This window comes from Raphanus sativus, chromosome 2, assembly GCF_000801105.2.
Source record: "Raphanus sativus cultivar WK10039 chromosome 2, ASM80110v3, whole genome shotgun sequence".
In the NCBI taxonomy this organism is placed as follows: domain Eukaryota; kingdom Viridiplantae; phylum Streptophyta; class Magnoliopsida; order Brassicales; family Brassicaceae; genus Raphanus; species Raphanus sativus.
In genome coordinates this window covers 17,622,705-17,694,793 of record NC_079512.1, presented here as the reverse complement: position 1 = coordinate 17,694,793, position 72,089 = coordinate 17,622,705, and the positions used below count along the sequence as shown (strand labels likewise).

General features: G+C 32.9%; 5 protein-coding genes, 1 long non-coding RNA gene and 1 other non-coding gene across 7 annotated transcripts; 6 read left to right on the top strand and 1 right to left on the bottom strand.

Moving 5' to 3' along the window:
- The first annotated feature begins 687 nt into the window (after nt 1-687).
- LOC130499069 (uncharacterized) lies at nt 688-2,616 on the top strand. Its single transcript, XR_008937986.1, has 2 exons — nt 688-2,128; nt 2,291-2,616. It is a non-coding gene; the product is annotated as an uncharacterized LOC130499069 (long non-coding RNA).
- An 11,023-nt stretch (nt 2,617-13,639) lies between these two features.
- Nucleotides 13,640-15,089, top strand: LOC108820564 (oxygen-evolving enhancer protein 1-2, chloroplastic). Its single transcript, XM_018593527.2, has 3 exons — nt 13,640-13,966; nt 14,163-14,456; nt 14,542-15,089. The coding sequence occupies exons 1-3, from the start codon at nt 13,721-13,723 to the stop codon at nt 15,001-15,003; spliced, it is 1,002 nt and encodes a 333-aa protein (XP_018449029.1). The 5' UTR covers nt 13,640-13,720; the 3' UTR covers nt 15,004-15,089.
- A 398-nt stretch (nt 15,090-15,487) lies between these two features.
- LOC108836150 (CASP-like protein ARALYDRAFT_485429) lies at nt 15,488-24,931 on the top strand. Its single transcript, XM_018609354.2, is given in 3 exon segments — nt 15,488-15,656; nt 24,406-24,539; nt 24,634-24,931. Coding segments are annotated over 3 exon segments (501 nt in total). The 3' UTR covers nt 24,832-24,931.
- Nucleotides 18,032-18,138, bottom strand: LOC130508933 (small nucleolar RNA R71). The gene has a single exon (XR_008943117.1). It is a non-coding gene; the product is annotated as a small nucleolar RNA R71 (small nucleolar RNA).
- Nucleotides 24,932-25,814: 883 nt separating the features above from the next.
- On the top strand, nt 25,815-26,789 carry LOC108836141 (uncharacterized). The gene is made up of 3 exons (XM_057002756.1): nt 25,815-26,022; nt 26,134-26,364; nt 26,460-26,789. Exons 1-3 carry the CDS (start codon nt 25,822-25,824, stop codon nt 26,751-26,753), a joined length of 726 nt encoding a protein of 241 aa, XP_056858736.1. The 5' UTR covers nt 25,815-25,821; the 3' UTR covers nt 26,754-26,789.
- A 14,162-nt stretch (nt 26,790-40,951) lies between these two features.
- On the top strand, nt 40,952-42,675 carry LOC108841875 (UDP-glycosyltransferase 72E1-like). Its single transcript, XM_018614654.2, has one exon. It carries the CDS (start codon nt 41,118-41,120, stop codon nt 42,564-42,566), a length of 1,449 nt encoding a protein of 482 aa, XP_018470156.2. The 5' UTR covers nt 40,952-41,117; the 3' UTR covers nt 42,567-42,675.
- Nucleotides 42,676-53,488: 10,813 nt separating this feature from the next.
- On the top strand, nt 53,489-55,253 carry LOC108840649 (UDP-glycosyltransferase 72E1-like). Its single transcript, XM_018613476.2, has one exon. The coding sequence runs from the start codon at nt 53,534-53,536 to the stop codon at nt 55,121-55,123; it is 1,590 nt and encodes a 529-aa protein (XP_018468978.2). The 5' UTR covers nt 53,489-53,533; the 3' UTR covers nt 55,124-55,253.
- Nucleotides 55,254-72,089: the final 16,836 nt, after the last annotated feature.

Below are 72,089 nucleotides of genomic sequence, written 5' to 3'. Positions count from 1 at the left end.
GTTTATATTAGAAAGAAGAGATTGATATTAGAAGTTAAAGAATTGTGGTTTTAAATTTTGAGTTTTGAAATTTGGAATGAAGAGTAGAAGATAAGAAAGATGGTGTTTGTGGTTTGGGGTTTTAGATTTTAGGCGTTTAGAAAGCATACCTCGTTAGTTCCTCGTAGTTAACGAGGAAATAACGATGAAAAAAAATGCGAGCCTCGTTAATTCCACGTAAGACGAAATCGTCGTAAAGGCCTCGTAAGCTTACGTGGAATTACCGAGGCCCGTCGTTTATTTCCTTGTAATTTCCTCGTGGATTTACGAGGTTTTAACGAGATATTTTGTCTAAACCCCTAAACCCTAAACCCCAAACCCCATCTTTCTTCTATTTCGTCTAAAGCCCAAACTCCAAATCCCATTAATAATTTTATAATTTTCAAAAGATTATATTTTCAAATCTTCAAAAGATTATATTTTTGTTGCAAAATAAATAATTTGACTTTGTATAAGTTTATATTAGAAAGAAGAGATTGATATTAGAAGTTAAAGAATTGTGGTTTTAAATTTTGAGTTTTGAAATTTGGAATGAAGAGTAGAAGATAAGAAAGATGGTGTTTGTGGTTTGGGGTTTTAGATTTTAGGCGTTTAGAAAGCATACCTCGTTGATTCCTCGTAGTTAACGAGGAAATAACGACAAAAAAAAATGTGAACCTCGTTAATTCCACGTAAGATGAAATCGTCGTAAAGGCCTCGTAAGCTTACGTGGAATTACCGAGACCCGTCTTTTATTTCCTCGTAATTTCCTCGTAGGTTTACGAGGTTTTAACGAGATATTTTGTCTAAACCCCTAAACCAACCCCAAACCCCATCTTTCTTCTATTTTGTCTAAATCCCAAACTCCAAACCCCATTAATAATTTTATAATTTTCAAAAGATTATATTTTCAAACCTTCAAAAGATTATAATTTTGTTGCAAAATAAATAATTTGATTTTGTATAAGTTTATATTAGAAAGAAGAGATTGATATTAGAAGTTAAAGAATTGTGGTTTTAAATTTTGAGTTTTGAAATTTGGAATGAAGAGTAGAAGATAAGAAAGATGGTGTTTGTGGTTTGGGATTTTAGATTTTCGGCGTTTAGAAAGCATACCTCGTTAATTCCTCGTAGTTAACGAGGAAATAACAACGGAAAAAAAAAATGCGAGCCTCGTTAATTCCACGTAAGACGAAATCGTCGTATATGCCTCGTAAGCTTACGTGGAATTACCGAGGCCCGTCTTTTATTTCCTCGTAATTTCCTCGTGGGTTTACGAGGTTTTAACGAGATATTTTGTCTAAACCCCTAAACCATAAACCCCAAACTCCATCTTTCTTCTATTTTGTCTAAATCCCAAACTCCAAACCCCATTAATAATTTTATAATTTTCAAAAGATTATATTTTCAAATCTTCAAAAGATTATATTTTTGTTTCAAAATAAATAATTTGATTTTGTATAAGTTTATATTAGAAAAAAGAGATTGATATTAGAAGTTAAAGAATTGTGGTTTTAAAATTTGAGTTTTGAAATGTTAAGAAGATTATATTTTCAAATCTTCAAAAGATTATATTTTTGTTGCAAAATAGAAAATTTAAATAAATAATTTGATTTTGTATAAGTTTATATTAGAAAGAAGAGATTGATATTAGAAGTTAAAGAATTGTGGTTTTAAATTTTGAGTTTTGAAATGTTAAGAAGATATTGAGGTTAAAAGGAAGATATGTTTGTAATATATGAAGTAGAATATAAGAAAGATGGGGTTTAGGGTTTGGGGTTTGGGGTTTCTGATTTTAGAGGTTTAGAAATTTACCTCGTTAAAAACTCGTAATTTACGAGGCATTTACGAGGACCAGAAAGACGGGCCTCGCTTATTCGTCGTTGGATTTAGGACGGGCCTCGCAATTTCCTCGTAAGTTTACGAGGATTTTACGAGGAAATAAAAGACGGGCCTCATTAATTCTTCGTAAATCTACAAGAAAATTGCGACGCCTTCGTAAGTTATATATACAACCCAAACCTCACAATCTCCATTCGTCCCAACTTCCTCTCCAATTCCTCTCCATTTCCTCTCCAACTCCTCTCCCATTCCTCTCTCCTTCGAAATGGTAATTTCCTCGCTCCCCATAATTAGTTTAGTATATTAGGTGGTTAGTTTAGGGAATTTAGATAGGTTTATGGAATTTATGTTCGTTAGATAGATTTTTAAATTATTGATGATAGATTTTTTATTATTGCTGATCATAAACTCAAAAAATATATTTTTGCAGGTTCGCAAGAACATGCTTACTGCTCACTACAGAGACATGTTCGGTGAGTCTGGTAGTCAGTTAGACTCTCCAGGTTCTTCTTCAGGTGCCGGCGGTTCCGTGTGAGTGGACTCGAGGCCTTCATCGACGTTATAGCGGCCACAAATCCGGAATGGGAAACTTTATTGAGGAACATGAAACAACAAAATCTCATTCCAGACGAGTCATCGGGCACACATGACGAGGAGGAGCAAGGAATTCTACGAGGCGATGAACGGGCCTTAGTTTTTTTCGGTTTATGTATTATAAAATCCAAAACTTATTTATATATAAAATATTTTGTTGCATTTGAATTTTATTTAAAATTTATTTATAAACCACAAATATATAAATATTTTTACTAAATTAAATTAATAATTATTAAATTTATCAATATTATTTATTAATTCGAAAATTCGCATTATACGAGTTATTTACGTCGAAAGCTAACCGAGGAATTTACGAGGAATATTTTACGAGGTATTTACGAGGAAAGCTTTTCAAGGAATCTACGTGGAGTTTACGAGGAATATATTGCAAGGAAGTTACATCAAATTTACGAGGATTTCTTCCAAGGAAATTACGTGTAAGTAACGACGAATGCATCGCGTGGTTTTTACGAGGAAAGCCCGCGAGGATTTTACGAGGAAATGCGGCGAGGAACTTACGACGAAATCTTGACTTCGTTTTTACGAGGAAATGGTTGACTCGCTACTTTACGAGGAAATGGCGACGAAATGTGTGTTACGACGGACGATAAACGACGAAACCTATTTCCTCGTTAATTCCTCGTAAACTTCTTTTTACGAGGAATTAACGAGGAAATTGGTCCTCGTTAAATATATGTTTTCTTGTAGTGAAAACTCAATAAGGTGAACTCGGGTTCAAACTTCACTGACCACACGGATATGAGTTATTGCTTTCGGCTCATTTGAATGCCCAGAAAATGGTCTATCTATGGGCTGTACCTCCACTCAGGGATTAGGCTTGTGTCATCATTGACCCGGATTTAACCCTTTAATTTAGAAGAAAAAAAAAGACTGGAATGTTTCTTCTCTCTGCCCTTTTTATGGATTCTGCTTTCGCTTTTATTTTTGAAACAAAATTCTGTTTGTATGGTATGCCCTTAAAATATGAAAAATCATTATAGGGGCTAACTAAGAATGCTTTCTACTTTTATTTTATATAATATACGCAGAAAAATAATGTGAAAATGTTGATGTCTATATGCAGTCTAGATCAATATTTGGATACAAACAAAGTTTAAACATTTTCTCAAAAAAAAAAAAAAGTTTAAACATGTATTGAGTTTTGAAATATATTCCTTCATTTCTGGAAAAAAATATCTAGCAATTTTTGTTTTTTGAAGCTAATCTTTTCTTTTTAAATATATTTTCAGTGCATGTTTTACTAAAATGACAACAAATTTCAGATATCAAAAATATTTATAGACAATATAGCTAAATATTTGATTTTCTATTAGTTAGGGTCATATGAAATTGTTTAACTTACCAAATGTACATTAAAGATTGAAAATTAGTTATTTTTTAATTATGCCGTACAATTAATCTTTGAAAAAAGAAGAAGATACCGGTATAACTTTTTTCTGAACTTAATGTCAACATAACTTAGACGGAATTGATATACTATAGCATAATATATATGTTATAAAATAAAGTTTTAAGAACATTTTCAATGTAAAATTCTATTTTCTCTTCTAAAATAAAACAAAATTATTATAAAGTAAAAATATTTCAATTTTACTCTATTCTTACTCCAAAATAAAGTAACGAACAAACAAAAAATATATTACTTAATTTATATAGTAATCTTCATTATGAAGTAAAAATTATTTTTTACTCCATACTCATTTTTCTCTATTTTAGAAGAAAAACGGAGTTGCATTGGAGATGTACTAAAAATATTTTCATCCATGAAAATTATTACAATATATTTTTATTTACAATCACTCATTATAATGTTTGGAATTTGGTGATACTGTAATTAATTTGAATAATTAGTGTTAATACAAAAATAAATATAATGTTAAAATTTAATTGAATGTGTTAGATAAAATGTTGCAACCAAAATCTATTCAGAAAAATTAGTTGAACTTTTTTTATTAACAGATTAACCGTAGAAGTTTAGCCTTATGCATAGTGTAACATCCCGGTACCTGGTCCAATTGACATTAAGACCTAGGGTCTTTCCCTTTTTTCTTATAAATAGAGTTGTCTCCTCTCTCTTTTGTCTCATTCAGAAACAAAAGCGAAACTCTACAAAAAAATCTCAGAGACTGAAAACCCTAGCCTCCTCTATTTTCTCTCTTTCTCTCTCTCCCGGCGGCTCTCTTTCTCTCCTCTCCTCTCTCTCCACATCTCCTCTCTCCCTCTCTCTCCCGTGCGTCTCTCTTTCCTCCTCGGCGCCCTTTCTCTCTCTCTCTCCTTGTTGGCGGCCGAGAGGTGGTGGTGGTTATGGTTGCAACCGATTGGTGGTGGTGACCAGATCTGATCTCTCTTTTCTATTATTGCCTCTTGTTTCCAGATCCTGATCCAGATCTAGGCTAAAGTGAGGTGATCCAAATCCAGTCTGTTTTCATGATCTATATACTATTTTATGTTGGATCTAGGTCTGATTAGATCCTTTTTGTGAGTTAGGATGTTAGATCATGATTATTGCTAGGGTGATAGATGAATGGATCATGTTGCATAAGAACCCTCACACTGATTTAAAGGACTTAATGGAATTCCTTGTGTTAATGTGGATAATTGATTATAATGATTGAATGTGTGATTGGTTGTTATGATTCTTAAATGATGAATGATGCGTGAGAGCTAGGTTGCTAGAAAGAAATGAATGCTTAAGGTGATAGAGATTCAATTGGTATCAACCGTGTTTGAGTGTTACAATTGGTATCTAATGTGGATGAATGTGAATGAAGCTACATTTGGTATGTTGTGATCGAGTCTATGTGTAAGAGTTCGATGATGAGAATGAGTATGTGAATTGAGTAAAGTGAATGAGAAGTGAGAAATGAGAAAGTGAATTAGAAATGAGAATGAGTTGTGAAATGAGAAAGTGTTGAGAAATGATGAGAATGTTATGAGTCTTTGAACTTCTTTGATGTCATGTTTGGACCACCGAGAACGGGTGGGCGTCTAGAGTCTAGGATGTGATATGGTCCCGCGGGCCAGTCCTAATGAGAGGTACCCGTGGTGAGTTGAGAAAGACCGTGAACGGGTGGTGAACGCGAGAGGCGGGATTTAAGAAATGTGTTAAAGGCGCCTTAGGATCGAGTCATGCCGAGTCATGACATTGTTTGGCTATGAATGGCCGGGGGGCAGACAGTGCCGGTGGGCCAACGTGCTACAATCCGGGTAGTCTTTAGGAGGCTGGAGGGGGACGGATTCCTGAAAGGGGCACTCCTCCAAGTCAGGTCAGAACGCATAGGGACATCCGTAAACGGTTATAGGTCTTATATCTAGGTGTTTGGAGTCAAGTTTTCTTGATTGTCGAGTCGGTCAAGTCTGTTGAGATGATGTGTAGCAATGACTGAGTTCATTGTATTGTGATTGCTAGGTTGTTGGAAATGCATAGAAATGTGGTTGATTGGAAATTGTGATGTTATGAAGTATTTAAGTTGCATTTGATTGATTGTAGTGGCTAGTCAGTCCTGCTTCCCACATAGAGTAGTGTAGAGTGTCATGCAGGCAGACTGGTCTAAAGTCACTTCACTGAGTAATCCAAATTGCTCATTCCCTCCCTTACATTTTCCTGTGCGCAGGACTGTAAGTACAAGTATATGATTACGGGTGGGGTGGTATTTATACAGAAGGTTGTGCGTCCATGACTCTGGAACCAGTAACGGGACACGTTGGGTTGCCATAACTCCACTGTAATCCCGGTCGGACGTTGGGGAAACGGGATGCTACACATAGTATTTTAAAAACTTTATTTCGTAGTATATATTAGGGAATGAGATTTCCTTCGCTAACAACGTTTTAGAATTTTACAAGTCCATTTAACAAAGTAAATTGTGTACCTCGATTTGTCGGTCTATCTTCTTCAAATTAGGTTGTCGGTTTCCGATACCCGTGATTTTTTTCCGCTAACGGTTTACTATACTCCAACTTTCATCCGTTAAGACCATACTTATTTTTCCTTCAGCACATGAATGTTGTCCCCTCGAAAGCGTCTCTTCACATTTCCTAAAGATGTATGTTTGGAACTCTTTTTTTGTAAACTATCAGCTATATTTTTGTAATTTTTTTAATAATTTGGGGTATCCGGCGGGTCTTAACCCAACCGACTAGTTTCCAGGGGGCTTGACTACCGGCGCCAGTCAGACCCGGTTGCTCGTAAGGAGAATTATATACCCATGTCGCCTGGTCATATAGATGGATAAACCAGAGTAGGCGTTGATTCAAACCCATATCCCTTAGGAACACTTGAGATGTCATACGCCACCCGACCACACCCATATGATTATATATTTTTGTATTTGGTCAAGTAGTATGTTTGGAGTATTATTTATTTTTGGTTATGAAATTTAAATCAGCACAAAATATCTTAACACACCTCGACTGGGTATATATATTTCTAGGCTTCCACACATTTATCCAGTATAACAATCTGGGTGCTGGTAGAATATAAATACTGCAATCTAAATTCTGTTAAGTAAAACGTAAACCTAAAAATGTTTAAGTAAAACTTTTACCTAAAAATAAATGTTTAAAGGTTAGGTAAATATTACTTACATCTGTTCCACAATGTAAGATATTACGTTTAAAACCCCAATTTAAGAAACTTATATAATAAAAGTATTAATAAAAAGTAATTTAACTAGTTATAAAAAGAATGTAAATATTATTAATTGAATGTATATAAAATTAAACTCAATATAAATTTTTAAATATTTTTATATTTTAACACACCAAAATTCTTAAAACAAATTATATATTATGAGATAGAAGGAATTATATATTTAAAGATCGGAAGGCAACTCCAATGATGATAAAATGATGTTGAAATTACATCAAATTTGGTATTTTTGAATCTTCATTTATTTTTCATCTCCTACAATAATACTAATTTTTACACTAAAATAATATTATATATTATCTAAATTTTATTTTTAATAATTTACAACTGATAAATAATTATTTTATTACACGTAAATTATATATTTGTTTGTTAATGTATTTTGATCTTAAGATTTTATAAAAATATTAGTTACAATAAAATTTCATATTGCTAAAGATAAATATACAAAGTATGTAGGATATTTTATTTTGTTACAATATGATGTAAATAATAGTGTTCATTTAATAATATTATTAACAAAAAAATCATATTTAGTTTTGTTAAAATAAAATGACAAGTGAAAAATAATAGAACATTTTTTATTTTTAATTAAAATTTTGAACTAACTCTTAATACTAATTGAAACATATTATTTAATAAAATACAATATAATATATTTTAAAATATTTGGTGTAACGAATAGTGTTACACTAAATATTTACAAAACACCAAATTTTATGATTTTATGTCATCTTTATGTTTCATTCAAATTGAAATTACAATAAATTTGATGTTTTTGTATATTTTTGAAGATAGCCTTTGGGGTGATGGATGGATTCTAGATGAATCAATCAGATTTACGTCTTATGGTTATGGATATATAATGGATGATGAATCCAGTGAGATAAAAGAGGCAGAGGAAAGAATAAGAGAAAATCAAATGTGGGAGTGGTCCAATGAATGTGAAAATGGCAAAAGTGGAAAAGGAATTTGTTGGACAAACAAGAGGAATGCCCCAAGATTGGGAGAGGTATCAATCATGATATAAAACATAAGACATAAGTATATACAAATATGATCAAAGGTAGTCACTTTGGTCCATGGTACATCTTTACTAGCTTGACCAATCTTATAGGGCACAAACGTATGTTGGATATCATGTATCATCTTTACCCAACAAGTTTCTCTTTTAAGATAAATATATTTTTCTTTTTGCTATTAACGTTTCCCAACTAAATCACTCCACTTTGAATCTTCCACTTATATTCTTTTGTCTTCAACACAACACAGCACAAAACAAAATTTTAAACTTTTTTCTTGTTCTCGTAGCCCAATACCTTTAGAGCATAAAGAGGGAGACACTCCAACTACTGAAAATATGTGTACCATTATTGCTGAAGTATTACAAACTTTGGAAACATTTGTGTGTTTTGCATATTCAATACTGAAGAGAGATGGATAAACATACATTTTATGGGTATTAAAAGCCTATCACTGGAGATTGCAGGGATGGATCATTAAATTTTCAAAAGGCACAATGATATTTTTTTATTTTTTTTATTTTTATTTTTTTTAACAGGGATGTTCCGCAACCCGTAGACCCGTAGACACTTCATATCAAAAATAGAAAAAAAGAAAGATATTTTTGATACGAATTCACATTCAAACCATTTTCAAATCTTCATACTTTTCTTTCCCTCTCATAGAATTACATTTTGAGTCTTTTAAATTATATACGCAGTACGTGGCTTAAAGCCAAAAAAATCTTTTTGTTATATTTATTTTGTTTATTTTTTATGATGTTTTAGCATAAATACACAAATTAAAAATATTAATTATATTATAAGCACTTGATTACAAAAATAACAAAAATAGTTAATCATTGCTATTCTAAACAAATGAGACAAAAGGTAGACATTAACTTTTATTATTTTAATCAATTTTTAATAGTTTTACATATAATTTTTTTTAAAAAATATATAAATTGAAACAGAAATATTTTCTGAAACATCACACAAAAAAACAGAGGAAGCATAAAATATCTTAATTCATGACTTTTAAACAAAAAAACATATATGTAAATCAGAAATGTGTTTTCACTTTTCACTCGCGATAATAAAAATGCAAAATCAGTTTGGAGATTACAAAAGCAAGGGATTTCTTTAGAATATAAGAGATCCAAATATCCTCACTAGGCCTGGGCATTCGGTGTACCATTCGGGTTCGGGTCGGGTGGAACGGGTGTTCGGTCTTTCGGATCTGAAGATATAAACACCATTCGGTTTATTTGAATTTTTGGTACGGTCTCGGTTCGGAAGTCTTCGGTATCGGTTCGGTTCGGAAGAGGATTTCAAAATCCGTGAAAATCCGAAGTTGGAATGGTCCGGTTCGAGTCCGGTTTATTGTAACCAGAGTAACCGAAAAAAAAAAAATCCGAAAATAACATAAAATAACTTAAACATCCGAAACTGGAAACAAATTCAAATCCTTCAAATAACAACCAAATTCAAAATACTTAAGTTTTCAACATAACCAGAACATAAGAACCAAAATGAAAACAATGCCGCATAACAAAGTACTGAAAATAACAAGTGCAAATAGTTCAGCTTTCAAACATAAAAGACAATCTCCGGGACTGCTGGTGCATCTTCATTCTCCAACTAGGCTAACTCCAACACTGCTGGTGCATCTTCATTCCCTGCAAAATGAAATTTAGAAACAATGTTTAAAATGGACAATCGCATTGTAAGCAATAAGAAAGATAGATTGAAGTAAGAACTAATAATGTTACCTCTTTCAAGTTTGTCATCCTCTTCAAGATCAACAAGAACTTGGGCATTTGAAGGAGGTCGTGTCTCCACCCCAAGATCTTGTTTCATCCACTGCTCTGAACACATTAAGACTTCCACCATAAAATGAGTAAGACAACTCCTGTGTGGTTCTAGAATCCTTCCACTGGTGCTAAAGGCACTCTCTGAAGCAACTGATGAAACTTGCATTGCTAAAACATCTTTAGCAATCTCAGACAACACTGGAAATCTGGTTGAGTTCGTCCTCCACCACGACAGCACATCAAATTCCATTCCAGCCATCAACTCTGGGTTCTCCACACTTTCTCTGAGGTAAGTCTCCAATTCATCCTTTTTCTCTCTAACCCCAATCTCATTCAGCTTCTGCTTGTACCTCAGATCAATCCTCCTATAACCAGCACAGTCATCCACTATGTCAATGTTGCTAGGCTGCTCCCGAGAAGACTGAGCTTTGTTGCTTGGCTGAGAAGATTGGTCATCTGGATCAAAGCGGTCTCCATGTCTTTCACTGTATTCTTTGAACAGACTTCTCAAGACAGACATCAAAGACCCGTACACCTCCTTGTACTCGACAGTATCAAGCCCATACAATTCCTCAAAGCACATCTTGGCAAGCTCCAACTTCTTGGTGGGATCAAAAACAGTCGCCACCATTAGCATCTTGTTCATGTTCTTGAGACCATCCCAATACTTGTCGAACTTTTTGAACATTTTTGCTGCCTTCGTCTTCAACTCGGGATCGTAACAGAGTGCCATCAGGTTTGTTGCAATGGTTACTATCTCGCCATAACACCTATGCGCATTGAGAGAAGTCGAGGCTGATACCACCAATGTTGAGTTGTAAAATATGACAAGAAACCGGCACAATTTCTCGACTGCATCCCAATCCATGTGATGAGGAGGACCAACCCTTGAAGAACCATTCTCTACCTCAGTGAAGTAGTCGTTGTACAACCTATCTTCTGCCTCCATCTTGTCGAATGCGACCTTGAATTTCAGCGCTGTTGTCAACATCAGATACGTTGAGTTCCACCTTGTCTTGACGTCCAAAGGCAAGCTTCCTCTTGTGATCTTACCCGCGTCAACCTTTAGCTCAAACGACCTCAGCCTATTTGTATGAGATCTGACATAGGTGATACCATTACGGATAGCAGCAACATTCATGTCTATCTCTGCCATTCCATCCCTCACAATCAAGTTAATTATGTGAGCACTACACCTCATGTGCAAAAACTCACCATCCAAGACAAAAGACTGCTCAGACACTAAGGCAAATGCAGTATGAAACTTTCTTAAGGCTGAACTATTCGCAGTAGCATTGTCAACAGTAATACAGAAGACTTTCTTAATTCCCCATTCAGCCAAGCAATCTAGAAGAACAGTAGCTATAGTCTGACCTTTGTGATCTGTGATGTGCTTGAAGCCAATGATCAGTTTCTTCAAGCGCCACAAAGTATCAATGTAATGCACTGTGACCACCATATAGCTAGCACCTACAAAGAAAAATTATACGATGTTAGTAAATGATAGAAGACATTGCTAATAAAAAATTTAACATGTTTCTAATATATAACCTGTTGTTTGGGAAACCCATATGTCTGTAGTGATGGACACACGTTGCTTATTGCACAAGAACCATCTCTTCAATGCCTCTTTCTTCTCAAGATACATCTTCACGATGTCTTTAGTTGAGGTTCTTCTTGAATGAGGAGTGTACAGCATCGCCTACAAAGCACAAACATATAAATCAGAGACATAAAATCTAAAGATTGTATCGAAAAAAATAAACATCAAACGCTAAAGGAACAGTTAAAGAAAGCATACCTTTTTACAGAAATGCTTCCATGCCACACTGTCAACAAACGCTAAAGGCAATTGTCCCAACAGAATCATCTCATTTGTTGCTTCTCTAAACACACCTTCAGAAAGCGTACACATCTTGACCTTCCCATCTTCATCAATACCTTTTTGTTTATCTTTTTTGCTAGCTAACCACGCTTGATGGTTTTTTTAGATTTCAAGATGCTTCTTCAGGTTTGTGGTCCCTGATGTGGTGAGACACGAGTATTCCTTCTGGCAATAGTTGCATATGCACCTGTCTCTGTCCTCCTTAGTTCTTGTATAATGATCCCATACTTCTGATCTTGTTGGAAGGAGCCGCTTGACTTTGGATGGTTGAGAAGTCACTTTGGATGGTTGAGAACTTCCTTCACATTGTTTCCTTTTGCTTTTGTTGCTATCTGGAGTTTGAAAGTCAGCTTCTTTGTTACTGGTTTCGCGATCAATAGATGATGTCGAGTCCATCTGAAAAAAAAATCAAGACAAGAGATGATAAGTCAAAACCATTTTCGATTTCAAATCAGTATGAAAAATATATCGAATGAAATAAACAAGATCAGAAATATGAAAAAAATATCAATTTCAAATCAATATGAAAAAGACTACACATAGATATCGAATGAAATAAACAGTAAGCTTCTACAAATCTTGGAAACGTTTTTATCTAAAAGATTAATCTAGTCTTAGATTAAAATATTTAAGCAAGAACAATAATATACATATAATCAGAGTTTCAGACCAATAAGAAGACGAAAGAAGAAGAAGAAGGACGAAGAAGAAACCTGTGATCGATTACTGGAAAGAAATGATGCAGTCAAATGGAGAGAACACTGATGATTTATAGTAGCCATTTGCAGTGAATACGTGGTTGAATCGAGGTACTTTTTGTGGGAACTAGGGTTCCACCGCCGAAGAGAAAGGGAACAGTCGAGATGTAACTGAGGAAAAGGTAAATCGTAAACGAGGAGACGCATATGTACATGTGCTTTCATTAAAGTCGGTTATGTCCGGTTTTCACTTCGGATAATGGTTTTTAACCGGTCCGATCCGACCTCCGAACATTTGTCATTACAAAGCCCAATGGGTTTTTTTCACCACTCCCGTTACCGATCCGACACCGAGTTCTCGGTTCCGTTAGAGGTTCGGTTTTCGGGCCCAGTTATAAACGCCCAGGCCTAATCCTCACTATGTTTAACGAAGCATTAAAATTGTGGCCTCTAGAATTCACTTTTAATTTGTGGCCTTAAGGAAGGGATGGCCCTGTTTCTATATATTACCGTTTAGCACTATACTATTGTACTTTTCTTACCCAATGGACTTTTTTTTATTTCCTAAAAGCATGCAGTTCAAGTGCACAATAACGATTCTCTCAGGCCCACGTTAGAGCACTGAGTCCGTTCAAGCAAACATTACAAGCCTTGAGGAAAAAGTCGAATAATGTATCCGGGTTTCAACTTCATCAGGACTATGTCATCATCAAGATTTGCCAATTTGGAGGATATGTAAATCAAGGAATATTTTATTGTTTCAACAAAAACAAGTTCGATGGGAGCAGGTTAAAATTAAATTTTTGATTTATTAATTTTAATTACGAATTAAAAATTAAAAATATAAAGACATTATTGCCATTTTAAAAATTTTAATCTAATGAAACATCATAAACTATAGGAGTTTAGCATAATAGGACATAATTACTATATTTAGCATAAAAAACAATTTTTCCTATATTTTTATACATCAACCTCCCTATCCATTTCAGATACGGCAGTATCTATACCTCCATATCAATTTCGACACGTGGTGATCAAACAACCATATACTCCTGAGACGATCCAATAAGTTTTTAAAACTTATCCAACCTTATCTTTGCCAAAAGAAAAATAAACTCTCCAAATATTACTTCTCAGCTTCGCATATCAGCATCACTCAGATAACACACATACATCTGAGACTTGTTGTAATGGCAACTTCTCTCCAAGCCACCGCAACTTTTCTTCAGCCGGCGAAGATCGCCACTTCTTCTCCTTCTCGCAACGTTGTTCATCTCCGATCTAACCAAACCGTGGGCAAGTCCTTTGGCCTAGAATCTTCACCTGCTAGACTCACTTGCTCCATCCACTCTGACTTCAAAGACTTCATCGGAAAGTGCTCTGATGCAGCCAAAATTGCTGGTTTCGCTCTCGCCACCTCTGCCCTCGTTGTCTCGGTAATATTCACATAAACTTAACAAAAATATATATGCCTTTGTGTTCATTTATTAGTTTAAAGCTAGTGCAACATAGACAAACCAGTTTATTACCGATTAGTGTCGATATTTCATAATTGCAATAGCTGTAGGTTTAGTTACATGTTCTGAGGAAACTAATAAGCCTAGGGTTTCTAATATAATTGGATAAATGAAGGGGGCGAGTGCGGAGGGAGCACCAAAGAGGTTAACGTACGACGAGATACAGAGCAAGACTTACATGGAGGTTAAGGGGACTGGTACTGCGAACCAGTGTCCCACAATCGACGGTGGCTCTGAAACATTCTTATTCAAACCTGGTAAGTACACAGGCAAGAAGTTTTGCTTCGAGCCTACTTCCTTCACCGTCAAGGCAGATAGCGTCAGCAAGAACGCCCCGCCGGATTTCCAAAACACCAAGCTCATGACCCGTCTCACTTACACTCTCGACGAGATCGAAGGACCCTTTGAGGTTCATCTTCAGTCACTTACTTTTTCTAGGTGTTGCTTCTTCCGCAAGAAACAGGAAAGTTAACTTGGTATTGTTCGTTTAACAGGTTAGTTCAGATGGAAGCGTGAAGTTCAAGGAAGAAGATGGGATCGATTATGCAGCAGTCACAGTCCAGCTTCCGGGAGGAGAACGCGTGCCGTTCCTCTTCACGGTGAAACAGCTCGAGGCTTCAGGCAAACCCGAAAACTTCAGTGGCAAATTCTTAGTTCCTTCGTACCGTGGCTCGTCTTTCTTGGACCCTAAGGGACGTGGTGGATCCACTGGATACGATAATGCAGTGGCTTTGCCTGCGGGAGGCAGAGGTGACGAGGAAGAGCTGTCCAAGGAAAACGTCAAGAACACGGCTGCTTCGGTCGGAGAGATCACTTTGAAGATCACAAAGAGTAAACCAGAGACAGGAGAAGTGATCGGAGTGTTCGAGAGTCTTCAGCCGTCTGATACTGACTTGGGTGCTAAGGTACCAAAGGATGTTAAGATCCAAGGGGTTTGGTATGGTCAGCTTGAGTGATTGTTCTAATCCGAATCTGTTTGTCACAAGTTGTATTAAAACATCTTCTATATATATCAATAAAAATGCTCGATAAATAAATATAATGTATCAGCGAATAATTTAATAGATTAGGTTTTCAGCTAATCAATTCTCTAGTTAATTACAAGCTTACGGGCAAGTTCAATAGACCGTAAGAAATGGAACCACATGGATTCGAATGAGACAAAGAAGATGCAGTTACGTATTGGTTAGAAGACAACGATTTATGAGGAAAATAGGACCTGATATAGCCTGTGAGAACTTGAAAATATGCTCGAGTTATTTTCCTTTATTTATTAGAAAAATAAGATTAGGTGCAATCGAGTTGGGTGTGTAATGGTATGTTTCAGTATTATAGATGAGTATGATTAATATCTTATTTATTTTCTTCTTATAATTAATTCAAAGTGTTGACTAAGGTGTTGTATTTGATTAATATGGTTGGACTAGCAAATAGAGCCATATGGTGTAAATCTTTGTATAAATAAGAAAGTACTTGGAAATGGAGAATATGCCGGGATCGTTCGGTACGGGCATCAGTTTCGCTCTCCGTTCTGGCCAGATCTTCTTATCTTCCACTTTGCTCATCTACATGTGCTTGCATTACGATTCCTATGACTTCACTACCTTCTGGAAAAACCTTCCCAAATTCTTGTTTGATTTTGTCTAGCGACTCAACTTACCAGTTTCGATAAAAAAAATTATCAGTTGTATTTTTACAAGGGTTTCTTGATATTGTTGGGGAAATAAGGCACACGGCGCAGCGGAACTTAACGGTCGTGTTTCCCCTGACCTTATGTGAACCTGTGAGGAAAATACTTCGACGATAGCAGAATATAGTATAAGCAGAAACTAAATGAGACAAGCACTTTTTACGTGGAAAACCTCCTCGATGTGAGAAGGAAAAACCACGGGACCGTATTCCAGTTGATATCTTGTGTATTTACATGTTTTTAAGCTTCATTCTAGTCCTTATATTGTTCATTTGCATGCATTTAGAGTGCATTTAGGTTGCATTGCATTACATTTGTCTCAATCAGATATTGGAGATGCTTATTGGTGACTTTGAAGACATTTGAGGGGTTTTCAGTCAAAAGGGTAAAAGATGAACATGGATGAAGGCCTTAAAGATATCTTTTGAAGCTCAAATTTTGGGAAGACAAAGTAAATTGAGTTAGCTTTCTAATGGAGGTGGTTTCAAGTCATTTGGATCTGTATTGAAGGAGTTATGATCAATCTACTGGAGGCATATCAACCCTGTAGCGACCAGAGCCGTAGCGACCAGAGCATGTCGCTAGGAGGGTTCCCAAGCGTACGTAGCGACCACTGTAGCGGGATGCCAGGTCGCTACGGGCGAAAAATACTGTTTTTTTTATTGGGTTGACCCAGATTTGTTGGGTTGACCCAGTTCATTTTTAGACTTCTATAAATATCTTTTAGACCTAATTTTGAGGGATATCTTGTTTTCTCTCTAAACACATTGCTATTTTGGTGAAAGATTCAATCTTTAGCTTCTTTTCATCTCTATCTCTTGTGTTTATTGATCAATCTTGACCACTAAGCATGATTAACCTTCAATCATCCATGGGTTTTGGGTTATTCATGTCTATTAGTGAGTAGTTACCTTTTAGATTCATGGGCTAGGGTGATTAGAGTGATTAAGTGAAGATCTAAGGTGTTTAGTGTTAGATTTTTTGTTTCCTTGCTTGTCTACTTCTCTTAATGCTAGATTAAAGTTGGCCTCTTTATTCTAGAGCTCTAGACATTTCCCACCCACAAGGTGTTTGATGAAATGTCTGAACCAAGTAGAGCTTGCTCTAAACTTACCTTACACAAAGACCATTGTGTTAAGGGAGTTTAGATAGTTAATAGACTCATCCCTAATGATTGCTTAGATCTTTTAGGCTCAAAGACCTTTGATGTCTAGTTGATTAAAGCAAATGAGCATTCTTCTTGACCATAGAGCTTGCTTATTTCAGTGTTCTAGACTTAAGGAAGTTATTGATTGAAAGTTTGCCATCCTTAGATTGGATCTTAATCACTTAAAGTCAAATGCCTAACCCCATGAGTCCTATCGTCCTAGATTGATTGAAAGCTTGTTTCTTTATTGCATTTTAGCATAGTTCTAGTTAGCATCATCATTCAAAACCTGTTTGCACTTAGATTAAGCATAGATTTGTATTCTCAGTGCATTGAAATCACATAGGATTGGTTCGACATCTCATATACTACTGCATTTGATAGGGACCCGAAAAGTCATGTTATCAAATTGGCGCCGTTGCCAAGTTCTATTGTGATTTTGACATTGGGATTTAGTCATTTGCTTGAGACTAAGTCATTTTTATTGTTATTGTGATATTGGCTCTGCTTTTTCCTCTTTCTTTTTCATTTCAGGTGTATGAACTTGAGAAGTAGAGGGACTACAAACCTCACTCCTCTAGTACCAGACATCCGGGCTTTGGAAAGAGAGAATACAAGAAGAAGGAGAGAAGAGGAGCAACAGGCTCATTTCAACAGATTGGGTTTTGATATGGCTCACCATCAGAACCAGAATCAAGATGGAGAGATCCCTTTGGGAGCTGCCCAAGAGGGAAATGGTCAAGGAGCTGCCAACCTTCGACCACAACACCCACAGCGCCAAGCTAGAGCCATTGGGGCCTATGATCAACCTCACATCAATGGTCATAGGTTGGGAATAAGAGCGCCTGCTGTGGAGAACAACAACTTTGAGATCAAGTCAGGACTGCTCAACATCATTGAGAACAACAAGTATCATGGTCTTGCTACTGAAGATCCTTTTGACCACTTGGACAAGTTTGATAGCTACTGTGGTTTGTCCAAGACCAATGGAGTGTCAGAAGATGCTTTGAAGCTCAGGCTCTTCCCTTTCTCTCTGGGAGACAAGGCAAGACAATGGGAGAAGTCTCTCCCAAGTGACTCTATCACTACTTGGGATGAGTGCAAGGAAGCCTTTCTAGACAAGTTCTTCTCCATCTCCAGGACAGCTAAGATCAGGAATGAGATCTCTGGGTTTCAGCAGAGGAACTTAGAAAGTTTCAGTGAAGCATGGGAGAGGTTCAAAGGCTACCAAGCTCATTGCCCACACCATGGCTTCTCCAAAGAGAGCTTGTTGAGTACCTTCTACAGGGGAGCTATACCACAGTGCAGAAACAGACTTGATACAGCCAGCAATGGATTCTTCTTAGGCAGAAACGAGGTGGATGCAGAGGAGCTGATAGAGAACATGGCCAAGAGTGACTCAGTATACAGTGAGGATCATGATAGAGTCAACAGAAGTGATGATCAGCAGACCAAGAAAGAGCTCAAGTCTTTGGAAGAGAAGCTGGACCTACTTCTTGCCAACAAAGCTAAGCTGGATCAGATGAAATCAGTTGGGGAACAGCAACAAAAGCAGGTTGTTGAGATCAAGAAGATTGATGGCTTGGAAGGACATGAAGAGGTGTGCTTTATCAACAACAATGGAACTTGGTATAGGAAAGAGCCCAACTTTCAATACCAAAACAACTACCAGCAAAAGCCCCTCTACAACAACCAACAAGGTGGTTATCAAAGCAACCAGCCTACTCAAGCTAGAGGAAGCTCTTCTCAAGCTCAAGTTCCAAGTTCAACCACGGAATCTATGTTCAAACAAATCCTAGAAACTCAAGGGAAATTTGCTAAGGACATTGGAGATGAGTTCAAGGCTGTTCATGCCAAGATTGATGGAACTTATTCTGACCTCAACAACAAGTACATGCAACTTGCCTCTCACGTCAAAGCTTTAGAGAGCCAGGTTGCTTCTTTGCCTTCATCCTCCAAGCAGCCTATGGGAACTCTACCAGGAAAAGCAGAGGCAAACCCAAGAGAACATTGCAATGTTCTCCTCTCTAGTGACACTTCTCGGGTCGCCAACTACGAGAGAGAGGTAGATGAGATTGAAAGATTGGTGTTTGGAACTGAAATTGAACAGGTTGAGCATGTGGTTGTTGCAACAGCTGAGTCCAAGATTGTGCAAGAAGCTGACAGGATAGTTGCAGGAAAGGTTGAGCAGAGCAGAGAGCACAAGGCTGAGAAACTAGTTGGGAGAAGATCTGATCAGAGGCTGAATGTGGTGAAGCTGGAAGACACTGAGGTTGAGCTATCCCCCTATGACAAGCTCCCTTTTCCAGAGAGATTCCTCACCAAAGCTCAAAAGAAGGTGGTCTCCAAATTCAGAAAAGACTTGAGTGATATTGGAGTAAGGCTTCCAGAGATTCACAACATGCAAACTGCTCATGTCCAGATGATGCTCATCAAAGACATTCTAGACCACCAAGCTGATGTAACAAAGCTCCTGGACATCTCTACACTCAAGCTTGATCCACCAATCCCACCCAAGTCCCTCCCTAAACTAGGACACCAAGGGATGTTCACTTTGCCTTGCTCCCTTGGAAAGCTTAACTTTGATGATGCTCTAGTGGATTCTGGTGCAAGTGTGAATGTGATCTCACTTGAGGTGATGAAGAGTCTAGGGATTGAGCACATGCTACAAGACACATCTCAGCTCCAATTTGGGGATTCCTCTTCTACAACCCCAATTGGTATCATCAAGGATTTCCCTTTGAAGCTTGGAGCATGCACCATCCCTATAGACCTCACTGTTTTGAAGATGGAAACTAGGAAGATAGTCCCAATGATCCTTGGCACTCCATTCCTCACAACAGTGGGAGCTTGCATAGACTTTGCCAACAACAAAGTCACACTCCTAAATGTGAACAAAGCTGTCTCCTACCCTCTTCAATCACCTAAGTTGAAACCTGAGTATTGTGGCACAATAACTTGTGGAGCATCCTCCATTGAGAAGACAAAGGCTGAGCTGAGTGGTATTGAGAAAGAGGTTCTTGGTGAAGAGTCCCCTAAGGAGAAATGTGATGAGCACTTGGACAGTGCTCAAAAGGAGTATGTGAGTGAAGCCACAAAGGCCTCCCATGGCAAGAAGAAGATTGTGAAGGAATCTCACCCTCCACCTCTTGAGAAGACTCCTCACACCCTCACTCTCCACCCAATGAAACTCAAGGATGGAGCCATTGAGTACAAAATCAAGTGCAAGGGAAGGTTCAAGCCATTCTCAAGTGCAAGAGCCATCTTCACTCCTCAGCTTCAAAATGATCCCATCAAGCTCCAAGAGCTACTCTCTCAGGTCCTCACCATCACTCTTGAAGGAGGGAAGGATCCTCCTTCTCACTAGTACAAGAGAAAAGGTAGTCAAGCTAGTGACTCAAAACAAGCTCACTTGGGAGGAATTCCCATGGTTATCCTTGTATATAAATTTGCTATTTCATTTCTTTATGTTTTCAATAAGTGTGGCAGAAGTTTCAGGCCAGCTCAAAGCTCAAGCTCTAGACACCCATTACCACACTTCACTCTCCACTTGAGGTATCACTCCAACCCTTCTTTGTACATACCATTCCCTTTATCATATTTTCGGTATCTCCTTCTCTCTTACTCACACAGAGACTGTGTGATTTAAGTGTGGGGGAGGTACCAAGTATTTGATCATGTTTGCTTTGTTGATTATGCGTCTCATGCATTGCATTGTACATTCAAAATGCATAGAAAAACCATAAAAAATAATTTTTTTGAAAAGTACATATAGAATCATGTAGTTGTATCACTCGCATTCTTAGGATTGAGTCTAGATCATATATGTTGCATTCACTTGCATATGGAGCAGCTGTTGATAATGTCTTGTAAAGAGCACTTGTTTGCACTGAATTTGACACCCTAGCTAAACATATCAAGTAGCTTAAGCATCTCTTGAAAGCCTTGCATGCTTCGTGCCTTGAAAACTCTTCTTGAAACATGTTTGCTTGCTTGATATTGGCATTGTTCTCGAAACCAGCTCCAACCTGAATCTTGAGTTAAATGATCTTAATCTCTCTTGCATATGGGCATTTGCATACTTGATCATGGATCTCATACACATTTGGGTTATCTTTTCCATTGAACCACTCTTTGTTAACCCAAATGGCACTCCCTTACCCTAAAACCCTTACCATTCTTTGAAGCCTACACTGATTTGCATGAGTGAGGCCTCTTTTGATAGTTTGTCATGTGCAAAATCTTGAGAGTATTGGGAGCGACATGGATTTGTTCTCATCTCTTGCTAGCATAGAGTCATCATTTGAGCTAGCTTCTAGGATGGTGAGTGGGTGTATGTTTCTTAAAGGTTTAATGTCTTCGGTTTGGAGTGTGAGAAAGATGAGCAATAGAGTGTTATGACAAAGAAAAGCCCTAAGGACCTAGAATAGAAAGAAAAGAAAGCTCTTGTTTGCATTGTTTGAGACCTCCCCCTATATTAAAAAAGAAAAAAAAAGAACAAAAAAAAAAGAAAAAAAAAAAAAAGAAAAAAAAAAGATTCAAAAAGATAGCGGGGAAGGGAAAATAAAAAGATTTTAGAGCTTAGAAAAGTGAATAAGAGGTCCTTAGTGATTAAATCATAAGAGTTGTTCATTGGGTGAGTGATGTGAGTGTTTGTTATTTTGGGGTATGGGATGAATGAAAAGGGTGTAGAATTTGTAATTACTTAGGATTGGGTAGAATGATGAGGATGAATCCATGTATGCTTGAATTGCTCCTAGTCTTAGATAAATTTTGCATAATGATCAAGCTCCTTGATTCTTGAGTGATTACCACCTTAAAATGATGCATTGAACCCTCCTTTTCATCCATATTAGACCATTTGATCACATAGCCAAATGATTGAGATCATGTGCCCATTTGTGAGAATTCACCTTGTGTGTGTGTGTGTGAATCAATGTGAGGGCTGGTTAAGAAGACTTGTTGGTTGATGAGTATTGCATCTTGTGTAAAGGTATAAGAGTATTGATAGGCCTAGAGAAGCTAGAGTATAATAAGAGAGTTTGCTCATGCTATTTGCTATGTTTCTTTAGGATGTCAAGTTGAGTGCTCTAAGTGTTTCTTTTGCTTATGTGCTCCCACCTTCAAACCTCTCAACATTAGTTTTTTGAAAGTTTACTTGTGGACAAGTAAAGGACTAGTGTGGGGGAATTGATATCTTGTGTATTTACATGTTTTTAAGCTTCATTCTAGTCCTTATATTGTTCCTTTGCATGCATTTAGAGTGCATTTAGGTTGCATTGCATTACATTTGTCTCAATCAGATATTGGAGATGCTTATTGGTGACTTTGAAGACATTTGAGGGGTTTTCAGTCAAAAGGGTAAAACATGAACATGGATGAAGGCCTTAAATATATCTTTTGAAGCTCAAATTTTGGGAAGACAAAGTAAATTGAGTTAGCTTTCTAATGGAGGTGGTTTCAAGTCATTTGGATCTGTATTGAAGGAGTTATGATCAATCTACTGGAGGCATATCAACCCTGTAGCGACCAGAGCCGTAGCGACCAGAGCATGTCGCTAGGAGGGTTCCCAAGCGTACGTAGCGACCACTGTAGCGGGATGCCAGGTCGCTACGGGCGAAAAATACTGTTTTTTTTATTGGGTTGACACAGGTTTGTTGGGTTGACCCAGTTCGGTTTTAGACTTCTATAAATACCCTTTAGACCTAATTTTGAGGGATATCTTGTTTTCTCTCTAAACACATTGCTATTTTGGTGAAAGATTCAATCTTTAGCTTCTTTTCATCTCTATCTCTTGTGTTTATTGATCAATCTTGACCACTAAGCATGATTAACCTTCAATCATCCATGGGTTTTGGGTTATTCATGTCTATTAGTGAGTAGTTACCTTTTGGATTCATGGGCTAGGGTGATTAGGGTGATTAAGTGAAGATCTAGGGTGTTTAGTGTTAGATTTTTTGTTTCCTTGCTTGTCTACTTCTCTTAATGCTAGATTAAAGTTGGCCTCTTTATTCTAGAGCTCTAGACATTTCCCACCCACAAGGTGTTTGATGAAATGTCTGAACCAAGTAGAGCTTGCTCTAAACTTACCTTACACAAAGACCATTGTGTTAAGGGAGTTTAGATAGTTAATAGACTCATCCCTAATGATTGCTTAGATCTTTTAGGCTCAAAGACCTTTGATGTCTAGTTGATTAAAGCAAATGAGCATTCTTCTTGACCATAGAGCTTGCTTATTTCAGTGTTCTAGACTTAAGGAAGTTATTGATTGAAAATTTGCCATCCTTAGATTGGATCTTAATCACTTAAAGTCAAATGCCTAGCCCCATGAGTCCTATCGTCCTAGATTGATTGAAAGCTTGTTTCTTTATTGCATTTTAGCATAGTTCTAGTTAGCAACATCATTCAAAACCTGTTTGCACTTAGATTAAGCATAGATTTGTATTCTCAGTGCATTGAAATCACATAGGATTGGTTCGACATCTCATATACTACTGCATTTGATAGGGACCCGAAAAGTCATGTTATCACCACTCAAAAATCCACTATATAAATGTATGTGAGTACAACCACGTCCTCCCTGTTCAACAACCTGAACAGAACAGAGACTCTAGCTACAAAGAGCTATCTCCAACACAAGATCAACAACAACAAGAGAGTAACACAAAGCTTCAAAACCGGCAGCAACAAGACGACCTAAGCTCACAAGGATTCCGGAAACCAGAGACTAATCCCACCGTACAAATCCAAGATGAACAAGTCCACAACACCTCTGCCAAATCTCAGCTCAATCAGAGAAGATCTCACCGTCGGATTTACCAAACACTCAAGACAGTACTGCTGAAGAACTGTGACGACCAGCTTCACCAAAACCCAGACAACAGAAGATCCAACCGTTAGAATCCAAATCCCTTCGGTGAACCTTTAACCCACTGACTGCAGAAGCTTCCCACAAAATATCAGCCCGATCAGGATCCGTTTGACCCTCCAAATCTGCCTTGACAAACCCAGACGAAATCTGCCTTCTTCTCTCCTTTTCTCTCTTTTGTCTTAAGAATCTTCTTGAGTACTCTTCTTTCTTTTCTTGTGTTATGTCTGCTGTGTATAGCACAATTAGGTTAAGAGACTTTATATGGTGTCTCATTAACCCTAATAACCTCCAAGGCCCAATACTAATCTCATGGACTAATACCTATGGCTCAACTTCTAAGTTTGGTTATCACCAACCAAACCCAATGGGTTTCCTCCATCTAGAAGGAACCCAACAGATATTCACCAAGTTTTTGATTTCTGAAGCTCTATCAAGCATTTGAGGATAGGGTATAGTCTCTGTTTGTGGTTTGGTCTTAAATTGATCAAAAGTCACACTGGGGATACGGTTTGGTTCAATGGTTCCATCTTTTTGTTGTTGTTTGGTTAGTGGCTGAACTTGCTTTGGTGAAGGATGTTATGAAACTAGTTTAGACTATTCTGGTTATCTGTTATAGTCTGCATTGACGTTGCTCTTATCTGTGCTCTTAAGCTTTTTGATGACTCTGATGGCTTTTGTAACTCCATGGAGCATCTTACTCGCACTGGCCGATGCATACTCTCTCTTACTGGAACAGCTTCCTCATAAACCTAGCGTTCTATCCATAGTTCTCGCCGGTGATGTCGTATGTAATTCATATGAGTTTCTTAATCTTCCCAAAAACACTGCGCAATCTTCTTATTGTAATCATCATATCTCTATATATTGTAACTAAACAGGTACTATCTTTTCTTTCTCTGGGTGGGGCTTGTGGTGTAGCCAGTGCTACCGAACTGCTTTTGTCTACAGGTGCACAGATTTGCGGCGATAACTTCTGTAGCCAATACCGAGCCACAGCTACATTGGTCTTCTTGTGTTGGCTTCTGCTACTTGCTTCAGCTCTTTTCAATCTTTGGAGTTTATTATATGTTATGTGAAGCTTATCAAATCTCAAAAGAACGTCTTGCTCTCCAAGCGTCTTTGTGATGGCCTTTGTATTGACATGCTTACTTTATATATGAGAATCATAATAATCATAGGAAATGAATGTACACTTAACTTTTTTACTCTTGAACATGTCCCCTTTATAGTATTAATGTGAAATAAATTTTACCAGTTTATACTTTATACAAAACACAGTTTCAAATAAATTGATGCACTTCGCTTTAAGATTTACACTTTTGTCCTCGATCGCTTATGTGGTAGTGAGCCGATATTTCCCTTCAAACTCAATAAGCCCAATAGTATATCCGATTTGAGATTATAGAATACTTATAGAACACGATTGTTGTAAAAACTTCTTAATCCAATGATCGAATTAAGGTTTCTTTATGCTAGGTATGAATTTCAAATTGGATATAATGAATTTTTTCATCAGTTATCCAATTTGAGATTATATAACACTTATAGAACACGATTGTTGTAAAAACTTCTTAATCCAATGATCGAATTAAGGTTTATTTATGCTAGGTATGAATTTCGAATTGGATATAATGAATTTTATGTAGATAAATTAAAAAATATTTATCATCATTAAATAGAACCATCAATCATAAATTCTGATAAAAACACCTCAAAATTGCTAGTATGATTCAGTGAGATGAAACTAAAAGGTCAAACAGGGATCCTTATAAAATATGTGGATTTGTAATTATAAAATTATCTTGTAATAATCTTGTAATTTATAATATAATAAATAAGTGTTTGGAAAACACAAATTGATAAAGGTTAAGAACAAGCTCTACTGGAAAAAAATGAAAAAAGGAAATAATAGTTTCTGAACAAAAATAAGGAAATCTTGTTGTTAAACAGAAAAGGAAATATTTGTTTCGGTTTAGAACCTTTCTCAAAAATTCTATGACTCTATAAAAGTGTAAAACCAGAAGATTAGACAATCCTAAAATAAATTACGGCTGAAACTAGAAAGTATGAACGCGACTCTTGAAGTTCAGAGCTGCATCAAAAAATTTCCATGGCTAATTCAGATGGTGAAGTCGAGACTATTCCATGAGTTCTGCGATCAACACATCTCAAAACAGCGATGCTACTTCTGTTGTGATTGTATGACTCCTCTTTTCTGCAAGGTCTGCTTCAAAAAGAACGATCACAAAGACCATCTTACGATTCAAGTAAAAGATTTTTCTCTTTAACTATTCTTAAAATCTGCTTTTTTATTATTAGGTTTCAACATCCTTGTTGACATAAAATAAGTCTTAAGATAACTGGATGTTGAATTGCAGGCATTTAAATGTTCGAACAAGACAGCAGTAAGGACTCAGACGATATCAAAATATATGGACCTATCTTCCATACATATATATTCAGTGAATAGCTATTCCATCGTATTTATCAACCAGAGACGTGAGAATGATAATCATCGTTCTAAAAACAATGTTTTGCATAAGTGCAAAGTCTGTGGATGGCCTTTTGATGCTGCTTCTTCTGCTTTGTTCTGTTCGGTGGAATGCAAGGTACATTATTGTGTTCTTTTTCTTTTAAAATTTTAACTACATAAATCTGTTTGCTTTTGTAAAGTTAACATTAATATTTCCTTTTAATTTGACAGCTTAGGAACCCTATATTTGGTTCACAACTGGATGAGGTGGTAAAGAGTTCAGATGATATTGTTGAACCCATTGTGAGACCAAAGGAGAGTTCAGAAGATGTTTTTGAACCTATTGTGAAGATAAAAAAGAGTTCAGAAGATGTCGTTGAACCCACTTTGAAGAGAAATGAGAGTTCAGAAGATGTTGTTGAACCAGTTGTTAAGAGAAATGAGAGTTCAGATGATGTTGTTAGACCCATTGTGAAGAGAAAACACAGGAGGAAAGGGATTTCATTTAGATCTCCCTTTTCCTAGGATTAAACTCAAAAAAGATTTGCATGATATATATATAAGGGACGTAAGAGGTTTCACATAACTGAAATTTGGACATGTGTGCGTGCATGTTGTGGAGGATATGATTTTTTTTCTCTTTTCTAAGTCATGCTTAAACCGTTTAATCTTAGTTCCCTCAAATTGACAAATAAAGCTTGTTCGGTTTCGTATCATCAACACAACTTTCTTTTGCTGATCAATTAGAATTCGAAGTTTGTTCTTAAATTGGTTGGATTGCTTTTATACTTTTGTGTTTCATGAATAAACAAGTTTCCTAATTTTCTAATTTAAAATAGCTAGGTTGGCAGGTTGATGTATATTTCAATGTGTTTCACATGGAAATAATTGTGATTTATCGTTCTTTAATCACCCCAAATTTCATTGCATAAAGTTTAAGTGTGACATGCACATGAGTAAATAATTCGTCTTTATTTTGTTTCTAGATATTGCAACATGTAATCAGAGCCGGGCTTCAGAGAAAGAAGTTGAAACATTTGAACGAGATCCATAAAGCTAGTGTGAGCCTTTTAAAAAAAAAAAATAAGTGTGAGCCTTTAAAAAAAAGGGAGATTTAGTTCAATATACCTATTAGAGGTCTAAATTAGTCAATTGCACATGATGGGAAAGAAAGAACTTGAGACATGCACTTTGTTGTAGAGATTTCCGAAACTACCCTTGTAGACAAATGACTGAGCACACTGACACAGCAGTAGCTGAAAAGATTGTCAGCTCGTTTTTCTTCTTTGGCAGCTTTTTTTTCTTTCTCTTTTGTAGTTTTTTGGCAGCTCTTTTTAATGTTGAGCATATATATATATATAGTATACGTTTGATACGGTTTATATATATATATATATGATAACATTATTATTTTATTAATTTTTTTTGTTTTAGTGATCACTCACTATATAAATACTATACTGGTTTTTGAAATCAAACTATTCACTAGTGATATTTAGAAAAAATATTCATCAACGAACAAACTATTTATCAAATAAAAATCATATATCATATAATAAATTATCTATCAAACAAAATATAGATTCACAGTTCATGGTTCATGTAACAATCCATGTTGCAGCTAACAAAATATCAGTTTTGAACAAATCTTTTGTAACATCTAATCTATTATTTATAATTATTTAGTGTCAACCAACTACGAAACATATACGAGATAACAAATCATTTATCATCTAACCCACTATTTATCAAACTACGTATCAAATAATATATCATCTAACTAATCATTTATCAGCTAATAGAAATTATATCAACTAACGATAATTATTTGTTAGCATCAAACCATTTACCAATTAGAGGCAATATACATAATAGATAATAGTGATTATTCATTTTTGGTAATATACATAAAAGTGATGGTATCAAAACTAATGTGTAAACTAACAATAATATTAGTGGAAGCACCTTAGCCTAATGGTTAAGGTCTAAAGGCTTTTACACCCAGGTCTGGGGTTCGACTCCAAGACTATGCAATTTATTGCAGATTTTTTCAATTCCAGGTTTCAAGTCCCGGAGAGAGCGCGATTTATTAGGCAACTACTATGCGATTATGGAAGGAAGGATTACAAGAGATCTTCAACATGGTGCAAGTAAATCCGGTCAGGCGTGGATCTTCATAGGACGGCTCAGATGATGCAGTTAGGCGTAGATCTTCATAAGACAGGTAGTATTGTCGGTTGTCGAATCATCCATGTAATGTTCCTAATAATTGTAATATCATAATAAATCAGCGTTAAAAAAAAACTAACAATAATATTTATATATATGTATATATATATATATCAGATAATAAAACATTTATCAGACACCAAATCATTTATCAGTTAATCCACTATTTATCAAACTATGTATCAAGTAATGTATCATGTAACTAATCATTTTATCATCTAACAGAAATTGTATCAACTAACGACAATTATTTGGTAACATCAAATAATTTACCAATTAGTGGCAATATACATAATAGATAATAGTCATGAATCATTCTTTGGTAATATACATAAAAGCGATGGTATCAAAATAATGTGTAAACTGACGAGAATATGTATCGGATAACCAATCATTTATCAGCTAACCTATCATTTATCAAACTATGTATCAAATAATGTATCATCTAACTATAAACTTATTAGCTAATAAAAAATATATCAACTAACGAAAATTATTTGGTAACATCAAACCATTTACAAATTATTGGCAATATACATAATAGATAATAGTGATTATTCATTCTTTGGTAATATACATAAAAGTAATGGTATCAAAACAATATGTGAACTAACGAGAATATGTATCAGATAACAAACCATTTATCAGTTAACAAACCATGGTATCAAAATAATGTGTGAACTAACGAGAATATGTATCAGATAACAAATTATTTATCAGCAAACAACTTTGTATGAAAACGATGTTACAATAAACAAATAATGTATCAAATTATTTATAACCTAATAAATATTTGTCCAAAAAAAACCTAATAACTAATTTATCAGTTAAAAATATTTATTTGTAACATATTACTAACCATTTGTCAATTAGCGGAAACTTTTGGTAACAACTAACAAAACATGTATCTCATACGGAACTATATAAATTGACATTTTGCTAGAACATAATTAGTATCATAATTAATGGTTGAGAATTGGAGAAAAAAAAAGAAAAAGAAAAGTAGTTGTAGAAGAAAAAAATCAGAGAGAAAATAGAGAGGAAAGAGAATTATGAAAACATACGCAAACGTGTTCTCAGGTTTAAGCCCACATGCCTGACACATACTGACACTGCATGACACGTACTGACACAGTTATTAGGAGGTGGAGTAGGTTGTATAGGGTTAAAATCGGTATGGTTTAACTGGTTAGAGAAGCAAGGACAATCTCTTATTATCGACCAAAATAAGGGTACTCATGCCAATTATCTCTTAAAAAAATCATCTATATTATTAAAAAAGAAGTACACATATAAAATACCCTTTAGTTTTCAGTGTTATTTACACTATCATACCACTGATATTAAATATTGTTTCTTATTTTAGTGCTTTGTCTTTTCCACTTAGATTAATGTGTTTTCCAAAATTAAATTTGAATGAAATACACAATTAAATAATACTTCCTATTTTAATGTTTTTTCTTTTCCACTTAGATTAATGTGTTTTCCAAAATTAAATTTGAATTAAATACACTTCATTAACTTCTCTATTAAATCAATGTCAAATTAAAAAAAAAATTATTAGACAAACAATTCATGGAAATTATAATATCAACTCTTCATTTAACAAATCTGAACGAAAAAGTATTACTAAATTTGAACTGAAACTAGATAATATCCAAACGGATTTGCCATTTTGGTATCTAGAGAACCATAACCAAACCAAACCTTATTCGAACGAAATATTTCGGATATTCGAATGTATTTAAATCATATTTATATACTTCAATATGTTAGCTATTTTTAAAGTTAATATCCAAGATATAAGCTATTTTAAAGTTGATTAAAATATTTGAAATATAAACAATAGTCAAAAGTAAACATCTAAAGTAGATAAAAATAATCAAAACATCAAAATTTACATGTTATATTATTTTTATTTTTAGATTTAGGAAAATCTAAAGATATATAAATTTAAAAAAATTTAAAATAATTTAAACGGGTTATCAAACTCGCAAAGATCTGATCAAACCGGAACCAAAATTTATGTACTTTTAAATTTTGGAGGTTTCACACCTAGATTTTAACGACGTTAACTCTGATTAACAGAACGTTAAGACGTCGTTAGAAGATGTTAACTATGATAAAAAAGTCTATGTATTTTATGGACAACCAAAATTAGTCTGCATATTTTTTGGAAAACCTAAGAAGTTCATGTATTTTTCAGTAAAGAAAATTTAGTCTGTGTATTTTTAAGGAATTTTTCCTATTTTTTTGTGCAACATCATATTTCTTTTATCCAAGATTTATTTTAATCAGGTTTAGCAGTTTAGGTCTAGGCATTTTAGCCGGATTCAAAAACTTGAACCGGAACTGATCCAAAAATATTCGGTCCAAAACCAAACCGAAAGTGTACAAGTATTTGTTGGGTCGAAAATTCTTGTACTCGAAAGAATCAAAACCGAAAAAAATTGATGCGAATAGATCCGGATCCAACAAAATCGACCGAATCCAATAAAATCGACCAGAATCCAATAAGATTTTACAGATAGTTTATATTGGATCCGGGTCGATTTTATTGGATGCGGGTCGATATTATTGGATTCGGGTCGATTTTATTGGATTCGGGTCGATTCGAATCAGTTCTTTTCGGTTTTGATTCTTTCGGGTCAGTTCCAGTTCAATTTTTTGAATCCGGCTAAAATGCCTAGTCCTAAACTGCTAAACCTGATTATAATAAATCTTGAATAAAAGAAATATGATGTTGCATAAAAAATAGGGCAAATTCCTTAAAAATACACAGATTAAATTTTCTTTGCTGAAAAAATACACGAACTTTTTAGGCTTTTCAAAAAATACACAGACTAATTTTGGTTGTCCATAAAATACATAAACTTTTGAATCAGAGTTAACGTCTTCTAACGGTCTCTTAACGTTCTATTAATATGAGTTAACGTCTTTAAAATCGAGGTGTGAAATCTCCAAAATTCAAAAGTTCATGTATTTTGTGGACAACCAAAATTAATCTGTATATTTTTTGGGAAGCCTAAAAAGTTCGTGTATTTTTCCAGCAAATAAATTTCAGTCTGTGTATTTTTAAGGAATTTCCCTTAGAAAAATCGCATATATTTTCATGGGAAAGAAAAAAGTCAGAAGAGAAAATGGCGAAAAGTAAGAGATAAGATGAGGGAGAGAGAGCTAGTAGAGAATAAGTTGGAGAGAGGAGAGATGTCTGACACACCCACATGCATGTGAAGAAGGATAAAATGGTCATAAAAATATTTATGTCAAATCAAGTGTAAGTGACCAATTATGATCTCCCATATAAACACTTCCTCTAATTATCTCTGTTTTATTTCAGACTCATTCCATCTTTATTTGCATCTCTCTATATTTCATTCATTTAGGTTCTCTCTCTACTAAAAAAATATTAGAGAAAATTAGATTTTGTGAAAATTAAAAAACACACAAACGCAAAATTTAACAAAACAAAAGTGCACAAAACCAAACAATTTTGTGGTACGGCCATGGGCCAAAATGGTAGTGAAACATTGGCTTCAAAACACTAAATATGAAAGTCCACCCATAATATTAAAACTCATATATTTAAGTTAATCAAAGTTAAAATTATCTTTAGTTCAATAAACAATAAAAATATCTAATAACAAAGCTCAATAATTATTAAATGTATAATAATAATAATAAATATTATACATGCGGAATACTTAGGAAAATAAAATAATATTACATTTCAGTGATACATAACATAATTGCCATCCAATAACTTGACAGATGTTTGAATAAATAAATAAAATATAATTCATTAATTACTCTAAAACGTTAACAAATGACATTATTTTTCTTTAAATTTTTACTTAGAAAAATGGAAAGTTTAGTTCAATAGTAGTGCTTGCATTTATAGGAGTTGATTATCAGATTTTTTTAAATGATATAAACTATACATTTTTATTTTATATTTAGTTTAGGAAGTTTAGAATACAGTGTTGTAATCAAATCAACTTAAAATTCCAAAGAAATGAGATACATAAATGATAGAAACCAATTTAAGCAACTAAATAATCAATTGATAATATAGTATAAAATTTTATAATATTATATTATTTTTTGACAGTTTCACAAGAAATTTGTGTCGTAAATATTCTTAAGTTATCATCATTACACAGATAGCGACTAATAAAAAGCTACCATCATTGGGTTTGCAGGACTAATAAAGGCTATTGAAGTACACATTTCAATAATGTTTGAAGAGAAAAGTCATATATGCTCATGGTAACATAAACAAAGATTGGATAAAATATTTTTATCTAAACATTTAACAATGATTATTTATTTAAGATGCTTTTAATAAAGTTAAATTCATAATCTCACACTAACCCTAGCAATCATAATTTTTTTTTATAAGATCAGTATCAGTATAGCCTACCCCTAAATTCAAATATTGGAAAGTATTCTCCATAGCCACACATGAAAAAAAGTATTCTATTTGCCACACCAAAATTCTACTTGCCCCACTTTTTTTTTCATATTTCTCTTCTCTTTCTTACCCTTAATATTATATTAATATATCATACCCACTATATTTTTTAAAATTAAAATCAAAATCAGACCCCAATTTTCTCTCTCCTCTCTCTCTTCCTCATTCCCACTATGTCGACCATCTCCCTCCAATTTTCCCCATAAATTCTCCCATAAAATCTCAAACCTAACAAGCGGTCCCCACACCAATCCACCTCTCTCCTTCTCACAGTTGTCGCCTCATGTCTCTTTTCTCCCATCTTGTTTCCTCTTCCCCAACCAGAAACGATTTTTTCTCATATTCTTAGTTCCATTGACGATTTTGAAGATTTTTTTGAAGGAAATTGGTACGTTTTTTTCACGAAATTCTCATAATAATATACTACTTATGTTTTATGTATTATGTGAAACGAAAAATATCAACATTTTGCTGTAAAAATCGTGAGAGTTTTGAAAGAAAAATTAAAATAATGTTTGAAGAAGATTTTGTATTGTTCTCTATTTTTAACACGGTTTTGAAAGAAAAAATATGAAAATTGTGTTAGACGATAATCTGGGTTGTGTAACACATTATTATTTGATTAAAAAGACTTAAACTGATGAAAAACTAAAGTTTTAGGTAAAAATGAAAGTTTTAGGTATATTGTTATGAAAATGGATGTTTAAGGGCAATTTTGTATATTTCTTCTTATTTTGCACTGTTTTAAACCATAATAATGCATTACAATAGTGGTAGACGATATTGTGGGTTGTATAACACCCTCTTGATCAATTATAAGTGTTAAATCGAGAAAAACAAAAATTTATAAGAATTACTAGAACGACTGGTATTACTAAAGTGAAAGTGTATTACTTGTATTACTTGTATTATTGTATCGACTATGTATCAAAGATCTTGGACAATTTAGATTCTTTAAATGGTTAAGTAATCATAATTTTATTTTTTTCAGGAAATTCTATGGCTTCTCCTATTACAATCATATGTTTTGACAATGGAGAAAGTTACATCAAGGATGTGGCTGAGATTAAGTGGATCTTGGGAGAAGATCAAATCCACACTCTAGTGATGAAAACATTTGTGGAAGAGGTTACATATTCTGAATTGGTCGAGTATATATGCAAAAAGATTAAGGAAATGGAGATGGGATGGTGAAGATTAGTTACTTTCAATTGGTATTGTATTCAAACAAGCGTGAACTACTAGTACTGCTAGAACTATTATATGTAATATGGACTACTAGGAACTACTATGTATTACCCTGAACTACCAGAAAACTACTCCGTATTACTATTTGTTATGCATGTTTCTAAGAACCTTAATTTTCTTCTTATTATTTATTTTTAAAAGATGTATCTCGTAAATTACGTGATTATATGTCCATGCATGTGTTTATTTGTCAAAATAAACATAAAATACTCTTAAAATCTCAAGTTGTTAGAAAATTTCTCATTTTAATAGAAAACACCCTTATACTTCCTAGTTAATGTCTTGATAGGAAGGCCATCATGAGATGAATTTCAGAAAACACATATTTTCTGAAATTTTTTTCTGCCAATGTGTTAAATACAATCTAAAACTGTCTAAATATATTGGTATTACTAATTAATTTAGTTTAATGACGTTGTATTACTAAAAAATACTATAATTTGCAAAAATATTACTATGAAGAATGAAATATTACTACTACCTTGAGTACTACTAAGAATAAAATAAATATCACTTTAATATTCAAACATGTTTATTTAATATTATCTTTTACACGTTTTAGACATGTATATTTTTTTACAATGTGTTACACGTTTTAGACATGTGTCTTAAGTTTATTTTTTTTATTTTCATGAAGTGTTGACAATGTTTTTGTCATAGTAATACCTAATAAACCTATTAGTACAAATTTTTTTCTTATGATATGGGTTGCCTTGTCTTTAATTAAGCATGAAATTAAAAACCCAATGCTTACATATTTTTTAATTATACTTGTAAATGTTCATCATGAAATTAAAAATTCAAAGTTTACATATTTTTATTCATAATTTTATAATGTTTATCATAAAACTAAAAACCCAAAGTTGTACTCTTCCAAGATTACAAATCTCCAACATGTTAGCTCTCTTCTGAGGCTTCAACATATGTTCTCACGAACTCCAAAGTCTACAGCAACAAAATAATCACTCAACAAAGTCAAAGAACACACTTATATATTCGCTATACAAACTCTTATGTTACTGAGTCACTAACAAACAACAATAGCATAACAGAAAACTAAGAGACCACATAGCAACTTAGCTTACCATCAATACGTCTGAATAATTCCTTTAGCTTAACAAAATAGATAAAACTGATGTTTCTGAATGATGTTTAAAAAGAACTAAGAGACCACATAGCAACTTAGTCAGAAACTTCAAACTGCAGTCACACATTCAAATGAGACAGCAACAAGCTAGTCACAAAAAAAAACTGAGAGAACACAGTATGTGTTACACAGGCCAAACACAACCATTCACGAGCCAGTGATACATTCACAAGTAATTCACAAGAAGTCAAGAACTTAAAATAGAGTATTTACCACATGTTAGCAGACAAAAGGCCATGACTTATGAGTGAAGGAAGGTCATTAAGGCTAAAATAATACATGGGTTGCAACATATGTTTAACAAGTCGTGACTTCGTGCAAACAGAAGAAAAAAAAGTCACTCACAGTAAATAGACTGGAGATTTATCAACTTATCATTCATCTCTTCGACAGAAGCGAGGATATCAGGTTGCTTGGGAGGTACAACAATTCTTCTACTTCCTGCTAATGTTTTTTTAACTGATGCTGATCTTTTGCTTCTTTGATCAGATGACCATAGAGAACCGGTTGGTGAATCCAAGCTCATGTTTGGGATCCAACCGCTGAGCCGTATCTGCTCAACCGGTTTTTAACCGGATCTTCTCAACCACAATCCTTTCAAACCCACAACAAAATCAATCAAAAATTGAAGAAAAATATACTTTTTTACACAGAAGAGCGAAAAGAGAAGATGGATTTGGGTTGGAAAAATTAAGAAATCAGAGAAAGGAAGGACAAGAGGGATTAAGGGAGAAGAAGCGATGGATGCGGTGGACTTCATCATCTTCGTCGGTTCTAGGGTTTTCAGAGGAGAAGAAAAGTGGAAATTAGATTTCTGGGAAAAGAAGAAGTTGAGAACGACAGACAAAGGGGGAAAGGATAGCAATGCGCGGGTCGTCCGAGTTATAGTGGGTCGAATCAAATAGTTAGGTTGGATCTTGTAAATACTTGGTTTCATTAAGGGCAATATCGATTTTCACCACGCTTTTATTAAAATATAATAAAATTTATAATATTTTTTATTGATGGGTTAAATTAGAATGAAGATGAGAGTGAGTGTGGCAATCTAGAATAAAGTCCTCAAATATTAATCAAAGACAGTCAAATAAAGATAAAACGACTTAGGTTCAAATAGTATTCGGTAACATAATGAGTACTTTTTGTTTAGAACCAGAAAGTTATCCAAAACATAGTTTTAGAAAGAAAAAAAAAACATAATTAAACTCAAGTTTTAGAGATTTAGGTGAGTAAGGGTTTACTCATACATGTTTTGCTCCCCAAGTTTGTACCAATCGATTACTGGGACCTTCATATCAGCTACCTATGCTTCGGCAAGGCATAGTTCAGATTCTAGTTTATCTTTCTCAGACTTGAGTTCAGTTTCTCTAATAAGGTCATCAAGCAACTCGAGATTAGCAGTCAGGGAGTTCACATCAAGCTTCGCCTCATGATATTATTTGTATGGACTATGGCTTGTAAGTTAAGTAGTAGTACAACAATAATAAACATAAGCTACACACACACACACACACACACACATATATATATATATATATATATATATATATATATATATAGTGATTTGAAATTGCTTGAAATATAGCTAGAGTTAATAGTGTAGTATTGATATGGTAAACGCATACTTATGATGCATTAAGTAGAAAAATAAAATATAACACATAATTAATTGTTAGATTTTAAGTTGTGCCTCTTTACATAAGTAGGATTATAGAATTTTTATGTAAGTTAACGAAGATTGTGTTATTTTCAAAATTGAAAAGAGCAAATATTTTTAGTAGTTTTTACATTTTTGATGTAATAAAATTTAGATATTTGTTATAATAAATGGTTTGGTCAATAAAAGTTTTGGATTGAGATCAAATTTTTCTCTATTTATTAGAAAAAAAAATGAAAAATGATTATTTTAACCTTGTATAAAGAGAAAACATGATAACAAAAACACAAAACCAATCTAATTCAATTTGTTTAATCAAATCAAACTAACCTATAAATAAATTGATCGTCGGCATTTGAATTTTAGTCAAACTAAATCGGTCTAATTCGTGATTTGGTTATTGTGAAAAGTAACGATATGTGTAACTAATAAATTATTTATTTATAAACCTATATCTATTATAAATATAGCAGATATTTAATAGCAGGTAAAATCTAACACAAGTATTAAGGTAATGTAAAAATGGAAAAGAATATATAATAAAATAGTTAGGATAAGTGAACACAAGAATAGAAAATATGTAATAAATCTGTTGAAAATATAGTTAGTTCTATTTTGTATGTTAATTTTAATAGATTAGATATATTTAATTAGAAAGGAGGTTGAATAATAGTGGATTAATGTAAAATATTGTGAACATGATGTCGGGACCTATCCTGCCCAAATCCAAAACTCATTAAAGGCTTGATATAAGCAAAAATAAAACAAATTTTTTACGTAGGGTAACATGATTTGAATAAATTGTAACGTCATGGACATTATTCAAGCATCTCGCTATCAGTCATTCCCAGCATGTACAACTATCATCCCATATTTTTCTTTTTCATCATCCCAGATTTTGATGATAACTTTTTGATGTGAAAAAATTATGTTCATTTGACAAAGTTAAGATGTTATAGAATATTGTGAATTTGTGATCACTGATCAAGCATACAATTTGCTTCTTAGCAATTACAATAAAAGCATCTAAAGAAACTTCATGCATGTTAACAATGATTCCTGGTTTGGTGGTGATTAACTTGAAGGAAAAATTCCAATATGTTGAAGTCAAAGGGATCGAGTTCCGGCCACTGAAAAATTAACATTCTTACATCACCAGGGACAGAAGATTGATACGTGACAACACATGACTAGTCTGGACTATTTTTTTGGGCCATGATACTCCCGTATAATTAAAAAAACTTCATGCATGTTTATTAAGAGAAAAAACTTTCTTTTTTTTTTTGGAGAAAAAACTTTATGAATATATATATATATATATATATATATATATATATATATATATTTGGGGGTAGAAACATGACATATATATATACTATATATACCATGCATAATGGTTTGTCCTGTGTAATACAATACAAAATATGTACATTATATATACACACATTTTATGGACATGTGTACTGTATATATATATAGTCTTTATGAGTATTCCCTATATATTAATAGAGAAACATTTAAAAAGTTATAACATGTAGTTTGTACTAATTAAAAAATGCTTTGGTGAGTTGTCACGTAATTAGAATGCTAGTTTTTTTTACGTGGCGATTTGAGAATTAATTGAAATTTTTTAGTTCAAAATTAAATTGTTAGGAAATGTTATATTATATAGTATTCCATTATAAACCATTCATTTATCAAACTGAAATTTATTATCTATTATTTCCTTAAATAAAACCTACGAAATTCCTTAATGTGATTATAATAGATATGAAACTAATGATTTTAAATAATAAGGATTGATAAAATATGTATACATTCTATCTTTTTGCTAAATTATTTATTATTAAAAATAAATTACACAATTACATTGATTATATAATACAAATTTAGATTTTTTGTATATGTTTTATTTTGAATTTTTCAAAACAAGTATAAATTACTAAAACTGTTAAAAATATCACATAAATTTTTTTGATGAAGGTTTGATTTTTATGTAATAAGATATAATGATCATAAATCATATGAATAAATAATTTTATTTTAATTGGTGTTTATGGTAATATAGATACATATATATTTCATATAATTAAATTAAACTATACACTTATATTTTGATATTTGCATTGAACATATATTGAAAAGTTAATATTTTAATTTTGAAATATTCATTGTTGTTTCTTAATAATTATAAATTATTGAAACCACTAAACCTCTCATATAAAAAAATAATTTGTTGGTGCAAATTTTGTTACACAAATATGCAAATAATCATAAATCATATAAGTCAAAACCTCATTTAATAAATATTCATATTAAAAGTATAATATACTTAAATTTGATTATACATCATATACATAGATAAAATTGATTGTTTTAATATGTTTACCCTAAAATGATTGCGAACAAACAAGGGCGATTGTTTGATCTATATGCGCACACCAATTTGCTACATAATAGTAACTGATTTCTTAGTTATTTAATATATAATTATTATTTTATAATGTGCAGAAAAACATAAAATAAGTAATAAATATAAAATACATATTCTGCACAAGACGCATATTTTAACCTAAGTATGTATCTCTTTAATAATTTTAAATCTTAAACTTTTTAAAATCTCAGGCCAAAACAAAAGAACAAAATGAGAATAAACTCCAAAATCAGTATTTATATCGAGCAATAACCAAAATGAGAAAAGCAACATAAAAAGGAGAAAAATATTTTAGATAGATAGGATTGGCACGTGAAGGTAAAATTCTTATAACCATAACTAACTTTTAAATTGCTAAATCATGATATAAAACCGAGCTGACATAGTTTCATTGTAGCTAAATAGTAGGCCTCAGATTCTTCGGCCTAAACATTAGGTTCTTATGCGATAAGTGATTTTTTGATCTAAAATATTGTTAAAATGGGATGAGCTTATCATTGAACAAATTATGTAATCAACAAAAAATTATTTAATGGCCAAAAATATTAATTCGATTAAGAATACAAATTTTATGTTTTCATATAACATTTCTTAACTATTTTTATATAAATTCACTCAGCGCAAGAAGTAAGGATGTTAAAATGAGCTATAGCTCATGAGTTCAGTTCAGTTCATTTTTCATGAGTATGATCTCTATATTTCAGGCTCATTTAATAAATGAGTTTATTGATCAAGATTAAAATGATCACAAGTTATACGAACGATCTTTAATGAATCTGAGCTAACTCATAAGCTTATTCATTTTTTATACTTGTAATTTTAAATTATATATATATATATGGATAACTTCTATTTTTCTTATGGAAAAAGATAATTTCTATATTTATCATATTTATCTTTTAAAATTAAAATGTAAAATATACCCTTGTTATTTATTTTGTTATTATTTTAGCATGAAATATTTATAAATGTTTTAAATTAATTTTATTATTTGTACAAATGAAGTGAAGACATTGAAGATGAAGACACGAAGAATATGGATTTGGACCATTGGTTTTGGTGTTTAGCTTTAATTTAATTTAATTTATTTTAGGAGTTCGATTTTTTTTGTCATCGGTTGGTTTTGTTTAGTATTTAATATATATGTTTCGGATTTTTTAATATTTAAGTTTTGAATAATATTATAGAAGTTATTTTATTACTGTTTAATTTAATTTAATAAATGAGCTGAGCTGAACTATATGATCTAACTGATTTGAGTTCGAACTTATATATTGAAGTTCATATAATAAATGAACTAAGCTGAACTAACTCATAGAAGAGCCGAGCTTATTATGAGATGAGCTGAGTGAACTAGCTTATTGACATCCAAGCAGATCTTGTCATCTAGGTATTAACCTTTGATCAATGTTTAATATTAAACACAAAATGGATCATTCGCGACGGCCCACATGGCTAATTATTTTCTCTTAATTGTCTTCTATATATGCAGCCACTGAGATACAGTTACACCTACATATTTAAATAAATTTTGTTTGTTAGTACAAGACAATTAAGGCAGTAGATTAGACCTTATATTATTCTATTTACAAAACGTTCGAAGAAGACTTTTGGTTTTATAAATTAAACTCATTTGCAAGTCTCAAGACTCAAGAGTAACCGCAAACAAACAAAATAGGAGCCAACGTTTATCGACAGAGGCTATGCATATTACAAGACCACATGCTGTCATGTTCGCTAGCCCAGGAATGGGCCATGTCATCCCGGTGATCGAGCTTGGAAAACGCTTAGCCGGATCCCATGGCTTCCAAGTTACCATCTTTGTCCTTGAAGCCGATGCAGCCTCAGCCCAATCCCAATTTCTTAACTCACCTGGCTGCGATGCAACACTTATTGACGTCATCGGTCTCCCCACTCCCGATATCTCCGGTTTAGTGAACCCATCAGGCCTTATCGCGATCAACCTTTTGACCATGATGCGTGAGACCATACCAACCCTCCGGTCAAAGATCGAGGAGATGCAGCCCAAACCAACGGCTTTGATCGTAGACTTGTTTGGTCTGGACGCGTTATGCCTCGGTGGTGAGTTCAACATGTTGACTTACGTCTTCATCGCTTCTAATGCACGTTTTCTCGCGTTGACTATGTATTTCCCAACGCTGGAGAAGGACGTTGAAGAAGAGCACATAATCAAGAAGAAACCCTTGCCTGTGCCTGGATGTGAACCAGTTCGGTTTGAGGATACTCTTGAACCGTTCCTTGACCCAACCGACCAGATATACAGGGTTTTTGTTCCTTATGGTTTACTTTTCCCAACGGCTGATGGTCTTATTGTGAATACATGGGATGATATGGAGCCCAAGACTTTGAAATCTCTTCAAGACCCAAAGCTCTTGGGTGGAACCGCTCGTGTACCGGTTTATCCAGTTGGTCCCTTGTGTAGACCGGTTGATCCATCGAAAACTAACCATCCGGTTTTGGATTGGTTAGACAAGCAACCTGAGGAGTCCGTGCTTTACATCTCATTTGGAAGCGGCGGCTCTCTCTCAGCTAACCAGCTAACCGAACTAGCGTGGGGGCTCGAGCTGAGCCAGCAACGGTTCGTTTGGGTGGTCCGTCCACCGGTAGACGGTTCAGCCAGCAGCGAGTATTTATCTACTAATAGCGGGGAAATACATGATTATCTACCAATAGAGTTTATTAGCCGGACACAAGAGAGAGGCCTTGTGGTCTCTTCATGGGCTCCACAAGCCGAGATCCTAGCCCACCAAGCCGTTGGCGGGTTTCTGACTCACTGTGGTTGGAACTCGATTCTTGAAAGCGTAGTTAGCGGCGTTCCAATGATTGCTTGGCCTCTTTTTGCAGATCAAAAAATGAATGCAACTTTGCTGCACGAGGAGCTAGGTATCGCCATACGGTCTAGGAAACTAATGTCTGAGGAAGTGGTTTCGAGGGTGGAGATCGAGTCGTTGGTGAGAAGGATTATGGTGGAGGAGGAAGGTTGCGAGATGAGAGAGAAGGTGAAGAAACTGAGGGACACGGCGGAGAAGTCGATGAGTTGCGATGGTAGTTCATCGCATGAGTCGCTTTCGAGAGTGGCTAACGAATGCGACCGTCTTTTGGAACGAGCTAAAAATGCTCGTGGTGCCTAGTGTACCGTATTGGATTTTACGTTGAACTACGTATCGTTTACTATTTCTGGAATGTTGTGTTATGTTTTTCTTGTCTTGCTAAATGCCACATGCTATCTCGTTTTGTTCATATATTGTGCTTATCTTGTTAGCGCCACTTGCGGACTTGAACGGTGGCGGATCCAGAACAATTATTTGATGGGGCACATAATTAGCACATAATTAGTATATATATATATATATATATATGTAAAAGTTGTAAACTATTAATCATTAAAAATTAATTAAAAACTGCAAGAAAAAAAATTGTTTATTTCATAACAGATTTTATAAAATAATTGAAAATTATTTATTTTTACAAATGTAACTAATCACAATAATATACTGTTACAACTAAAATTAATTTGAATATTTATAAAAATATTCTTCAAATTTGCACATTTATAACATTATATTAATATCTTGCAAAACTTGTTTTTTGTCATCACAGAACTTGTTTATAATTAAATAATCAACATATATATCATAAGGAACTATACTCTAAAATACTGAATAAAAGTGAATGTATTCAGTAGTATTATTTTTTATTACCAATTGCTATTGTTTACTATTAAAAGAATAGGCTTAAAAATGTGATAAACAGTTGAAATATAAAAATGAAATATATTTTATAATAGAAAGAAATATTAAAACACAAATAAAGAAAGATAAAGATATGGTAACACAAGAAAAATATTAGCAATAAAACAAGGGTAGGTAAAATCTCACTAAATAATTTCTGTGTAGAAAAATATTGTAAAACTAGACATGGCAAACGAGACATTAATTGTACACAAAAAAAAGAGTAAAACGATGGAAAAATAAAAGGCGATGGCTTCGAACACAGTAAGACACTGGCGTAACCGAGACTAAAAGTTCACCATTTGTTCCACAAAAACCATCTGTCACCTAGCTAAATGGCAAAAGTTATAAAGTAGTAGATCCGTCCCTGGACTTGTATAGTTAAGTATTCACCTTTAATCTCTAGATCTTCGATTTTTCTTTTTGTTTGAACTTGTATTTGTTCAAAAAAAAGTCTTAGGTTTTGAACAAAAAGGTTGTATGATCATTTTTACCCAAATAAACCTGAAACGTTAACATGGTGTCTAAAACCAATATGAGATAGTAATTGCATTAGTTATATTAGGATTTCAGCGAATCAATGGCTCAGATGCTTTTAACTTAAAAAAAAAATCTCAAATACTATTCCCCATTTTCCTTTTTTATTTAACATTTATTTAAATCACAAAATTATCAAAAGATAAGTAAACCAAGCGAAATCTAGTTATTTACAAATTTATCGATCGGACTATCCAAACCTAAAGTCATACCCACCTGTATATTTGGATCCTGTCCTAAAAATCTTTAAACCAACTAAGTATTTTAAAAAAAATCTCTCATTTTTCATATTTCTTTATTGAAATAAACAATTCTTTTCATGTCACCTATTTTGTTTCATCCTTTCATCCTCAGAAAAGATAATCTTTAGACAAGAGACGAGTCAAACTTTCTCTTCAGAAAAGATGACAAAATAACAAATTCGAATCGCCCAGTAAAAGAGAAAAAAAAACCAAAAATGGTATAACTTATTAAAACTTGGTGTAACTATAAAACTTATATAAATTAGTAAACTTTAACTCGTTTAAATTGTATAACTTAGTAATACTTTGTAAATTTTTATGATGATGGCTTAATTTGATAGTTACGTTTTTATGAAGTTTTGGTTTCAAAGAACGAAAAGGAAGCCATGTGACCTCTGATGGTGGAGACATGGAACAAAATAGAAAGGATGATAGTTTAGATAGTGTAGAGATGAAAAAATGAGTGTTGATAAGGGTGTAGGAAAGAATGACGGTGGAAGTGATAGTGGAAAATATCTGTTGGGGAGGAGCAAAGAGAAAAAGAAGTAACGAATAGAAAATCTACCACAATACAAGAGGTGACGAAAAAATAAATCAATGTCAATCAATGTAAGTTTTTGTAACTTGATAACTCAGTAAATTTTGTTATTTATGTTTGGTTAACTCGGTGAAACTTTGAGAAAGTTTTACATTTTCGTTTCACTTTGTAGAGCTTGAGACTACTTTGTTTTTGTGTTTGGGTAACTCGATAAAAAAATTTCAAAGTTTTCTATTTCTGTTTGTCAAACTTTGTAAAACTTGCTATTACTTCATTTTAGTGTTTGTCTAAATATGGTAACACTTGGAAAAACTTTACATTCCATTAAGCTGATACAAGTTTTGTTTAGTTATACATCCAAATTCTTTTAACTACTAGGAATCAGACAACATATAACTATCATTATTTTCCTCGCATTATAGGTTTTTAATATTCATAGTTTCCTTAAGAAGTATGATTTCTTCTTTTAACACACCAACTTGGTTGTTTGTGTTTATGTTACTTGGGTTGTTATTTATGTTTGTAGAACTCGGTATAACTTATGATAAATTTGTAAGTATCTCATACTCCCTCCGTTTTGATTTAATTATCGTTCTGGAGCAAAATTTGCGTTTTAAAATAAGTGTCGTTTTAGGATTTCAATGCAAAATTTATTAACAAGATTCTCCAATTCATTTTTTATTGGTTGAAATATAGTTAGTTGTATAGGTAATTGTGTTTTTATTTTGGGAATATAAAAAATCATATGTTTTATTAATATGTGTGCATAAACCTAGAAAGACAAGTAAAATGAAACGGAGGGAGTATTCGCTTGTCAAACTTGGTAAAAATTTAGTATTATTTTTTTCTCCTATTTTAGTAACAAGGTAAACTTTTGTTATTTTTCCATTTCCGTATGTCAAACTTTGTATTACATTGTTTTCAATTTGTATAACTCGGTAAACTTTGCAAAAATTTCCCTTTTTCATTTGTCAAACTCCGGAAACTTAAAAAAAACTCATCATTATAACATTTTTATAGAAATTATGATTACCTGTACAATAGATACAACTAATCGTTGTGTGCATTTCTTTTGGTTTCCGAAGTTGAAGTTTCCCGAGAGCAAGTATGCACTATTATATATGTTTTAATCAAAAATAAAACACAATTCTTTATATTTGGAGTTCTCGCATACCCACCGTTCAAAACAACAATTTCAAAATAGTTATCGTGTGATGTTCAATCAACTAAATTTTTCATAGCTTCTTTACTTGGAGACTCTTAACCAATCTCAATACCCGGCCCATACCATCTTCCGATTCCACCACACCTCAAATTTATTCTACAGCATGTGGAAGCTTAACATATTCACAAATATCAGCTTCTCTCTCTCTCTCTCTCTCTCTCTCTCTCTCTCTCTCTCTCTTCTCTCTCTCTCTCTCTCTCTCTCTCTCTCTCTCTCTCTCTCTCTCTCTCTCTCTCTCTCCCTCTCTCTCTCACACACACACACACACACACACAGATTCATTCAAGCTCCATTCAATTTGGCACTCATCTTCTCCATTAATCCATTCTTGCAGAATTAAAAACTTTTGAAAGGAATGCCTTAGAATCCATACGGGACTTATTTGTCTATGTATTGTTTTCAAATTTGTGTTCACAATTAAATAATTAAGCACTGAGAACAATGGGTCCTCTATCGATTTGAATAATCAAAAACACTAGTATAATCATAAGAAATCGTAACAAATTAGTATTTTGATTCAAAGAATAATTAGAAAATCTAGTACAACTTAGAACAAAATGGTATAACTATGTATAATTATGTATTTATAACCGTACAACTTATATAACTTGGTAAAACTATATTGTATAACTAAGTAAAACTTTACTAGAAAAATTGTATAATTAAATAAACTTTTATTGGCAAAACTGTATAACTTGATATATTATATTGGTAAAACTGTATAAATTTGGTAAAATTTATGGCTAAATTGTGCAACTCATTTAACTTGATTATTAAACATTTTGATTTTTATAGGAGACGATGAGTTCTTCTTTCACAAATATTCACTCTGATTGTGAAAGATACTATTCTAAGACCGGAGATTGTTATGAATTGATTCCAAAAGAAGGTCGCGTGTATGCTAGTGGATAGGATATGAAAGAAGTTGGCTGAATTTGAGTTATATTTCATTGGTACTAAAACCTAAGAGGCAGTTGAAGAAGAAAAACGACATCTTGAGGTGATTGAGCAGTGGAAGATATTGTTCTTCGAGATAGAGACGATGTAGGTATTGGTTGGATAACGTGGAGAGCATGGATTATCTTGTGGGCAATGCTGATATTTGTGAATATGTTAAGCTTCCACGTGCTGTAGAATAAATTTGAGGTGTGGTGGAATCGGAAGATGGTATGGGCCGGGTATTGAGATTGGTTAAGAGTCTCCAAGTAAAGAAGCAATGAAAAATTTAGTTGATTGAACATCACACCATAACTATTTTTGAAATTGTTATTTTGAATGGTGGGTATGCGAGAACTCCAAATATTAAGAATCTGAGAGAGAGAGAGAGAGAGAAGAGAGAGAGAGAGAGAGAGAGAGAGAGAGAGAGAGAGAGAGAGAGAGAGAGAGAGAGAGAGATTTAACGAAATAGGATAATTTAGACTTTGACGATATTTTTGAAGAGTACGAGAAAATGAAGAAGTATGTGAGAACTATTAATAGTATGGTAGAATTTTTGTTTTCATTTTTAGAGCTTTTGGAATTAGTCTCCGTTTTAGTTGGCTAATCTTTAGTCAACTTCTGAAAACATTTTTATTAGAAAGTTTGAAAAAAGATAAAGTGAGAAAAAATTTAAATGAAATCTTTAAATTTTCCATAAAATTTTATAAGGCACACATTTTTTTGTATTGTTTATTTTCTTTTGAAAATTGACTTAATTTTAGAATTACATTAGTTAAACTAATAATATTTGTTTATTTGAGATATTCTAAAAGATATCGTCGGAGTGCTCTTACGTAACTATATTATAATCAAGCTAATAGTAATGATCACTTCCAACTTAAAGGGAGGAGTAGCTCAGTTTTGTGATATACTTACTTTTCACCTAATATTTTAAATGTTTATATATTAATGTTCTTTACTAAGCAATCTTTTCTGATCTGGTTAATTAATGAAATTTCAGTCTGATTGGAACTGAGATTAATAAAAACAAATAACAGAAGTATTTCGGGACGCGAAAATTCCTCTACTTATGATTGTTAATATGCATGGAACTTTTTTTGATTAATATATATTTTTTATAAATTTGTTGAATCTCATAGAATCAAAATCCACCGATAGACCTCTTGGCAAAAACCCACCAACATGAACCGGACCTGAAAGGAAAAGATAAGAAGCAGAGGTGGAGCATTTCGACAAAAGCTCAATAAAAAAAGCTCGAGGAGCTCCGGAATCATCACCCAACATTCACCAGACAACATAACAAAAACTCTACCTAGAACATCAAGTAAAGCGATAACAAACAACAAGAAACGAGGATAAACCCCGACGGTGCCAACAGAGACCACGCCACCCCGTTCGGTCCCCGCGTTCTTCATGTTGTCGCATGAGAGCTCACCAGATCACGTTACTTCCACTACATCACTCTGTCTCCGTGAGTTGAACACCTTCATGCAATCAAGTTACCAACACCGCTCACGCTTTATCCGCCACAACATTCACAACACATCTCGTTGTCTCCATGACATCACGATGTCTAACATTAAAGGTGACATAACATTTACATGTTTTCTCTACGACATCACACTGTCTAACGCGAACGGTGCCATAACATTTACATGTTGTCTCCACGACATCAACGATTTCTAACGTTGTCTCGAAGACATCACATTCTTACTTCACACACAGGCACGCCGCATGCCCGCTCCGGCGATGAATCATGCCAACTCACGCGATGTCCACATGACCCAATAAGAAACATTGCAACGCCCGAGATATACATACTTCCAGCACATTGCACCAGCATACATAAGCCTTAATCCTTTCTCTAGCTCATATACACCTTCGACATATACATCACCCTTATATACCATAACCCCAATCAATAATATCATTACATATAATTTTCAAACATCATTCAACCATATTCAATTTAGCAACTTATGAGTAGATCTAGGTGTTCACACACTACAATACAATATATATATATATATATATATATATATATATATATATGTGTATATGTGTATATATATTATATAGGTTACTTATCAAACAACTACACGTATGCTTATAGATAACACATATGTAAGAATGGTCTAGCTAGACACTAATACTATGAAGCGATAAGGAATGAAGGAAGAAGAAATCACATTAGTCCTCACATTTGCCTTAGATATGCGAATGGATAAGAGACAAGAAGCAGATCTGAAGTTTACAGCTTTCCACGAACCAAATCTACAACATAAATGATTGGTGCTACTACAAAAGAACCTGGGACGAGAGATCCAAGATAAAAGAGAAGAACGAGATGGAGAAAATGAGAATTATGGTTTCTTACCTCACCAGTGACCAGATTTAAAAACAAGACAAGGCAGATCTAGAGAACGGGAGAGATAGGTTAATTGCAGATCTCCAATGGCTTGGCATTGTCTCCAGCGAAGCGAGAAGGCTTCTGAGGCGGTAACATCAAGCCGGCTTCTTTGAGGGTATCATACAGAAAAGAGAATAAGATGAAGAGAATGAAGAAAGAACAAGATGTGAAGATTCAGATCTGAGAAGAAGGAAGAAAGAGAAGAAAGCGGCTAGGATTTTAAGATCTCTTTGAAATTCTGTAGGGCTTCGCTCTAGTTTCTAAATGGGAGATAAAAGAAAGAAGAGATTCCATTTATAGGAAAAGAGATGGAAATCCTAGGATTTACTACACAGACCAGAATTAAAAGAAAGGAGAAATAGACTTTGGCCTAAACCAAGCTAATTAACAAGAAAACAAAACCATATCGGTTTAGGAGAACTGGGATTTGACAACCTCACCCACTTAACTGGGATTTTGTCCCGAATTCCGAACGGAGACAGGGAAAACTCAACCATTAATTTGGATATTACGAACTTGTTCAATTCATATTGATTTGAGTCGAGACTGACACTCTAGGTTAGGACTAGAGAATCTTTCCCAAGCTCCGATACCACTTGTGACACCCTGACCCATCATAGGTGAAATAGTCGACGATATTAGGACACTTGTCTCCAGCCACAAGGGCCGAAACAATGTGTCTTTAGGATCCCATGACGTCTTTGACAAAAATCCACCAACATGAACCGAACCTGAAATGAAAAGGAATGGAGGGGTTTGCATTTCGACAAAATCTCAGCGAGGGAAGCTTCAGGAGCCCAAAAGTCATCACCCAACATGCACCTCACAACATAACAAAAGCTGCATTCCCGATCCAACGATGAATCATGCCAACTCACGTAATCGCCACATGACTCAACAAGAAAAGATGTAATTCCCGAGATATACATACTTCCACCACGTTTCACTGGCACATATAGGCTTTAAGCCTTTCTCTAACTCATATACACCTCCACATATACATCATCCACATATACCATAGCTCCAATCAATACAATCATTACATACAATCCTTAAACATCATTCAACCATATTCAATTAGCAACCTATGAGTAGATCCAGGTGTTCACACATTGCAATACAATCATGATATAGTTCACTTATCAAACAACTATGCATATGCTTATAGATAACACATATGTATGAATGGTTTAGGTAGAAATTCCTACTATGAAACGATAACGAAAGAAGGAAAAAGGGATCACATCAGTCCTTACCTTGACCTTAGATCTGCGAATGAAAAAGAGAGAAGAAGCAGATCTGAAGCTTACAGCTTTCCCCGAACCAGATCTACAACAGAAATTATTGGTGCTACCACCAAATGACCCATGATGAAAGATCTAAGATAAAAGAGAAGAACGAGATGAAAAAAATGAGAACTAGGGTTCCTTACCTCATAAGTATCAGATTTAGAAATAAGACAAGACAAATGTAGATGTATATCAGTTTAATAATAAACTTAATTATAAAAGGTATACATATAATTAATTATCAGTTTGATTATCTACTTTTTTTAAATAGAATCATTCGACTTTTCCATTAGTGATTTTTAATTTAAACCATCTCTCAAAAATATTAAATATATATTTTACCATACTTCAACAAAATTATTCTTTTTTCATAAGAAATACACTCTCAAATTATTCAGTCTAAGAACTTCATATTAAATGTGATTATTTATTTTAAGAGATGATATAAAAATATTTTTGATAGTTTAAACACACTATTTTAATAAATTGAATATATATATATATATATATATATATTAATTTTAAAAAATATTTTATGAAGAATTCTAATTTTGTATTATAATTTTAAACATTTTCTATAAAATAATTCATTGATTTTGTAATATACTAAATTTTTAAAAAGTTATTATTAATTGATAAAAGTATTATTTATAAATAAAAGTTAATATTTTGATGCTATTTCGTATATATTCTATACTCATTTACTCTGTTATATTAAAATAAAAAGAAAATTATATGAAACTACACATGACAAATCATATTATATGATTGAACTTAACACTTTATTTTAAAGATATAAAATTGCATTTTGTATAAATTAAAAATAAATAATACATAAATGTTCTCAAAACATGTTAAAATTAGTAAACTATATAATTCATTTATACAAAAGTGAAATTGTCATATCTTAAATTTTTAGATAGACAATCCCCTTTATATTATTTTAGAAGCGTTATTAGTATTTAACCTTTACCTCATGTGTTATTATCAAAAATGTTATTTCTTATGGAGAGACATGCATCCAGATCTACAACATAAATGATTGGTGCTACCACCAAAGGACGCAGGATGAGAGATCTAAGAAAAAAGAGAAGAACGAGATGGAGAAAAAGAGAACTAGGGTTTCTTACTTCAGTAGTAACCAGATTTAGAAAGAAGAGAAGACAAATCTAAAGATCGGGAGAGATTGGTTAGTTGCAGATCTCCAATGGCTTGGCTTCGTCTCCAACGAAGAGAGAAAACTTCTGAGGCGTCAACATCAAGTTGGCTTCTTTGAAGATCAAACAGAAAAGAGAAATCTTGAGAAGAAGAAAGAGAAGAAGACGGTTATGGTTTGCAGATCTCTGGAATTATGCAGAGTTTTTCTCTAGATTCTAAAAGGTAGAGAAGAGAATGAGAAAATTCATTTTATAGGAAAAGAGGTGGAAATTCTAGGGTTTATTACACGGGCCGGAATTAAAAGAAAGGAGAAATGAACTTTAGCTCAAACTAAATTAATTAATAAGAAAACAAAACCATACCGATTTAAGAACCGCGGGATGTGACAATTTCAATTGCAGATTAGTCTTTTTATCAAAAAATTATATTAATGTTAGCTCAAACAAAATACTTCCAGCATTTTATCGTAGTATATTATAGAGTATTCTTGCCAGAACAAGCAAAAGTCATAAATGGTAAAAAGATAAATTCTGAGACAAAGCAATCCCTCGAATGCAAATAAGCGCGATCAAGGACCAACGCAAAGAACCAAATAAAAAGGGTTAGAGGAAGAATAATCAACAGAAGGCCAAAATCTCTACAAAACAGGAAGAGACATACCTAACGTACCATAAGCACAACCACCAGCTAGAAATAACAAGCACCTCACAAACTAAATAAGTACAAACAAGAAACATATGCCATCAGAAAACCACAAAATTCTGGATAGAAGGGACCAAAGCTCCAGAGACTAACACCACACATTTATACTAGAAGAAGTAGGGGAAGAAGAGAAACAACCTGAGGGAAGAAGAATGGAGGCCAACCACAGCAAAACCAGAGCCCAAGCTTGAGATCAGAAACAATCTTCGAAATCTACAAAGCATACATGGAGGAAAACACTATAGAAACCTGGAGTGGCAAACATGGCGAAAGGGAGAGACACAAGAGACGCGAAATGTGATAAAGATGCTAAGAGATGAGAGAACAGAGAGGGAAAGGAAGAAGAAACGAAATCAGCAAACCGTGGAACCTTGCTAGAGCTATGAAAGAGAGCATATAAGTTCGATCACCAAAAACCAGATCTTGAAAACCAAGACGAGCAGGAAAGTTCGAAGGTAAGCCAATGACGAAGAAAACAACATCAAAGATGACTAAACTCAGACCCAGCCCAAGGAGATGCAGTTCCTAACATCAGCCAAAATCAAAGGAAAAAGAAAAAGAGGAGCAACCAATATTGACCAGAACATCATACAATGCCGTGAGAAACAACTGTACAACTGGGAACTTATAAACTGATCTATAACAAATACTTGATAATCTCACATGAGAAAAAGTGAAGAAAACAAGAACGCAAAAGTGAGTCTTTTTCCGGTGTTGATTAGAAACACATCACATCGGAAAGATAAACGAAATACATAGATGGTGACAGCTCAATGTCAAAATATGGACAAAGGGCATAAAACATTTTAAAAGAACAATGTTCAAATAATTGAAAAAAAGAAAATACAATTTCTAACACTAAAACTGTTAATCTTAGAATTACCAAATGTCTAAATGCAAAATTATTTGAAATTCAATATTCTTTAAATTAGAAGATCACTTCACCACTAATAAGTATTACAATACAGACAACAACACATTAAAAAACAAACACATAATATATTAACATATTATCTATTACTACATAACATAATATATTAAAATACAAAGCTCTTAATTGATAAAATTGACCATGTAATTACATCATCCAAAAAATCATACTCAACAACAATAAAACAATATCCCGCTCGAACGGACATGCCCCTAGTAAATAGTAAAGTAGAATAAATGTTTCCTAAATTTTTAATGAAATGAAAAAGTTTATTCTAGCAATATTATTTTTTCTTTCATTTCATTTCCACTTTTCTTTTCCACCTTTTAACTCCATTATACAACTAATCACATCCAAAAAAGCTAGAGGGATCAATAGTGGTTATATTTATACAATATGGAGCAGGTTTATATAAGACAACTACGGTGGAATATATATATAAGCATAGTTTTGATTTTATATATTAAACGGAGACCAGAAGAAAAGGAAAAAAAAAAAACAGATTGTAGATCGAAGAAAATGCACAACACAAAACCTCACGCGGCCATGTTAGCCAGCCCAGGAATGGGCCACGTTATTCCGGTGATCGAACTTGGGAAACGCTTAGCTGGATCCCACGGCTTTAACGTCACCATCTTCGTCCTTGAAGCCGACGCAGCCTCCGCTCAGTCCCATTTCCTCAACTCACCTGGCAATGACGTGAACGTTGTTGACATCATTAGCCTCCCGTCTCCAGACATCTCCGGCTTAGTGGACCCATCAGCCTTTATTGGGCTCAAGATCTTGACCATGATGCGTGAGGCAGTTCCATCCGTCCGAATAAAGATCGCTGAGATGCAACACAAACCAACGGCTCTGATCGTTGACTTGTTAAGCGTCAACGCCTTACCACTAGGTCGGGAGTTCAATATGTTGACTTTTATCTTCATAGCTTCAAACGCCCGATTACTCGCATTGCTGATGTATTTCCCAACGCTTGAACAAGACGTCACTGACGAGCACATAGTCAAGAAGAAACCCTTAGCTGTGCCGGGATGTGAACCACTTCGGTTCGAGGATACTTTTGATATATTCCTTGACCCGTCCAGCCAGCTTTACCAGGAATGTGTTCCACTCGGTTTACTATACCCGACGGTTGATGGCATTATCGTGAATACATGGGATGATATGGAGCCTAAAACCCTGAAATCTCTTAAAGACCCAAATCTGTTAGGTCGAATCGCCCGTGCACCGATTTATCCAATTGGTCCTATGTACAGGCCGGTTGACCCATCGAAAACCAACCATCCGGTTTTGGATTGGTTAAACAAACAACTGGATGAGTCTGTCATTTACATCTCATTTGGAAGCGGCGGCTCTCTCTCGGCTAAACAGCTAACCGAGTTGGCATGGGGGCTTGAGTTGAGTCAGCAACGGTTTGTTTGGGTCGTCCGACCACCGGTGGATGGTGTAGCTAGCAGTGCATATATCACGGTTAATAGCGATGAAGTAGGAGACGGTACACCAGATTATCTACCAGAGGAGTTCGTTAGCCGGACTCTAAAGAGAGGCCTGGTGATGTCTTCGTGGGCACCACAAGCCGAGATCCTAGCTCACCCAGCCATTGGTGGGTTTTTGACCCACTGCGGTTGGAACTCAATTCTTGAGAGTGTCACTAGCGGTGTTCCCATGATAGCTTGGCCACTTTTTGCGGATCAGATGGCGAACGCGACACTGCTCAACGAGGAGCTTGGAATCGCTATCAGGTCTAAAATATTACCATCGGAGGGAGTGATTTCGAGGGTGGAGATCGAGTGGTTGGTGAGAAGGATTATGGTGGAAGAGGAAGGTTGTGAGATGAGAAAGAAGGTGAAGAAGCTGATGAAAACGGCAGAGAAATCGCAAAGTAGCGACGGTGGTTCAGCACATCAATCGCTGTCGAGAGTCGCCGAGGAATGCCTACGTCGTTTGGAGCATGTGAGAGGCAAGTCACATGATGCCTTGTAATGCTTCCCGTTTTAAAATTTTACGTTTGAACTGCTTGTCATTTGAATTTCTTGGAACATTGTAATTCAGTTTCCGGGTCTTGCGACATGTCACTTGCTATCGCTAATAAGTCATCGATGATTGATTTGTCTGATTACTATTTTTAATCCTCTAAAAAGTCTTGGACTATCATTGGAAATATCAATACTATTAATTCTTCAATATGTCCAATTGATATGAGGTTATGTCCAACTTAAAATATAATGCATTTAAACAATTATGTAGATAAATGTAACCACTTTAATGAAATAGCTTTTTAACTTCCACCTTTGTTCCAATATTTTCGGATCCTTACGTAATACATGGTTATAAATGTTAGGTGAATATTTTTTTATTTTATCTGATCCATCAGATAAATTCACTTCCAGTAAATATTCTTACTAATAAAATAATTATGTAACTATTTCTAAGATGTATGTACATTTTATAAAGCCACCCATTAATTTCAAAATATTACCGATTCACTATTTTCCATACTACAAACTGTCAACTACCTTACGAAGTTCAATAAATAAAAATTATATCATTTTAAAACAATAATATTGATACTATACTTTAATAAATATTATTTTCACTATACAAATTAATGGAAAGGAACTATGGTTTAATTAATGTTTTTATAACACAGTCTAGATGTTGAATTTGATTACTTTTGGGTCATTGAGTTATTAGATTAACAATGATCAACTATATACGCGTTTCTAAATTATGATCCGTCTTTAAAAGGGCGGATAGTGAAACTACAATAAATGTTTTATTGTTATTTATTAACAAATATAAAACGGATATAATATAACAAAACATTTTATACGCATTACCTGATACTGTAAAGAATACTCAAAACATCATTATACTATGTCAATAATGTAACTGTATAAATTTATTACATGATATAAGATGTTATATTCATCAATTAAAAGGTCAGAAATTCGAAAAATAGGTTGAAATTATTGAATAGCATTTGGGCTGAATTAAACAGAAAAAGGGTTGAATATTGACAAAAGGAAAAACACAACCCGGTTGTATTAGAAAGAAATGGGTCCGAGAATTCTGGATAGGAGATACGTATTGATTAATAAAGGTGGTTACTGTTATAAAATATGATTTATTTTTTAAGTAGGTAATATAAATAAAAATAGTTGGATCTAATTTTTTATCAATTGGTCATGAATCATGATGCTAAATTAATAGAATAGATTAAATTTTTTATTAATTATATTAAAAATATTATACATTAAAAAGTACAAAAAATAACTAAAAACTACAAATATAAAACTTAAATTTCTAAAAAAATTACAAAACAAAATATATGATGATGTGCAAAACATTGTGATGTCAAAATCTAGTGTTGTATATAATTCAGATATTTGACCTCGATCTACAACGTTGATTAAAAATCTCGTGTACAGGAATATGATGATGTGCAAAACATTGTGATGATGATGATTAAATTTGTAAGGTAATATGATTATTTTAAAGTCTAATCATTCATAGAAACCACTCTCAGTATTGAAGATATTACAAATTTACGAATTATAAGTTAGGTTAACTTTTAGTTACAGAAGAACAAACTTTTCGAAAGAACTTCTGATTATTATTTTTCTTTGTAATCTCAATCAATAGTTTATATTTCAAGTATGTATTATTTTCGAACATTCGAAAAGTAGATTCCCTAATAATGAATTTCCAACCTCTGTTAGTTGTAATCTATCTTATTAAAACAAAAATATTTATGTTGGATTTAACATTTATTTTGTAAGTTTTAAAATTAAATACATATTTTTATTTTATAGTTAAACCTAAATTAAATTATTAATGTTTTTTTTATACTATTATCCATGTTTCCAAACAATATACTCATTTATTTATACTACTATCAATATTTCTAAACAATATTTTTATACTATTATCAGTGTTTCCAAACAACACAATAACTAATCTTAGTTATTTTATGTCAATCATTTTTTCAATTAAAATTTTGTAGAAACGTCGTAATTTCATAAATTGTAAAATAATGAATTTAAAAATTTGAACTAAAATATTACAAATTATGAAACTATAACAATTTAAATCAAATTAGAATACATATCGGTCATCCACCAGTTCAATCGGTTAGTCTCGGGTTTTAGTGAATTTTTTTTAATATAGATATTTCTTAAAAAAAACCAAAATTGAATTGTCGGATCTCCAGATTAACCGGCATAATCACAGGTTTGGGTCGAATTTAAAAACACTGATTTAAATGCAAAAAAAAAACCTTAAATTTTTCAAATTAACAAAATATTTTTCAAGTTATTAGTGAAATTTTTTATTATAAAAATGCAAACGCGGATCAAGATCTAATCATGTTTTAAAATTGTTACAACTTTTTTTCAAAATCGTCTAATCATTATTAATTAACCTCCTAAGATGTATGCCATGTATTATAATCAAAATAAACAGAACGTCACATCTGGATGACACATTATCGATCAAAAAAACAAAAGAAGAGTAGCTCAATTTTGTCTTAATACTTAGTTTGATCCAACTCTACTGATCTGTATTTTGATTTTATTAATTCTGTGGGAGACGTGGGAGCATTTAATAACGCCAATAGGGTTGATTTATTAAACATATGGTTTCGTCTAAAGTAACTCAATAATTTCAAGTGATGACGTGCGTTGCCAAACTTTTAGGGGATGTATTCAACTATGAGTTTTAAGTGATTTGTATTAAAATGGCAAATTCACTGTTATTCAAATGTGAATTTTAAAAAATACTTTAAAATCCAGTATTATTGAACTTGGCATTTTATAAAACACTCTGAAATCTACTGTTATTGAACAAAATTTAAGTTGTAGATTTTAGAGTACTTTAAGTGTTTCTAGAGTGTTTGAGGGGAGTTCCTTAGTTATAAAAATAAAAATCCAAATCTCACTGTTTTAGATGAGATTTTAGAGTGTTTTAACAAAAGTCACACCAAATTCTCTAATTCTCCTGCAATCATCTCAAAACTCATTAAAAATCAAATCACTTCAAATTTCAGATTCAATACACCCCCCTTAAGCCCCAACAAATAATCAAGGAAAACTAAACTATATCAAATGACTTGTTTGTTTATGGAGTAAAACCAATGTTTTGAAAATCGATCCGAACATTGAACCGGACGACTTACCGGATCATTAGATCATTGGATCGACCGTGTATGACCGCAGGTTAATAAATGAATTAGTTTTATTATATAATAATATAATAGATTTGAGAATAAAAATATAGAAACTAAAGCTAATATTTTAAAAAAAAATTTCTAAAACATAAAATAATAGTTTGGATATCTATATATTTTATGTTTACAAACACTTAGAAAATGCTTAGCCTTACTTTTTATATTTTCATTTGATATACAAAATATCAAAAAATAGTTTAGACTATTTAAAAAAACATTCTAACTAGTTAATGGTTATGACATCTAAAAAATCAAGAATAAAATATATAAATATTTATGTCTAATGTGAATAATAAATTAAACTTCAAATCCAAAATAAATCAAAAGTAAAACATCATTGTAATAAATTGTCAATAACAAAAATAAATTAACAACAAACCACATTAACCAATTTTGGTTCTCTCTACTATAGTTCACTTTATTTTTTTCCGGTGGCACAATGAAATCTTCATCAAAATCTAAAAATCACAGATAAAATAGTGTGATTGGTATTATGTATGATTAAAATCAGAAAGTTTAATCTAAATTATAAAAATTATCAACAAAACAAAATATACACATGACGTAGAACATGTAAAACCTAGTAACATATTTATAATAAACAAATAATCAAAAAGCAATAAAATAAAAGAAAAAAGAGATACAAAATCAGTAGAGAACGACAGAGGAAGAGGAAGATGGCAAAAGAAAACTGAAAAAACTAAATTTTTATTTGGAAATTTAGAATATAAAAAAATCCAATTTTTTTTAAAACTTAAAAAAAAATATAAAATTTATCTATTAGTTGAATCAGTGGTTCAACCGGTACCGGATTTCGGGTTTTGGTAGGTTTTTGCGAGTTTTTAAATTTTGGATTTTTTTACAAAACCAAAATCGAATTTATCTCGAGTCACCGGGTTTACCGGTTCAACCGCGTGTCCGGGTCGGGGTTCAAAACACTGAGTAAAACTCATGTCCGGAACTATGCTATCGAACGTTAACCTATCAAAATAATAAAAATGGAAATGAATCAGACTTAGTTTTAAACTCTTACAAGTATATATATGTATCTATAAATATTATTTATGTAAATAATATTTGATAAGTTTCCTCCGCTCTAGTGGTGAGTGACTTATTCAGTTATCAATCAATCCGAGTTTGAATTGTTTCCTTGTATTTTTTCTAAGAAGGGACAAATTTATAATTGTGATATTATCTCATTTTCCATAGCCTGCATTTTGTAAAGTTCCAACAATGGCGACCTCCAACTTTTTTCCAACCTGTATTTTGTATCTTGTGGATCCACCAAAGTTCTAATCACCTGAAAATTCTATGTCCACGAAGTTGTATTGATGAGTGAGTTCATTATAATATCAGGGTGATGATTTTGTTGATTATTGTTTGCTAGTCTCGGGAGAGTGGTTGGAAGCCATAGGCCACTCCATACTGAAATGGATGACCGTGTCCCCACCCGTTTGATTAGTCTTTTGCTAACCAGAGATCTAGCTGAAACTATACTACGCCACTCATATGATAGTGATTATGATCTAATAGGTTCTAGGGCTGAAGCTTTCTTGAAATATCTTCCTTTGAACACTCGAGAAAAAAGAGTTCTATATGATGGTGATTATGATCTAATTGGTTCCAGCAAAAAAAAAAACGTATAAGCGATCAAAAACTTCAATTCCACCGGCCCTAATAACGGTTCTAAGATCAGTCGATGATCCTGCATTTGTTCTCCCCACCACCAAAGAGATTTAAACATTTAGAATACACATATCGCTATTAAAAAGTACAAAAGAGTGATTTACTTTTTAATTTCTATTCTGTAGCCTTTGAACCTGGGAAATTGTTTGTCATACAGCTTGAATGAGGTCCAAAAAATGTGTCTTCATATTTCGACATTAATCATTAGATGGATTATAATTGTAGCGCGACTGAATCTGATCCTGGAATTCTTTGGGCTTTATTTCTAGATCCTCCCTCATTTCATTCAAAAACATCCTTGCGATGCGTGAATCCATCTGATAATATCTTGCAGTGTCCATCTTTGAAACAACTATGGATATCTAAGAATGTCTTCACCATCCATCGTGAAACGTGTTCTTCAAACGAGCAATAAATCCTTCAAGAACATGGGATTTTGCCTTCATCAACTTCTACCCCACATTTTGCCTCAGATTTTATACCTCATCATCTAGTGAATTGGATATTCTAACCGCCTTTTAATGCATACTCAAATATTGCATCTCCAAAATCTTTGATACTATCAAAAACTTGCCTTATGTGTAACTCTCCACGGCCTCTCTTCCATCCTTCATACGATTTTGCTCTTCTTCGTCATCGTAGAAAGGAGAAGTGTCTATGTAGTTTCATTATCTTCTCCGTCAGAAATCTCACCTGCAACAGCTTCAATATTAATGCTCTTTTCAAACCCATCCTCCCCATTTTGATAACCACCTTGTTCAACCTCTTCTTCCTTGCCAATATTCTGACTTACTTCTTGAACCCCTTCTGTCTCTCCAATATTCTAACCTTATTCTTGAACCTATTCTGACTTGCCAATATTCTGACCTTATTCTTGAACCTCTTCATTAATTAGTTTATCTTCGACATTTTATGATCCATGTAAATTTCTAAAAAAAATTCCAACGAGAAGTTTCACACATCAGTCAAAAAGTGTCATCACCATTATCCAGGATTTTCAGATTTTTCATATTCTCGTATGGTAGTTTGTGCCGAATTTGTTAACCATACAAAGATATAGGGAAATCTTGCAACACTCCTCTAAGCTTGTATCTGAAGCAAATTCATTTCGCCTCCAGCGTATGTTACATCTCTATCTTTCTCAATCAAAACCCTCCCACGGTAATATATCTGAAATTCCGTATCTTCTTCCTCACTAAAATTTCAAGAAATACACAATCAGTGGCTACAAAATCGTAATAAAAAATTTCACTTAAATTACCACTACAAGACTTAAACCATCTTTATAAGGCAAATATATTATCAAACTTTTAGTCTCCTAAATTTATTTTGTATGTGATTTTGGAGCAGAAAAGTGATGAAGATGAGAGAAGCTTCTCGTCTGCGTTTATTTTCACTGATTTTGTTGAGACAACATCACTATTAGGCCTGGGCATTTCGGATATCGGTTCGGTTTGGTTCGGTATTTCGGATTTCGGGTTTTTCGGGTGTAGGAGTTTAGGATCCGATAGGATAATTTCAAATTTTCGGTTCCAGGTCGGTTCGGATCGTACCGGGTCCGGATCGGGTCGGGTCGGATCTTAGATAGTTGGACCCATTCGGGAAACTAGAATTTATCGGTTCGGTTTTGGGTCGGGTTCGGGTCGGTTCGGTTCGGATTTGACCTAAAAAATATCTAAAAATACAAAAAAATATCTGAAATAAATTAATATATCCGAAACTATTTAAAATTTTATTTTAAATTTGTGTGTTTATTATATTTAAATGTGTATATATATTAAAATATGCGAGATACAACAATAATTGGTTATTTCCTAGTGGTTACCCCCCTTGCTTTATAAACAAATAATCCGTCTTCGACTCTCCTTCGATTCATTTTATTTAATTGCCTCATAATGCCCATTATATTGTTGACCCATTAACTGATTATGCTGACTCATCCGCCAACTAAGCATCTGACGAATCACCGTTAACAATTATTTAACTGAGTTTAAGTCAAAGTAGGATTAAGAGTCGACTTTAATAATTTGGTATGTAATTCAAATTTACGTTTAGTTCTGGAATGTTTAGCACAACCTACGTTGCATAGAAACGGAAGCGGAAACGCGGAAGCGGAATCGTATGGAAGCGTGGAAGCGAATTTTTTTAAAAAACTAGAAAGCGGATCCGTATTAGAAGCGTGTATATATATATATATTCAAACCCACATATAAAATAAAAAATTAAAAAATAAAAGTGTCTAAATCACACCAAGCTAACAAAATCTTAAATATTAAGTAACTCAACAAAAGAAAACGTTCAATATCAAAGATCAGTTGTTTCACTCATTTTCATCTTCTCCAATTTTACATGAAACTCTAACTTTCGTTGCATAACCCAAACTCAATTTTACTTTCAATCATTACCAACCATTCATTTATCAAAATATAAAAAAAGAAGTTCATGTTTCTATAAAAGACAAAATTTCATCACTCTTTCCAACACACTAAGAAAAGCAATAGTTTTGTTTTTGTTTTCTAATGTCTATGCAAACAATTGATAAATACAAAGAACACATCTGAAAAAATTATCTTGTTAGTTTTTTGGTTCTAGTACGAAAAAGAAGAAAACGACGACAAAGAATGACGATCCATATATTTTTCTATTTTCTTTTAATTTAAGATTCCAGTATTAATTTTGAACGCTTCCACATAGGAATCACAGATTCCATTACGCTTCCAAAGTCTATATTTTCAGAAACGTGATTCCAGTACGCTTCCGACCGCTTCCGACTCCGTTTCCGGTTCGGAACCAGGAACCGCATCTTCATAGACGCTTCCATGCAACGTAGAGCACAACTGTATTGTTTGAGCATGAATCTTCTCAGAACTAATACCGTGGGTCCAAATAGCTGTTTTCACTGCTTTCATCCGATGAAGTTAGTATTTATAGTTTCTACTAGGTAAATTATTTGGTCTTTTTGTAACACTAGGTAAATTAATCACATCATCACATGATCTCTAATTATATTAGATATGATGATTACATGCAACATATATGATATGATGAACAACTTCTCAGATAATGATTCCACATTGAAGATTTCCCCGAAACACTGAATCGATAGACGGTTCTACATTTACGACATCCTCGATGGACAGGTTCTATCCGTGCTAGGCGACCACAAAAAAACGCCTCTGCATGAAGTACTCTGGAACCTCTGATAAGCTCTACATTCTATAATTTGTAAGAAATTACATAGTCTGGTTGAATCCCAAACCTAAATGTATAAGACTTTCAACCTTAATCATTATATTACAGTGTTTCCACGGTTGTATTTGGTCTAATGGCACATTTATTGCATCTAGATTGTTAGTGTTTTATCTTGATCTTAGTTTCAGATTCATAATTCAATCAGTGTCTAATACATTTTTTTCTTTGTTTAGTTTTTTTATAGATTGAGAAAACTTAGAACGCAAGCAACACACAAGATTTGTTCATCCGTACTTCGTTTTTTTTTTCGGGGAGTGATTGAAACTCTCAAGCATGCACTAGTGAGTAGAATCAATATGGAGTCTCAGTATCATCTATACTACAATGCCTCAGTGGAACATACCAAATGGACTGTATAGATATTACCTCTGAAATACACGACCGATAATCAGATTTGCTTAGTTAATGAGGCACGAGAAGCTCTACCACTGTCTATGTCGCGATCAACAGCTAGATAAAAATCTCTCTCTCTCTCTCTCTCTCTCTCTCTCTCTCTCCCCCCCTGTTTCGTAACAGAATGTAACAACCTCACACTACTTGACTCGAGGAAGAAGACGATAATATAATCATCATTATCAAAGCTATGTAACTTTACTTAAGCGTTTCAGCGTTCTTTAGCAGGTAACACTCAAGCCCAGCTTCATGACAGCTCTCTTAGATCACTATTCAGGCTTTTACACCAGCCTAACCGATTTCAGTGAAATGCTCACATAGATGAACATGTCTTGGTTCTGAAACTTAAAATTGGCCAAATTTCATTTCATTTTTCATTTTTTACAATTTTTTATTCCTTAAACTCAAAAATAAATTATTATGAATGTCCAAAACAGTGCGTGTTTGTATTGTTCTAAACTCAACGTCTTCATCCTTAATCCGTCGGAAATTCCCGATGAAATATGTTGAGTTAAGTTTCCGTTGAGTTAACAACTTCACAAAACGTTTACCATTTACCACCATCAAAGTTTTGCAGATTTTCTTCTTAACTCACAGAACATGAGTTTCTTACTGCCATTTAAATACTCAGACTCTATCTCAGATTTCTAGAGAATCTTTAGCAGTATACAAACTTTGCACAGACTGACACGATCTTTCTGAAGACAGCAGCAAGGCCATATACTGTTTACTTGACTTGCAGATCAGAACAAAGAATCACCAGATCCATTACACCAAAACTCAAGAGCATGAACATCACACTTTTTACGTTACAACAAAACCAGAGAACATCATGACTTTCCATTGCTTTTCAGTCCATCTTGAAAACTTCTTCAACAACTTTGAACTCAACTCATTTGAAATTTTGAAGCTTTAGATCAGCAACAACTTTGGGATTCATGCTCACGAATGACATTCTCCATTCTGAAATATGCTCTCATGCTCTGTTTAATGTAAACATTGCCCAGAACAGGTTGAATCAGTTTGACTCTGATTTCCGCTTTCCTTTGCCATAAACTTCCGCAAGATTTCCTTCGCTAACATGAACCACGTCGTTTGAATACTCTTTGACTTCCCCTTTTTTTCTTTAATTGTGGAACAGTATGATGTCAAAATTCAATCTTTCAAGTATCACTGCAAACGGTACTGAAGCTGAAGGTTTTCAGATGAGCTATACTGAATCAGTCGGAAGAATCTCGAATAGAACACAAACCAACCATTGGAATGTCAATCCGACCGTTGAATTGCAAGACAGTAGCATAATGAAGATCTTCACCAAATTTCAGCCCAATCAGATTACTTAAGGATCATCAAACGTTGCCTTGAATAACCCATCTCAGAACAAGTTGATGCACTAGTTTGTGATCTGTATCAGAAGCAGAAGAATACCTCATAGTTTATATCAGATGCAGAATATCACACAGCTTTTAACAATCAGGTTAATGTTCTCTTTCTTTTGCATCAATAACTCCATTCATGCATCATTGAATAATCATCATAACATGTCAAGCTGAAATGCAAAACTCTTCTTAGGGCCAACCAACATCCGAAGTCTAGAGATTTCACAAGGTGAAGTAACGTTCACAATCACACCTGAATTAGCAATGTACCCTTAGCAAATCTTCTTTAGCACTTGTAAAAAATTCTCCGTGATTTCGTGAAGCTAGCGACACAATACTTGCAATCTTCGCCTTTGTTACTGAGTATTGGAACTCAAGATTGTTGAGTTAAATTTATTCTTCTTGATCAAAGACACACAAATATTTCACTAGTGAAATAGAAAGAACACATATTACGTTTGTAATTATGTGCTCTGTTTTAATGATGAGAAAAACAGAGTATTTACAGAAACTTATTTTTATTGAATATGAATTGTGAATTGTTTTACACTTGATGATTTTTCATGATACAGATTTGATCTCTACTTATAGAGGGTGAACCAGTGTGTTGAAGAAACACAACTTTTCATTGTAGAGACACAACCCTTGTTGAAAGATACAACTCTTAATGAAAGTTCATGACTCTTTGTATAATAACTAACTTATATAAATATAATAACTAACTTATATGAATCTCTAACATTACTAATCTTACTAACTATACAAATACTTATGAAACTAAGTGATTTTTCCGTGCTCATGCACGGATATAAATATTTATAAAGTAAATATTGTATAATAATTAATTTCTATTTACTAATAATTTAAAACTAATTTATATTATATGCATAATTTATATTAATAATATTTGTTATTTTAGTTAGACATATGATTTTAGATATGTTATATCTAGTCGGTTTTGTTGTTTTACAGTCAATTTAGTGATCATTTAGGTATATTGGATATTTGGATTGCATCTATTTCTCTAAATTCAATTATTTATTTTAAATATAATAAAATTATTATTAATTTTCTTATTTGCATTTATGTTGGTTGTTGCTTTGATATGTAACTATATTTGAGGAAGATTGTGTATAACTTAAGATATATGTGCTTAGAATGAAATAAAAAATAAACTAAAATGTCTGATTCCAAATTACATAAATTAATATAATGATAATACTCTACAGTCTCATGCATATATATAAATGTTACAAAACAACTAAATTGTAACAGTTAGTTAATATTTTTATTTTCATTTGTAAATATGTTTTGAGTCATCCTATAATTTATATTTATAAAATAAATTATTATTGTAAAATTATATAATATTATTGTATTTAAATATATGATTTTAAATATAAACTCTATTAGTCGAGTCATTCCTATTATGATTATATTGAGTTAAATATATTCTTTCAAATTCAAATTTAAACTGAACTATAATTATCTTTTTATTATAATCAAATAAAATTAAATTAATTTTATTTATAATTTAAATTTGCATGTATTTTCATAACATCTATCAAACTATATTTTGATTTAAAAATATTAGAAAATGAAGCGAAGAGCAAAAGGAAGTTACATAAGTAATTAATACATTTTTGGACACTCATGAACACATAGCACTATTTAAAATAATTAAAATATTTTTAAATTCTAAATAATTTTATGCTTTAAATTTATTAAATGGTAAACTGAAATTTATTTTAAATAATCTTAAAATAAGAATTAAGATTCACTTTAGCATTTTGGTTATGGTTATATTAAGTTCCACAAATATAAAACATAAAATTTAATAGCTAATTTAATATTAAGAAAACAAATAATTTTAATAGTGATAAAATATAATATATCTATATCGTTAAAATATATAGTGTTATGTTATTTTAAAATGTTTTGTAATTATTTGATTAAAATATTTTTATTGTTTATTTTTATATTTTTTAATATCTCTTCAAAATAATCAGTTTACAAATATTTGTGTGATTGTATTTTAGAAATCATATTATATAAATAAAATTTAATTTATAAATAACATTTTTCTGTAACTGAAAGATATTATAGTCAAATAAATATATGAAAATAAATAAAACATTTCAATAATACAAAGGAATTATAAAGTATTCTAGCTCAGTCAATCAAACATATATGAGTTTGTATTACTTAATTATTTTATGTATATATAAAAAATATTTCTATTACTTTGAAAAATGTATATTTTTGTATTTCTATAAATTATGTTTTAAAAGAAATAATATTTCTTTTTTTAATATCAAGATTATCTGTCTGAGTTTTGTTTTATGAAATCACATTATATACAAATATATATATATATATATATATATATATATATATATATATATCTAAGAAAATATAGATATATAGAAATATTTTTATTACTTCAAACATTTTGTTTATGTTATTTATAAATGTTTTTAAATATAATACTTCTATTTTGTGGACTTTCCTTTTTTAATAAAATCATATTATATATACATATGTTTTCTTTTTAAAATTTGTTTCTTAAACTTTATAAATGTTTCCTTTTTACTATACATGTTATTTGTGAAATTTTTAAAAAGAAACTAAATAAAAATTCAATAATAGTATTTAAATGTAATATTTAAAATTCATTAAGGATATCAATGTAATCAACCATCATGAGAATTAAGGTGAGCGCGACATATAGGAAACTGACTTCTCAAATAATATTATAGAGATTTGAAACTCAATTATATTCAACACTCCTCCTTAATTTAGTTTCTCTTTGACTCCAAGCTTGTCTCGCAACTCTTCAAATCTTGTTGTCTACAATTGCTCGGTTTGACATTTTCTTCATGGGCAAGCAATGCCTTAGCCTCTGATTCAATCCATTTAAATGGAAAACTTTTGTGCTTCATCTTGATATTCAATATCCTTCTTCCTTGAGGATCATCTATGAAACACTGATTGGCTTTAAACAAGACTCCATACGCATTTGATACCATTTGTGAAACACTTAACATATCCCTTGCTAAGTTCGGCACTAGAAATACCTCTTTGATGATCTTCTCTCCTTGGCTTGTCATCACTTGGATATCCCCTTTCCCTGCCATGATTACTTTTTGAACATTCCCCACTTTGATTGGTATTTTTATACTCTTATCAATAGTGATGAAGTATCATACTTCCTTGGTCATGTGGTTAGTACATCCGCTGTCAATTAACCATGTTTCATCATCTACTGTTGATGATGTTTCTTCTTCAACTGCACTAAACAACATGCACTTTAAGAGTGATCTTCATCCTCATGGCCCAGACAGTATTATTAGTGGAGCTAAGCATAGGGCATTGTATCGATGAGGGTCCTCCTCCCTCTCTTACTTTCCGTTTGTCGTCACGATATCGCTCATGGTTGATTCCTGGTTCTGTTACCAAATATTGAAATCAAGATTGACTGATATCTATATTCACAAACACAAGTTTATGAACTCAAATAAGAAACTCTTCTTGTTAAAGTATCTTAAGGAAACTCTCTCACAACCTCTTAATACTCTTAAGTTATGGCACACATTGGCATCTCTTTATATAGCACATATAATTTCCTAAGATCATTAGGTTTAACACAACTTCCTAAACCTCGACTCAATAGGATTAGGTTAATAGCTTGTAACTCAAGTTTCCTTTTTCAAGCTTAATCCAACAAAAACCTAGATATCCTAACCATTGGACGACAATAGATTTTGCTGATGCTTAACTCATTTATAAGTACTGATAGATTTAATTTTGGATTATTTTCCAAAAGGCTTGTAATAATTAGAGTTAGACTTTTCTTTATATATTAGAAACTTTTTGTATAAACTTTCAAATGTGCCACTTTGTTTGATGTCTCACATTATATGGATTCATTTTTTTATACAATTTGAAGATGTTTCTATGCCCTGGTAAAAGGTGGTTTACCGGACCATTGTTAATTTACACCATTCATATAATTGATTTCATGTTTCGTAGTAAGCAAATTAATAACATCCAAAGTCATAGATCGGAATGGGCGTTCAGGTTCGGAAGGTTATTTCGGATTTTTGGGTATTTGAATTTTTGGGTATTCAATCCCCGGGTATAAAACCTGTTCAGATATTTCTACACATCGGATCGGATTCAGATATTTTAGTTTCAGTACGGTTATTTCTGGTAGTGTTTGAATATTTAGATTTTGAAGAAAAAAATTTAAATTCTTCATCACTCAAATTTTTGTACTTAAATTTTACTATTAAATTAATTGATCTTCTAATTTTTAGTAGGTTTGACGATTAATAGTATCAGAGATAAATTTTAGAAATCGAAAAAACACTTATTTGGTTGTTGTTTTTATTTGAGATTTTAGATGCAATTTTTGTTAATGCATAAAACAAGAAGGTTGACATGTATTTTAAGTGAGTAGCAAATCATTTTGTCTGCAACTAGTTGTATATTATTTGATTTTGAGCCATATGCAACATTAAAATAAATATATTAAATAAAATGAGAGAAGGAAAATAGAAATATATGGTGAAGTATTATATTTTCTGTTATCTTTGGATATCCATTCGAATTTGGATACTATCTATTCGGATTTGGATATATAATCTCTCATAATTTAATATCTGATTGTGTATTTTGCTGCTTCAAATCGGATTTTGATTCTGGATTTTCAGGTTAATTATAAATTTGGGTACAAGTTTGGATAAAGGCCAAATTCAATATATAATCTGTTCGAGTTCAGATATATATATCTCACAATTCAATATACGTTTGTGTATTTTGCTACTTCAAATCGGATTTTGATTCTGGATTTTTATAAATTTGGGTACAAGTTTGGATAAGATTCACAGGCTTAGTCATACACGTCATGAGTTTGAGTATATAAATGTTCTAAAATACGGGTGTGTAGCCCGCTTTACGTTTGTATTCACGTGACACGGGTGTAGGCCGTGACGAATAAGGCCAACTCGTCTCATTACATAGCTGTCAGGACTTAGGTCCGAGTGGAGCGTGGAAATATATTACCCGGCCGTTTAATATATAAAAAGTTGGGATTCAAACACTTTTCATATGTGAATTTGCATGTTTTGGCCCAAAATTGTTTGGTCCAAAATTGTTTGGCCCATTCTACTAAAAACGTAATTGTCCCAATAACATATTTTTGGATTATGTCGAAACTGAAACCTATACTCTATTGGCTCTACTCAGCTGAAGCTTACGGCTGTTGGAGCATTATACATGTTATCCTCTTCTTTGTGGATTTGCAAGATTAAATAACGGCTAAAGTTTACTGGTTTTCCTATGAAAGAAGAAACAACTTTCATGATATATGATCTAGTTTGGTATTTGAAGAATGTTTTATAGATTTTAAATTTATAACTTACTAGAAACAATTCCTCACATAGTTCCCAAATTTATCCTGATTTTCAAGTAATTTGTTGGGCCTGGGGTTACCACACGAATAGCGCCAAGTGCAATTCCAAAGGGGGAGTATAGTATATGTAAAAACAACAAATAAAACACATCTCTTGTTTATTAGGTTGGGCCACATGCTCAAGGATCGTCATTTCTGGAGTAAGAATTAAAATAGATTGAGGTTATAAATCCAGTCAAATATTTCTTTTTAAAATAGAAATATTCTCTTGAACTCAACTTGTTTTTGTAGAATCTTAAATTTAATATATCTTTCAATTATAAAATAATTATAGAAACAGTATTATATTATTATCTATGTTTTCAAACAACAAAATAATTAATCATGTATCCAAATAATATAAATACTAAATCTCATTTTTAATATTTTTATCAATTTTCTTTCAAATTATTTAATAAATCAAATAATTAAATAAAACGTTCAAATAAATTCATGAAAGATAAACAATTATAACTTATTTTGCAGGTGTAGATACTAGAAAATAATTTCAATCAATAACAAACCAATTAAACAAATAGATTATTTATATATATTTTCGTTCAAAAATGCATTCATTTATATATAGATATATAAACTTTCATATTAAACTAAATATGACGTTTGAAAAAACAAAATACTGTATATAAATAAATACGATAAATTGACACCAAACAAAATTGTATAACTAAAAATTTATCAAAATATATTATACAACTAATCAAATAAATTAAATATATTTTATTGAAATTCATAACAAATAGTGATAAAATAACTAAAAATTAAATTAAATGATATCTTATAAAATTTCATATTAATAAAGACAAAAAATATAATTATACATGTATATACACACACACACACATATATATATATATATATAATATATATATATATATATATATACATACATATATTCAAATACACTAAATAAAAATGTTTTAAATTTTTATTTTGTAAATTATATTTTGTTAAAAGATATTCATGGGCTTTAAAAGTCTATTAATAAAGTTTATATGATTGGAACAATAAGTAATCGGTCGTGCATATCCGAAAAAAAGATTATGTGAACGTATATTTGTTGTTTCCGGTGAAAAAAAATTGTTAGATGATGGGTTTCAATTTACAATTGGATGGTTAACAAATCATTTGGGATAAATATTTACTTATATCCATATCAATTTTTGGGTCAATTATTTTCAAACAAATCAGAATGATTTCATAAACATTGTTTAGAAAAATAAAAATATAGAATATTATATAGATAACTGCATAAAAATTACATACAATCTTATCAATTAAAATCATACTTTTATGTCAAAATGGAAATATATAGAGCATAAACGAGTATTCATATGATGTGTAATTAATATGATATATGTGTACACAAAAAAATGTATTCATATTTGTATATGTTATCAACATCAATTATTTCTGTATGCATTAATCTACAATCTAATAAAACAATATATAATTTATTTAAGTAACTTAATTATTCAATAATAGTCATTACATTAAAAATAATATATATATAGACATTATTCGATGAAAATAAATACA

Excerpts from the sequence above, each read along its gene's own strand:
- LOC108820564 (XM_018593527.2), top strand. The coding sequence starts at position 13,721 with ATGGCAACTTCTCTCCAAGCCACCGCAACTTTTCTTCAGCCGGCGAAG. Across the intron at positions 13,967-14,162 it reads CCTCTGCCCTCGTTGTCTCG|GGGGCGAGTGCGGAGGGAGC; the intron begins GTAATATTCACA and ends GGATAAATGAAG. Across the intron at positions 14,457-14,541 it reads AGATCGAAGGACCCTTTGAG|GTTAGTTCAGATGGAAGCGT; the intron begins GTTCATCTTCAG and ends TTCGTTTAACAG.
- LOC108836141 (XM_057002756.1), top strand. The coding sequence starts at position 25,822 with ATGAACGCGACTCTTGAAGTTCAGAGCTGCATCAAAAAATTTCCATGG. Across the intron at positions 26,023-26,133 it reads AAGACCATCTTACGATTCAA|GCATTTAAATGTTCGAACAA; the intron begins GTAAAAGATTTT and ends GTTGAATTGCAG. Across the intron at positions 26,365-26,459 it reads TCTGTTCGGTGGAATGCAAG|CTTAGGAACCCTATATTTGG; the intron begins GTACATTATTGT and ends TTAATTTGACAG.
- LOC108841875 (XM_018614654.2), top strand. The coding sequence starts at position 41,118 with ATGCATATTACAAGACCACATGCTGTCATGTTCGCTAGCCCAGGAATG.
- LOC108840649 (XM_018613476.2), top strand. The coding sequence starts at position 53,534 with ATGGAGCAGGTTTATATAAGACAACTACGGTGGAATATATATATAAGC.